Source organism: Rhipicephalus sanguineus, chromosome 2 (assembly GCF_013339695.2).
Source record: "Rhipicephalus sanguineus isolate Rsan-2018 chromosome 2, BIME_Rsan_1.4, whole genome shotgun sequence".
In the NCBI taxonomy this organism is placed as follows: domain Eukaryota; kingdom Metazoa; phylum Arthropoda; class Arachnida; order Ixodida; family Ixodidae; genus Rhipicephalus; species Rhipicephalus sanguineus.
The window spans coordinates 112168067-112240155 of record NC_051177.1 but is presented as its reverse complement, the minus strand read 5'-3'; the positions used below and the strand labels follow the sequence as shown (position 1 = coordinate 112240155).

The 72089-nt window shown below is 46.9% G+C and overlaps 1 protein-coding gene across 1 annotated transcript; it reads left to right on the top strand.

Moving 5' to 3' along the window:
- Positions 1–22708: 22708 nt before the first annotated feature.
- Positions 22709–47142, top strand: LOC119381805 (potential vesicular glutamate transporter vglu-3-like). The gene is made up of 5 exons (XM_037649563.2): positions 22709–22828; positions 26228–26357; positions 42173–42271; positions 44537–44667; positions 46897–47142. The coding sequence occupies exons 1-5, from the start codon at positions 22772–22774 to the stop codon at positions 47140–47142; spliced, it is 663 nt and encodes a 220-aa protein (XP_037505491.2). The 5' UTR covers positions 22709–22771.
- The last annotated feature ends 24947 nt before the right edge of the window (positions 47143–72089 follow it).

The following is a 72089-nucleotide window of genomic DNA, read 5'->3' as shown; positions in this document are numbered from 1 at the left end:
AAGATTCACGGTTTACCGATGAACCTCCGCAGCTTCGCCCACTCATCATCATTCACTCCGTGGATATGCTGTGATTTTTTTTTTGTTAGAACTCTGCCCCCAAAACTGAGGTGCGCCTGCCATCCACTTGTGCAAAAGAGTCGCGCTAGACGGTTTCCGTTCTAAACCGTAGATACTTTTTGGTGTTACCGTAAGCACTATGCACGTTGGAAATTAAAAGTTCGTCGTTCGTACTAAAAATATTATGTTTGGCTGAGTACTGGTATAGGAATTTCTGCCGAAATTTGGCCGGAAGCTCAAGTTTTAGTCCGAAAACCAGCGACATGAACATGGGTCTGTATGACAAAATACCCATGTAAGTCAAATCCGTGAAGTAACGTAACAGTATTCCGCAGTAGAGTACATATCGGCGGAGCGGTTCACTGAGGTCAGCGCTCGGAATGGCTCAGCTCACTGTAACGAACCGATTCACCTAAGCGTGAGAAAGTCTCAAATGCAAGGCATACATCTATGCTAGAGGTTCTATGACAGTTGTAAACCGCCCCGCCACGGTGGTGTAGTGGTTACAAGGAGATTATAAAAAAACTGCTGGAGTGGAAGCCGCCTATACCGGTCTGTAGGATCGGGTGAAGCCGGCGGCGGCCATCTTGTGGAGGGCAAGAAGCGGCCTGCCAAGAGTTTCGCAGCGCTCGTTGACGAATTTTCTAGCGTATTTTAACAGCTTAACAGAGTTTCAAGTTATAATTTAACATTGCAGGATATCAGGCGAGTCGTATTGGGGGTCTTCGGATCAATGCCTTCTCCCCTCTTCCTTTAGAGCTCACGGAAATTGAAGTGTTCGTGAATTTTTTTTTGTTTCGGCAGTATTAACACGCAGCTGTCGCACACTAGGAAAAATTCGTGCAAAATTAGCGTTTTATTTGCTCCATCAAACATGAAAGCAGAGAGAATAATAAACAATAAAAATATGAGAAATCTAGGACGAGACGTAGCAGTACATGTAACAAACGTAGGTACCTAGTAAACACGGTTTATGAGAAAGGAAAGGAAGAAACGCTGCCTTTACTGACAGCCTCTTATTTTGCGCGCACGGCTTGCACCAAATATTCAGGCAACTTTCACAGGCATGGAAGCAACATGTCATTTGGTTCGTAGCAAGGTGCCCAACTAAGACAAACAGCTGAGGATGGAACCATCAAATTTATTTCTGATGTCTCACATATTACAAGTAACATGAATTACAATCATGTCGCTTGCGTTTCCGCAAGCACATTGTTTGTTGGCTGTATGAAGACATACGTACAGTTGAACGTAGCAAATTTACACAACGCATTCGCAAGCAAAAGGAGGCAGTACCATTCATAATATTCTACAAGTTACGCAACAGATGTTCTAAATGGTAAATCGTCATTACACATTTTTCCTAAACTACAGGAAGACTCAACGTTGCTGTTAATGTCATTGCTCTGACGCTACATATTCGGCTCACTGGTTCTTAAATATGATGAGTCTTGAAAGGATAGATCGCACTTTCTCCTTTGTAATAGACCGATTCCTCTCTTTTGTTATATGGTGGATCCTGATTTTAATGTAGAGCTCAAGTATATCTTTGCAGAGCTTGTAGACATGATTGTCTAATGCGTCACAGTCCATGAGATGCTGATCCAATTCAGAAAACCACTTTTTGTCAGGCAACATGTTCAAGACTTCCAATACCAAGTGCTTTGACTTTGAATGGACTGCTTGAATGCTCTCGTACTCTGCTTGCAACCGGCGGAGTCCCTTCTCTGCCATTTCACAAAGCGAGATGACGTCCTTTGAAGGTGATGCAAGCCCACCTCGGTTTTCATGTTTTACCAGCGCAGGTTGTTCTTCAGCATAAGCAGCTGTAACACACTCATCACAAGTATTTTTCGAGGCAACTTTTCGAGCCACAAACCCTGCAATGTAGGGCACCACAGAGTCAACAAATGGTGAGAGGCTTTCTGGGAAATCAACACGATGCGTGTAGTCGTGGTCTTCAGCTTGCAATATGGGACGCCTTCGCATCATAGTGACAGCTGTAGTTGCGCTTTCCTGTGATACAATAACGGATGATCCAAGAACAGACACAACATCTTGCGAACAGTTTCCAGATTCGGAAGACTTTACCTCTGTCTGCACAAGAAGACGTTTGTAAGAAGCTACAAACTGAGCCGCAGTTGGATTATTATTAAATCCGCCTCGCCCTCTTATGCAGCCAAAAAATGTCTCCGCATGATCTTGGCTCATCTTGTGAGTCAGCAAGTACTTCAAAGGGCCCCGGTGAACAAGCTCTTCAAAAACGTTCTCTGTGCTCTGCATGCATATTAGAAAGCCTAGAAATCCCGTTTTTTTAGCACCTTCTAGCACAAGTCGTCCCGTCGGCTCCTTAAGAGCTCTGATATATGCCCGAGCTTCACAAAAAAACTTCTTCGAGCAGGATTCATTCTGGGTTCGCAGAGGAGCCTTGTAAGATTTCGCGAAGGGATTCCTGGAATTCAAGATATCGAACAAATGATCGAACAATCTCACAAATTTGGCTGTGGCGCCGGCACCTCTGAACTGCGGAAGCTTCAGTTCCTGCTCACAAAAATCTAAAGCATCAGCTACCGAAGCACTCAGTGCTTGGACTGCCAGTCGGACCTTCATTTTTTGTTTCGCCCACTCTATGTGCGTTTTTGTTAGCTTATTTCCAAGCCTCAGCCCCTCTTCACGCTGCAACGCATCCAGTGCTTGTATGTAGGCCCACTTTATAGACTGCCCGTCAGCATCGATTAGGTGGCTTACAGTTGCTAACGAGTTCCTGATTAGTTTGATCATATGGCACGCATCTAGCATAACATGCACTTTTTTTTAAGAATCATTTGGGTTCTCAAAGCTCGTGGAAAAGTTATCACCACCAAGGCGAAGCTCAGCACCCAAACTTGCAGCCATGCTGAAATTAGATGATGCGCCGTCAAATGTCAGAGAGATGACCTCAACCCCTACAGAAGCGAGTTTTTCTACACACTGCTTTGTAAGTTCAGCTCTTTCAGAGCCTGTCAAGGAGTCAATCAAAAAATACCCTACAGGGATCTTAAGGCGCATGTTGATTCCAACCAATACATAAACACAAACATTCCTTGCTTCAGGAAGGCTGTCGTCTTCCACACCTGTCCCAAAATCAACGTAACCTACCACTCTGTCGCCGACCAACTCAACATGCTTTCGTAGCGCCATGTCGTCCACAATGAGTGCGCAGTAGAGGACCTCAGAGCGAGTTTGTACAAGGTTCTCCAGAAAAGTGAATGCTTCACTCGTGAATCCCGGACGTCCATCCAGGGAGCGATACCACTCGCGGAGTGTCCGTTGTGATGGTAGGGCACCATTGAACTTCGAGCGCACATATTCGTAGGCTGCCGGTGAATAAAAATGAAGCGTTAGGGCGAAGGTGCGCAACGCTGGAGGAAATTTGCCTTTCTGTTCGCCTGTCGCCCTAGACAGCAGCTGCTGTATGTCACTAGAAAATGTTGAGCTAAATACTTCAGTTCCTTCATCAGATAGAAGTTTGCTTTCTTTGATGGTCTTGATAACCTCAAGGGCTGTCTCGTTTCTTGCATGCAGCCTTCGCTTGCATTGTTGCAAGACTTTGACTTTTTTCTTTAGGTTCATTTTTTCTTCTTCAATAGCATGCACTCTATCCTTGTACCATTCCTTGGTAGGTGAAGGTAAGGCAGCCTCTTCATGTGTTGCCGGTGCATCCTCGTTGCATGGAGGGTCCCGTGGTTTCGGTGGCGGCCGTTTCCTTTTAGCCTGAAATATAAAATGTTCTTTTGTTGGAGGGCAAGGCAACGTAAATCTGCAACGTTGTTTAAAATAAAAGTATACGCTAATCTGTCAACAGCTGGCATGTCAACTTTCCTAGAAACACCCTCGCGCATTAGCGTAATTTAGAATCTGGAGACTTGCACACAAAGGAGGTGGCGAGCACGCATTAACCAGACCTGCTTCAGTACTCTTCCAATAACACACGTCTACTCTGTTTTAATGCAAACAGCTGCACGTCTTGAACATCTATCGTGCTTACCGGTGTCTGTAGTCGTTCTGGGAATGCAGGAAACACTGTCGGCACTGTGCCTGAGCGCAGCCGCGTCGTTTGGCCGGTCCGGTCAAAGCATTCCGGAGCAAAGTGAACTGAACACAAGCGGTCTTCATCTTTTGCTTGCCAACCTTCGCGACGAACAGCTCGTGTCCAAAGTTTCCGTAGCTCAGCGTCCTTCGGAAACCTAGCAGCAAAATAAAAAAAAAATCAACGGTTTTAGGCTCGCAAGTGCAGGTCGCGGCATCGAATCCCGGCCGCGGCGGCCGCATTTTCGATGGAGGCGAAAACACTTGAGGCTTGTGTACTTAGATTTAGGTGCACGGTAAAAAACCACAGGTGGTCGAAATTTTCGGAACCCTCTACTACGGCATCTCCCATAATCATATCATGGTTTTGGGACGTTAAACCGCAACAATTATCATTTTGCGCGCAAGTGCCACTCGGCGCAAGTCGAGGAGCAGTTTCAAATCGCCATTCACAGCCACTACTTACCTGTGAAATGTCACTCCTGGCGTCGTCTTTGAACGGTTTGTGCAACCGTAAGCCACACATGAGATAACCATGATGGCGGTGCTCGAATTACATGCCGTGCTCGTGAATTTAAGCACCACAGTCGACTGTATACGCGTGCGCGCAAAGCGGGCGCTGCGGCGACTGGCGGGCTTATTGCCCTCCACAAGATGGCGGCGCGGCGGCTTCACTTCACGGGCGCTCCCTCCACTCCAGCAATTTTTCTTTAACCTCCTTGAGTGGTTATGGCGCTCGAGTGCTGACCCGAAGGGCGCGGGATCGAATCCCGGCCGCGGCGGCTGCATTTTAGATGGTGGCGAAAATGTTTGAGGCCCATGTACTTAGATTTAGGTGCACGTTAAAGAACCCCAGGTGGTCGGAATTTCCGGAGCCCTCCACTAAGGAGTCTCTCATAATAATGTAGTGGTTTTGGGACGTTAAACCCCAGATATTATTACAGTTGTAAACCTGAAACGTCGCATGTGCTTTATGTCGGATGCTTGTTCGTACAACGACGTAGCATCGTTACACTCTAGCATCGTGTCCCTTTCAAATCAGTCATTTTTTGAAAACATTAACTCTTTCCTTACAGTAGAAAACAACTAATCGGTATGAACGTGAATTCAAGGTGACACAATGAAAACCGCGACGCAAAGGGCATGCTCACCTGTCGTTCATTTGTGGGCTGGCACTATATTCCGAGACCTGTTCTGAAAGTATATTCGAGCCACAAAGCGCTATGCACGAACAGCGCGAGACGTAAAACATCGCGGCACACAAGCATACAGCGAGCGAGCACCACGAAACGGACGAACGAAGACGGCCACGAAGCCGCCGGCGCCAGCAGGACGGCCGAAAGCGCGCGTCCCGCCGAAGAGGGGCTGAACTTCAAGTAGTGATGCAGAACTATCGGTAAATTGACTATCGATAGCATCGATAGTATTTTTGAAACTACTGATAGTGTAAACAAACTATCGATAGCACTACTATCGACAAACTATCGATAGTCCATTCTGCAGTACGATCGGTAATATTGCTGGCGATATTACTGCCACGCGTGTTTATTGCTTTGTTTTGATGCATTCGGGTTTCACCAACGAAGACTGTTCGCAGCGTTTGACGCAGATCGCGCCGCAATGTTTGAGAAGCTTCGCGATTGTTTGAGATCATTTTGCTAATAAGTTTACGCACCAGACGCGAATAGCCAAGTTTATTCGAGAGATTACGCGAGCACCAGCGATAACGCTGGAAGGTTCGATGACTGATATATAAAAGACGAAGCGTTCCACCGATTATCAGATTACTCGACGGCCGGCGACTGTTCTCGCCGCTATCAGTGCGCCGCGTGTATCGTTGGTATTTTGAGTTTTGATCTTCTGGGCACAAGTTCGTCCAAATAAAGAGCTTCGTATTTCCCAGTCTTTCTGCAGTATTCTTCACCTCCACAACACGTGACAAACCATCCATTGTGGCGCGAATAATGATGCTGTTGCTGGCTGGCCATATTGCCAAAATAATTGCGATAGCGTATTATTAGCTTCGCTTAATTTATGAGCAACTTTTGGCGAGAGAAATAAAGTTATATCCGCAGTGAAAATGGCGGAATATGTCCATCAATAAATTCATTTTCAAAAGCAACCAGTTACACCTTACAATTAACAAACTTAGTTCTAGATATATCTTTTTAAAAAAATTTAAATCATAAAATGTAATATAAATTTGAAACTGCGCAGTCCCACCACATGTAACGGCTTCCTTTCCACAACAGCTGAACAGTTTGACTTTATCATGTGTCAGCGAAGCACTCTGGTGAAGAACACAAGCATGCCAACTTTCTTGCCCTTAAAGGGGTCATGAACCACTTTTCCAAGTAATGATCTAATGACCTCAGTACCGGAGTTTACTGCCTCCCGAATCGATTGCCGCAAAAATTTCTCGAATCCGTCAAGAATGAGCGGAGTTACGGGTGTTTGGCGCACGCTCTCAGCGCTTTCTCTCTTTTCTCGTCCCAACGAGAGCACTGGAAGCAACGTAGGGAGGGATGGCACGGGGGAAAGAAGTTACGTCAGCGCGCGTCAACCATGTACTGAGGAGTGCGGCGCCGGCAAGTGGCGGCACCCCGTGGCGAGAGGCGCATCTGATCCGAACGCCGCTCTAGATTTACGTCGGCTATCGGCTAATAAGCATGCTATGTCTCTTGCGACGTAAACTGGCAGATCCGCGACGTCAACGTGCAGACGCCCCGCCCACCGACGAGAGTGAGAACCAGCCTCTGTTTGAAAAGAGGGTGCCTGGGGAAACGGCAACTTCGCGCTCCGCTTGTGGCCTTTACGCGGCGCGCACGACTGTAATATTTGGCAGAGCAGTTCATAGCCGTGTCAGCTTTCCATAGGATGTGTTTTTTCAACAAGCCTAAGGGGTGCTTCATGACCCCTTTAAGCCTGCTCCTCCGGCTCCACTAAGTACCACACGCGCGGGGAACCAAGTTTATGCTGCAAAGAGTTCGCGCTGTTGATCTTGTACTATCGATAGTGCTTACTATCGATAGCGCTATCGATATTATTTTTTTCCATCGATAGTTAGATAGTGACTCCGCTATCGATAGTATCGATAGTACCATCAATAATTCTGCATCACTAGGTTGAAGAGAATTGGGAGGAGAGAGAGAGAGCAGATTTTAACGCGTATCCCATTGCTTAGATAGCGATTCAATTCCGATTTCTTGCACTGCCAATAGATGGCGCGAAAGTCACACTCAGCGGAAGTTCCAACGTACCTCTCTCAAGGAACGTAAACTTGAACGGACGGAACGGTTCAACCAACACCTGGCGGCGTTGGTTCAGCACAGCTCACTGAGCGAGTGAGAAGCGGCTTTCCCCTCTCCCAAAGAACCACGCTCATATTTACTGAGGGGCGGATCACTCGCTCTTTAGAAAGAGCCGCTCAAAAGATGCGGCTCACTCCTGAGCGACCCATCTCTAACTCGAAATCGTTGATCCGTTTTTACAAAACGCACTACAGCAAACCTGCACAGCAGGCCCCACCAGAGCCTCGCGACAAACGACAGGGGTAGTAGCAGCATGCCGTGTCCCAAAATATCAAAATGTTCTGGCGTTATATTAAGGCGAAAGCCTTTAATGTCACATACTCGCGGCGTCCGTCTTTAATGTCTCATACTCGCGGCTCCTTCCAACGCGCGTTGCGCAAGTGTTGCGCAGCGCGGTGGCGGCGTCCGTCGGCGGTGTCCGTCCGTTCCCCCTCGCACTCTCTCAGCAATCACGTGATGGCACAGCGGCGCGCGCGGCAACGCTCCTTCGTCAGACGTCTCGTTGCAGCAGTCGAGTCAGGCGGATGGCTCCCAAGCATCCCGGTGATGATTCCACGGCAAGCGGTTCAGAGAAGCGCCCCAAGAATGTGGATTCCCCCGATACCATAGCACAGTAAGTCGAATGGCCACGGGCTTTCGCCTGACACACTTTGGAATTTACGAAGTGTCCTTCAATTTTCATGCCGTATTTTTCAACTAGTTCATGCCAAACAGCAATAATCGTCGTCCAGCCCACGTGCCTATTCCTCGCTTTAACGGCACGCGCCCGACAATTCGCCCTTTTCATTTTCTTGTGCTGCCTTCTGCGGTTTTGCTAGGGCTTGGGAGGGGGGGGGGGGAGCTTCGCGTAGCGATCCGAGACAACCGGGATAGCCCGAACGAAAGCCTCCGAGATAGAGAGATAAGAGAGGCGTACGGAGACCATACCAAAACGTTTCTCGCCCTTTCCGCTAGGGGTAGGGGGCATGATCTGCGGCACCGTGAAGAAGGGGGATTCCATGTCACGAACAGCCAGCTATCGGCGCGACAAAATAATTCCCGTTAAGTAGAACTGACAATTAGACGAGTTGGCATATCTCGAATGGCAGATGCGTAAAAATGAAAAAGGAACGACGAAAAAAAAAGTTGACCTTTTTTTTTTTTTAGAGAGCTTTATTTTAGTAAACAACAGAGCGCTAATTAGCAACGGGACATAGAACACAGACAGCACAGTCATTCTTGTGTGTCCCGTACCTGATTTGCGCTCTGCAGTTCCCCATTATGAACCAACTAGACCACCAAAGAATTCAGTCAACATCTTTACTTCACTGAGGACAACAGATGCTTTGGTGCGAGCGCCATGTCTTCGGCTGTGCCTCAAAAACACATGGCTGTTCCTGGCTAGTCTTGCTGCGCTTCGAGCGTTAGCGACGCCGGTAAATGACTTTCGGGAAGGACTGTTCTATCAACACGTGAAAGCACTAACACTCGTTGTCGATGCCTCTGGCAACGTTCTTGCTCTCCCTCTCTCTCTGTCTCTCTCTCTCGCTCTTTCGCACTTGCTTCCACCAGAAAGAAAAGTGGTGCAGGAATTCCCCTCGGGAAAGCAGCATCTGTTTCGAACATTACCAACTCACCTAATGAGGCCTCGGGACCTCGCCGAAATGGCTAGCCTCCCCCAAACTTCCCGCATGCTAGCGGTACGAGTTTTTACCCGTTTATTTGAGATGCTACACGCCATTACTGGAAAGAACAGCGCGGTTTGATGAGGACGTCTCGAAATGCTCTATAGTAGAGGCACCGGATTCACGAATAAAGCAATGTTGAAGAGTGCGGGACGTGATATGTACAAAACATTACAATTAATTTCAGAGATAAGAAGGAGGGAAACGGAGTGGTTCCCTATTTCCCAGCCACGTTTTACAATCAACTAAACTGTAGCGGAAATGATGCTCATTTTCAGTTGAAATGTACCAATGATGTCGAAAACGGTAATGAAAGTGGGAAAAAAGGCGATTTCCCGCAGGTGCGAGCCAAACCCGCATTTTTTTTTTCGAATTACGCGTGTGACGCTTTGCTATTTAGCTACCACGGTGGCCGTTCTATTATTAATCAATCAACTAGTTAAATGATTTTTAGTAGTAGATATCAAGTAGCCTACGAGCTTTGTACTTCACCCTCTCGGAAGCAACCGATTTAACAGAGCGTAACAGCCATTCCGTGTAATTTTTGAGGTGTATCCACATGTGCACAGTGGGCGTCAAAAGTTTAGAGACCACTAGGTCTGAGAAAACATTAAATTTGTCAGCAATTTGTGACTGTATTCGGTCGAACTGCACGGCACATGTCGTTTGCGCGTTTCGGAACACGCTGGAAATCTTAAATTCAAAGCTGCCTGCCGAAGTAGCGGGAATATTCCACTCTTTCTTGCGTCTCGTGGTCCCTAAACTTTTTACGCTGACTGCACGTGAGCCCAGGGGGTGTTGGCCAGCGTCACTGACGGCCGTGACGGTGAACGTGAACCGTACAGTCAACTGCATGGCTTCGCGTAATATGTGACACCTAATAATTTGGGGTTTAGCGTCTCAAAACCGCGATATGATTATGAGGGACGCCGTAGTGGAGGACTCCGGAAATTTCGGCCACCCGGGTTTCTTTAACGTGCACCTAAATCTAAAGCACACGGGCCTCATCAAGCATTTTCGCTTCCATCGAAAATGCAGCCGTGGCCGGGATTCGATCTCGCGACCTGCGGGTCTGCAGTCGAGCTCCGCCACCACTGTAGACCGCCGTGGTGGGTAAATATGTGAGGAGAGACTTTTAATGGAGATATAAGATAGAGCTCCCGTACTTACAAAACAAGCTGTAGCACCCTTGAGCTCGCCGGGGTATCTCAGTGCACGGCTATACGACATTGCGCTGTCGAGCTCGAAGATGCGGGCTCGAAGATGCGGGCTCGATTTCGGGCGCAAAAGCCAGCGCCCCGATGACGCGCGCGAACGCAAAAGCACTCGCATTTCGCTGACTAGGTACGCGTTATGGAAACGGAAAACCAAGTGGTCAAATTGAATCCAAAGTCTCCTATTATACAGCGTGCCATATAGTCAGAATTTAGCGCGTATAACTACGGAGTTATTCAGTTCTCTAGAGCGGTTCAAGAACGGAAGATCTTCAATTGGTCCTTATGAGATTATTCCTTACATGCTGGAGATAACGGAGTACTGACAACTCCTTTATACGAGAGGGGTGTTATACTCGTATTCCCATCACTCCCCTACGAAGGAGAGTTCTCGTGCACTATATGTCCTGTGAGGCATGGACGTACACTTTAACAATAGTTCACATGCTTTGGGGCGTCTCTTATCATTATCTTACAACAATGATCACCATATTATATATATTGTTTACCTTCACTTTCTTTAATCCTGCGTGCCGGTTACTTCCACGTTGGCACAGCACTGATGAGAGGAAAAATAGCAAGCACAGAGTTTTCTAGGGGCGTAACCTAACAATTTGACCAGGCTAGTTTGTAATGATCCATCTGTGTAGCGCGAAATATTACTAAGGACAAACTTTACTAAGAGCTTGTGGTTTGTCCTTTTCGCATTTATCCTTTAGTAAGGTTTCGCCTTACCTACAATGATGGACCTGGAACGCGGCGATATCGCATCGAATTATTGGTGTTGACTAAAGTGGCGAGAACAGTGACTGATTGTGTCAAGCACCACAGTTGTTTGACCGAAGAAGTAACCACGCAGAAACAATTTTGTTTGCACGAAATGCTGGTATATCGAGCATTTGTTTCTCTCTTACATGCAAGCTACCCTGCTTGGAGGCCGGTGCATGTTTGAAGCGGTCGAATTCGAATTCGTGACGTCACCTGTGATATACGCAAACGGTAAGTGAAAGGTCAGTTATGCATATCTGAAGCAATCTGACATTTAATTATTCGAGGATGACAAGCCATAGCAACAACAAAACTCAACAGGGCGAGCAATACGCTTAACCTAAAATAACTTCGATAACATTACTACACCAATTATAGCGCTAAGCAATACGTTCTAAACTGCACGGGATGTAAAAATGAACAAGCATTAATTATATACAAAATGTTAACACTTTGCACGCTCTTAGGAAGACCAGCTACAATGTATAAGCCTGGAGAATTAATTGGCCAACTTGAATGTCGTAGCGTATGAAGGAAACTGCACGTACCTTTTCAGAAACAAAATAAAACGAAGGAAAAGTGCTCTTTGCTAAAAATTCAAGTCATTTGAATGTTTTAGGCGTATTCGAACATCAATATTTTCGAATTGTCGCTCGGGCAGCGACTGCTAACATTGATCAAATGGGCGCGGTCGCACGCGCTATCTCGACAGACATTAGTAGACGGCTCCTACCCTTGTATGTGCTGTGCTATCACTTCGCGTTGAGGCGACAGACAGCACGAAAACCGCTTCGCTTCCTGGAGCGACCGTATTCGCTTACGCTAGCGTTTCGTGAAGTTACGCGAGATCGGATCCTAAAGGAGTTAGGTGCCAGCCTTACTTCGTATAACATTCCAATTTGTTGCTATCGCATTCATTGCGTCGCGCTTGCGGCGAAACTGTGACCTTTTCTCTTGTTCCTTTAGTTTTACGATATATAAAGGCATTCACTGTTATCTATAGTGACCATTGGGAAGTAACACTGTACTTGATGCTGACGTGCGCTTCCGTCAGTTGCCTTTACCTTAAATGCACGAGTGACTAAAGGTGACGCACTCGCCTCTCTTCGGCAGTCACGTTGGGTCTCACCTGGTTCGGCCTCTGGTACCTGCTGTTTTTCGACGATCCCTATAACAATGAGTCGGTGACTGAGGACGAGCGGCTTCGCATCACCGAGGGAAATGGCCGGACACTGTCGGACTCACAAGTAAGGAAACAGACGGTTCCGTGAGGCATCTGTTTACACGAGCTGTAAAAAAAAAAGTAAAAAAAAGTCGCTCACTTCTAATACATTACGGTGGCGCCGAGTGGTGTACTGTGCGTAGACCAGAGTGTCGGAACGGAACGAAAACCGAAAACGAAAAACGAAAAAAAACGATATTTTTGACCAGAACGGAAACGTAACCGAAACGTTATTTATTATTTCGTTCCGGAGTGAAACCGAAATTTTTTCAATCGTTTTTCGGTTCACGAGAAAATTTCACAATCCGGAACAACTGAGCTCATGCAATGTGAGCATATCTCAGGGTATAGTATTAGCGCGTACCTCAGACAGGAAATCCAAAGCAAAGATATGTTGAAATTGTGAGAAAAACGAGAACAGTGGCAACCAGAGATGTTTATATTAACGCAAGTGGACTTTTGCGCGCCTGTCAAGCAGGCCAAAGTGGAGAGGGCATTGTCGGCGCTGAAGTTTGTTACAGCGAAAGCTGTTATGAGATCACAACAGCCGATTTTGGCTCCATAGTTGTCCGCGGCCGCCGGTGTACGTGACCGTTATCGCGTGGTATAAGAAAAAAAGACGCCAGGCCTGCGCTGAAACCGCAGCACAGTCACAGCGAAAGCTGGAAGAGCGGCGTTTCTAGAGCCCGTTGTAAGCTCTATTGGGGCTACAATACAAGTACACTAGAAAGGTACCCACTACGCCATAAATCACAATTTTTGTGAAGTTGGGAATCACCTACTAAGCCATTATTTGTCATTCTGCGGAGAAGCGAGGCACCAGCTACACGTCTGTAGGCATTATGTGCACTTTGTTGACGCGACGACTGATGACGATGAAGAATTATGGCTCAGCCCTTTGTAATGGGTTCGAAGCTTTAAACGGCCCACCAGTTTTGTAATTTGCATTGGGTGACGCCCGGTCGCTATTTCCTTCTCCCGTCATACTGTATAACATACGTTGACGTGGAAGAGAGACGGGGGGGGGGGCGAAGAACTTTACTGAGACCCCGAGGAAATGGATCATGCGCTTATGGGCTTCCTTGGCAACCAATACAAGTGCACTTGCGAGGAACCCACTACGCTATAAATTATTGTAATTTTTGAGAAGTAGGGCAGCAGGCACTGTGCCATTTTTCGTCATTCTACGGAGAGCCGCGGTACCTGGTAAACGCATGTAAGGCATTATGCGCACTTTGTTGATGCTGTGCCTGATGACGACGAAGAATTATGGCATAGCCCTGTAATGGGTTGGAAGCAAGGAGGTTTAAACCTCCTTGGTTGGAAGCATTCAACAACCTACTCGTTGCGCAATTCGCATTGTGTGACGCCTGGTTACAGAATTCGCGTTGTGCGACACTTGGTGCTTATTTTACTCTTCTACCACGCTATATTGCATATGCTAATGTGGTTCCTTCCCGACATGAAGCCTGTGTAGGACCTTTTTGCAAAGAGGTTTCAAGCACCGGCATGGCTCAGAGTAATAAAGACAAAAAAAAACCGGCATGGCTCAGAGGTTGAATACTTGGCTCCCACGCAGAGGGCCCAGGTTCGAACCTCGTTCCATCCTGGAATTTTTTTTCTTATTTAGTTTTTTTTTCTTATTTCGAGCGATACTGGTTACGGACACCGGCGGCGGCGGCGGCGGCGGCGGCGGCGGACAACTACGGCGCCAAAAACGGCCGGTGAAATGATCTCATAACAGCTTTCGCTGTAAAAATTAATGAGAAACAAATTTCTAGGATCCGGGCCCTCTGCGTGGCAGTCGGGTCTTCCACCACAGTGTCACGCTGGTGCTTATAACTCCATCGCAAAAATACTCTACAAAGGCGTCATGTCGGGCAAGGAATCGCGTTAACATATGTAATATGGCGTGGCAGAAGAGTAAAATAACAACCAGTCATCACACAATGCTAATAACGCAAAGAGTGTGTGGTTTAATGCTTCCCACCAGCGTTGCGGAGTTACCACTCCTGAATTGGAATGACTCCGGAATCATTCCACATTTTCGGGACCCCGGAATGGAATGGGGACAACGCTCGGAGGAATGGAATGGGAATGGAATTACATCTTTTTCCGAAAATAGAGGACGTTTTCGTCTACGTGCTGTTTTTCAAGCTTCAAACATTAGTAAGTCAGAGCCTCGCAAGTTAACACTAAAGCAGTATTTTAAAATGGCTTAGCTGATTACAAGCACGGTACATTTATAAGCAACGCGCCTACTAGAACGGAGGCATAAGTTAGTGTACAAACAAATGCATTATCCCAGCAGATACCGAAGGGAGAAACAAATTACCCCTGCGCGTTGGTTCCCATTGATACCCCCACCCGAAAGTGGCGAATACTCTATGCACAGCCTGATTTTTATCTCACGAGCAGTTTAGTACCTGACACACGTAAATAACCTTTGCGACAAGGAAGACATTGCCTACCTGCACACAGGCGAACACAAAGTTCTCCTCACCCCATCCATGCTTGCGAGGCGCGCTTGACAAGCGTGAGTGCTGACAGGCAGTGCGGCCCAGTGTTCCGTATTCGATGCAAAGGCGCTTTTGTCAGCATAAAAATACGCTATGTCATCATTTTAGCATTAACAGATTTAACCTTAAACAATATTGAAACACCACCATTCGTTCAAACATGTTGACCATGCAAATACTATCGGTAGCGGGAGAACTGCCCCTATGGGAATTAGTAGAGTGGTTGTACTGCACGAGGTATGTCACCAAGCTACTATTCCTGGACCTTCGCAACGTGTTTTGCGTACTTTTGCAGTTCTTAATGCATTTGATGACATCAGCTTTAGGGGGCGTTCGTTCTTAACTCGATAAAACTATTAAGATGCCTTTCCTACGTTGAGGAATTACAGGAATGGAATCGGACTGCCAGGTCACTCCCTGAGTGCCAATGGGCTAAGTTTTTTTCATTCCGAGGAATTGAAACGAATGGAATTGCGGCAAGTTCTAATTCCCCGGAATGGAATTGGAATCGAATGGAGGCGCCCATTCCGCAACACTCCTTCCCCCCACTGCAAAGTGCTCAGCCATAATTCTTCATTATCAGCCACAGCACAAAGGGCAGATAGTGCTTTACAGGTGTGTAGCGGGTACCGCGATTCTTCGAAGAATGAAGAAAAATGGCATAGTGGGAACTTCGCTATAGACTTCAGAAAAATTGCGACGATTTATGACGTAGTGGGTACGTTGCATGTTTACTTGTATTAGTTGCCCCAAGAGATAACAACGGGCTCTACAAAGTCCGCTATTCTAGCTTTTGCTGTGACTTGCTGCGTGCTTCACGCAGGCCTCGCGATCTTTTTATCAGAACAGCGGTCTCGCACATCAGAGAATGACGTGCTGCTTCTGAGATCGTGCTCACTCCCTTGACACAAAGAATTAAGCCAACTAAATAATTCGTATTTATCTTGTGAGAAAATAAATACTATGACTTTGAAAGGAATACTGGTTTGTGCTAGTTGGTAGGAATGCGTGGTACAGTTACTTCAGCTCCTCTGAAGAACGTGTTTTACCCTTGTCCCACTTTCTTAAGAGGAGGGCAAGCAACTAAATCACAAATCCAGTGTTTTTTTTAATGATTGCCTCACCTTTTTCATACTTTCTTTTTTTATACAAAGAAAAAAAACCGTTACGAACCGTTACGGAACGTTTTTTTTTTCGTTCCGGAACAGAAACGAAACGGAACTTTTTGCGGTGAAACGAAACTAAAACCGAAACGAAAAACATTTCGTCCCGACACCCTGGCGTAGACAATCAAGCGCCACATAATCTAACAACACGGGTTCCCTTCCCTTCTTTTCTCTCCACTTTGTGTAGATGTGCCTCCGCAAAAAACAGTCTCTCTGAAGCTCGCAATCTGGGCGTAAATATCGCTTGCCATACTCGCAATCACCTACTTGTGACTACATGAGGCAAATCGCTCGCAATTATGCTACTGCGCCAATTATTCCGGCAGAGCGCGACAACACTTTCGCTTTATTGGAACGGATCGTGTGTTAGCGTCAGGGTGTCGGAACGAAATGTTTTTCGTTTCGGTTTTAGTTTCGTTTCACCGCAAAAAGTTCCGTTTCGTTTCTGTTCCGGAACGAAAAAAAAAAAAACGTTCCGTAACGGTTCGTAACGGTTTTTTTTTCTTTGTATAAAAAAAGAAAGTATGAAAAAGGTGAGGCAATCATTAAAAAAAACACTGGATTTGTAATTTAGTTGCTTGCCCTCCTCTTAAGAAAGTGGGACAAGGGTAAAACACGTTCTTCAGAGGAGCTGAAGTAACTGTACCACGTATTCCTACCAACTAGCACAAACCAGTATTCATTTCAAAGTCATAGTATTTATTTTCTCACAAGATAAATACGAATTTATTTAGTTGGCTTAATTCTTTGTGTCAAGGGAGTGAGCACGATCTCAGAAGCAGCACGTCATTCTCTGATGTGCGAGACCGCTGTTCTGATAAAAAGATCGCGAGGCCTGCGTGAAGCACGCAGCAAGTCACAGCAAAAGCTAGAATAGCGGACTTTGTAGAGCCCGTTGTTATCTCTTGGGGCAACTAATACAAGTAAACATGCAACGTACCCACTACGTCATAAATCGTCGCAATTTTTCTGAAGTCTATAGCGAAGTTCCCACTATGCCATTTTTCTTCATTCTTCGAAGAATCGCGGTACCCGCTACACACCTGTAAAGCACTATCTGCCCTTTGTGCTGTGGCTGATAATGAAGAATTATGGCTGAGCACTTTGCAGTGGGGGGAAGGAGAGTTGCGGAATGGGCGCCTCCATTCGATTCCAATTCCATTCCGGGGAATTAGAACTTGCCGCAATTTCATTCCTTTCAATTCCTCGGAATGAAAAAAACTTAGCCCATTGGCACTCAGGGAGTGGCCTGGCAGTCCGATTCCATTCCTGTAATTCCTCAACGTAGGAAAGGCATCTTAATAGTTTTATCAAGTTAAGAACGAACGCCCCCTAAAGCTGATGTCATCAAATGCATTAAGAACTGCAAAAGTACGCAAAACACGTTGCGAAGGTCCAGGAATAGTAGCTTGGTGACATACCTCGTGCAGTACAACCACTCTACTAATTCCCATAGGGGCAGTTCTCCCGCTACCGATAGTATTTGCATGGTCAACATGTTTGAACGAATGGTGGTGTTTCAATATTGTTTAAGGTTAAATCTGTTAATGCTAAAATGATGACATAGCGTATTTTTATGCTGACAAAAGCGCCTTTGCATCGAATACGGAACACTGGGCCGCACTGCCTGTCAGCACTCACGCTTGTCAAGCGCGCCTCGCAAGCATGGATGGGGTAAGGAGAACTTTGTGTTCGCCTGTGTGCAGGTAGGCAATGTCTTCCTTGTCGCAAAGGTTATTTACGTGTGTCAGGTACTAAACTGCTCGTGAGATAAAAATCAGGCTGTGCATAGAGTATTCGCCACTTTCGGGTGGGGGTATCAATGGGAACCAACGCTCAGGGGTAATTTGTTTCTCCCTTCGGTATCTGCTGGGATAATGCATTTGTTTGTACACTAACTTATGCCTCCGTTTCTAGTAGGCGCGTTGCTTATAAATGTACCGTGCTTGTAATCAGCTAAGCCATTTTAAAAATACTGCTTTAGTGTTAACTTGCGAGGCTCTGACTTACTAATGTTTGAAGCTTGAAAAACAGCACGTAGACGAAAACGTCCTCTATTTTCGGAAAAAGATGTAATTCCATTCCCATTCCATTCCTCCGAGCGTTGTCCCCATTCCATTCCGGGGTCCCGAAAATGTGGAATGATTCCGGAGTCATTCCAATTCAGGAGTGGTAACTCCGCAACGCTGGTGGGAAGCATTAAACCACACACTCTTTGCGTTATTAGCATTGTGTGATGACTGGTTGTTATTTTACTCTTCTGCCACGCCATATTACATATGTTAACGCGATTCCTTGCCCGACATGACGCCTTTGTAGAGTATTTTTGCGATGGAGTTATAAGCACCAGCGTGACACTGTGGTGGAAGACCCGACTGCCACGCAGAGGGCCCGGATCCTAGAAATTTGTTTCTCATTAATTTTTACAGCGAAAGCTGTTATGAGATCATTTCACCGGCCGTTTTTGGCGCCGTAGTTGTCCGCCGCCGCCGCCGCCGCCGGTGTCCGTAACCAGTATCGCTCGAAATAAGAAAAAAAAAACTAAATAAGAAAAAGAATTCCAGGATGGAACGAGGTTCGAACCTGGGCCCTCTGCGTGGGAGCCAAGTATTCAACCTCTGAGCCATGCCGGTTTTTTTTTGTCTTTATTACTCTGAGCCATGCCGGTGCTTGAAACCTCTTTCCAAAAGGTCCTACACAGGCTTCATGTCGGGAAGGAACCAGATTAGCATATGCAATATAGCGTGGTAGAAAAGTAAAATAAGCACCAAGTGTCGCACAACGCGAATTCTGTAACCAGGCGTCACACAATGCGAATTGCGCAACGAGTAGGTTGTTGAATGCTTCCAACCAAGGAGGTTTAAACCTCCTTGCTTCCAACCCATTACAGGGCTATGCCATAATTCTTCGTCGTCATCAGGCACAGCATCAACAAAGTGCGCATAATGCCTTACATGCGTTTACCAGGTACCGCGGCTCTCCGTAGAATGACGAAAAATGGCACAGCGCCTGCTGCCCTACTTCTCAAAAATTACAATAATTTATAGCGTAGTGGGTTCCTCGCAAGTGCACTTGTATTGGTTGCCAAGGAAGCCCATAAGCGCATGATCCATTTCCTCGGGGTCTCAGTAAAATTAGAATGATTTAGAGCGTAGTGGGTTCTTCGCAAGTGCACTTGTATTGGTTGCCAAGGAAGCCCATAAGCGCATGATCCATTTCCTCGGGGTCTCAGTAAAGTTCTTCGCCCCCCCCCCCCCGTCTCTCTTCCACGTCAACGTATGTTATACAGTATGACGGGAGAAGGAAATAGCGACCGGGCGTCACCCAATGCAAATTACATAACTGGTGGGCCGTTTAAAGCTTCCAACCCATTACAAAGGGCTGAGCCATAATTCTTCATCGTCATCAGTCGTCGCGTCAACAAAGTGCACATAATGCCTACAGACGTGTAGCTGGTGCCTCGCTTCTCCGCAGAATGACAAATAATGGCTTAGTAGGTGCTTCCCAACTTCACAAAAATTGTGATTTATGGCGTAGTGGGTACCTTTCTAGTGTACTTGTATTGTAGCCCCAATAGAGCTTACAACGGGCTCTAGAAACGCCGCTCTTCCAGCTTTCGCTGTGACTGTGCTGCGGTTTCAGCGCAGGCCTGGCGTCTTTTTTTCTTATACCACGCGATAGCGGTCACGTACACCGGCGGCCGCGCACAACTATGGAGCCAAAATCGGCTGTTGTGATCTCATAACAGCTTTCGCTGTAACAAACTTCAGCGCCGACAATGCCGTCTCCACTTTGGCCTGCTTGACAGGCGCGCAAAAGTCCACTTGCGTTAATATAACATCTCTGGTTGCCACTGTTCTCGTTTTTCTCACAATTTCAACATATCTTTGCTTTGGATTTCCTGTCTGAGGTACGCGCTAATACTATACCCTGAGATATGCTCACATTGCATGAGCTCAGTTGTTCCGGATTGTGAAATTTTCTCGTGAACCGAAAAACGATTGAAAAAATTTCGGTTTCACTCCGGAACGAAATAATAAATAACGTTTCGGTTACGTTTCCGTTCTGGTCAAAAATATCGTTTTTTTCGTTTTTAGTTTTCGGTTTTCGTTCCGTTCCGACACTCTGGTTAGCGTATCCTCCACGTGCGACGGTTTCGCGCTCGAGGCCTGTTACGAATGCGATTCTTTTAAAAAGACGTTGCTGTTCGTGGCCTAACGTCTAACGCCGCGCGCTGGCAAGCAAGAGGTTGCACGTTCCAGTCCACGCCGGAAAGTTTTTCTTAATTATTTTCTTTGTGGCTTTTATATATATATATATATATATATATATATATATATATATATATATATATATATATATATATATATATATACAGGGTGTCCCAGCTATCTTTAGCCAAGGGTAAAAAAATAGAATATTAGAGGCAGGCGAGTGACTTGCAAATTGCTGACAGCCACCTTGCGCACTACAGACAATTTTTTGTTTTGTAATTAACTAATTTGTTAATTAGGACGATTTAACTAAATGGCTAAATATTGACTTTAGGCAAGAAATGCGGCTTGCAAAGTTCGAGAGCGTCCTCAGAAACCCCAATCGCATCATTTGCGATAAAGAAAGTCTCACGTATACCATTTTTTCCAAGCTTCAAAGAAAGCCCGCGAAATACAGAAAGAACCACGTGACTAGCGCGCTCGCGCGCCGCAAGAATGCTGCCCTCAGCCGTGGTTTGAGCGAACGAAATCAGCTGCGGCCGCGACTCGGCGTCTCCGTTGCAGCGGTAGGCCGATATGTTAAAGGTGGTTTCTTGGCTCGCGCTCGCTACAACTTGCACCGTCACGCGCGCAGCTGGCTGGCAACGGGCCAAGAAACCACCGCCCACTTATAGGCCTACCGCTGCAACGGAGCCGGCGAGTCCCGGCCGCAGGTGATGTTCGTTCGTTCAAACCTCGGCTGAGGGCAGCATTCTCGCAGCGCGCGAGCGCGCTAGTCACGTGGTTCTTTTTGTATTTCGCGGGCTTTCTTTGCAGCTTGGAAAAAATGGTATACGTGAGACTTTCTTTATCACAAATAATGCAGTTGGGGTTTCTGAGGACGCTCTCGAACTTTGCAAGCAGGATTTCTTGCCTAAAGTCAATATTTAGCAAATTAGTTAAATCGTCCTAATTAACAAATTAGTTAATTACAAAACAAAAAATTGTCTGTAGCGCGCAAGGTGGCTGTCAGCAATTTGCAAGTGATTTCACTCGCCTGCCTCTAATATTGTATTTTTTAACCCTTGGCTAAAGATAGCTGGGACACCCGGTATATATATATATATATATATATATATATATATATATATATATATATATATATATATATATATATATATATATATATATATATATATATATATATACGGTGAATGACGGCGGCCACCGACGGCAAAAATCAGCTGAGACTGTCCATATAATTGCTATCGCAATAAAATGTGGCAGAGTAATAAGAGATAAATCGTCAGACGGGACTGAGGTGGTTGTGGGCGCTCGATGTCACCGTGGCAACCGCTGATTACTATCTAATTAGTCGGACGCTACAGCGGAGGATGGAAAGGAGTCTGGGAGCATTGTCCAACACGTGATTGTCTACGTCAGAGCACGCGCTACGTGTTTTTAGATTTTGAGCGCGCCAGCTCTGCAAGCAGGGCTGCGTGTACAGTGTGGCTGCATAAAATGGCGGACGTGCTTCGCGATGCTGTTGCTCTCGCCCCAGGCATGAGATACAACTATAGATCCGGCAATGCAGCCGAACAAGTGCGCACCGATAAAAAAAAAAGAAAAACTACCGCCAACCAACACTGTCTGCCAATGCGCTGCTGAGTCTCAGAGATCATGCAATTTGACATATTTCTAAGGAATTGACATGTTTCGACGAAACGCTTGCTTGCAAATGCTGGCTGCTTGATGTAGTGCCTTCTTATCTATGGTTATTTTATTTCTTCATGGTTGCTTTATAATGTACGTTAGGTTAGCTGCGCGATACATAAATGAATGGCGAAAAGTTTTCCGCAAGTGTTCCGCTATATATGTCGGCCATAGAGTGGGACAGGCAATGCATAACTGCAGATGTACACGTACACTGAGGAATCGAGAAAGTATGCCGGAATTTCCGAGTATCATCATCATCACCATCGTCCTAATAATTTTCAGCCTGTCTTAGTCAACTGCCGAACGAAGGCATCTCCCAATGATCTGCAGTTTATTCCATGCTGTGCGAGCCGATTCCATTTTTTTCCCAGCGAACCTCTTGATTTCGTCACTCCATCTATCTCGCTGTCTTCCTCGACTGTCTATACCGAAACATAAAACATAAACATGAAACAACATAGATTTTGGCGTGGGCATCGTGCGCTCGAACTTCCTCCTGCGACAGAAGCGCCAGAACGCATAGCGTAGTGAGAGAAAACAGCAATATTAGGCAGATGCGATGAACGTTAGCCGTGACGTCAAGGGTGTCCGTTATCTGGAAGTTTCCGCGGTGAGCGATGAACCACGAAACGTATTTTAGTGTCTTTTTTAATCTCGCGGCACTTTTCTTTGCAGCCCTATCGGCCGTCATCGGCAAAACTGGGCTGACAAGTGTAGGCTATCGACAGCGCCCTCTGGCCAGTGCACGGAGCCCGTTGCGAATCGCTTACTGCACGTTCTCCGCTATGCTTGCAGGTGCACCGCATCCCCTGGCACCAGATTCTTCGCAGCACTCCCGTCCATCTGGCGTGCCTGTGCGTGGCGGCCGGCATGGCGGAGCAACGGCTGGGCAAATACAACTACCTCATGTACCTGGGAGGCGTTACCGTGAGTGTCTTCGGCGCAGTGTAGTGGTATAAGAGACGCACCCTATCCATCCTAACGACTGGCTGAACCCGTGAGTTCGTATAACGGTTCGTTAGCGAGTATGATGCTCTACAAACAAACAAACAAACAAACAAACAAACAAACAAACAAACAAACAAACAAACAAACAAACAAACAAACAAACAAACAAACAAACAAACAAACAAACAAACAAACAAACAACTTTCAGATTGCTCATTTACTAAAGGGAATCAGTTTCAGAGACAAAACGCTGTTGCGAAACTATCTTTATATAACATGTCTTGAATAAGACATCCGAACATAAGACATAATTGTACAAGCCTTCCATGTTTGCATTTCACAGCCACTGGGAAAATTAATCCATCTTTTCTGTATCGTCGTTGAGTCTCCTCTAAAAGAATGTGCGCGTAGGCTGCCGCCGAGAAAGCACCGCTTCGGCGGCAGAGAGCCCAGAACACGCGGCACTCTCGATAAATCAAGCCAGCGTTAGCTTCAGGCGTCACGCCACGCGCGTCTATCGTTATCAGGAACTCGACTACGCGTTAGCGCCTAACGAGTGATTGACGTGCAGAAGTCATAGAGAGTGAGAGAGCTAACGGTGATGGGCGCTGTCGGCTTGTTTTGCTCCCGTCAGGAAACGCCAGCAACTTGAGAGAAAGCCACGGCAAACACTGGCCATAAGCCTCGGGCACAGGCGACCGGATTCTGCGGGAATAATTTTTTAGCTTCTTTTATTTTCTTTCTCTATTTCGCACTCCGTGCCATTAGAGCGGCATAACGGCAAACGTCGAAAGACGTTCCTCTGGGATGTCAGCGCAGTTCACGTCTTTATATATACGAGCGGCCATGTGAAGTAAAGAAACAAACAAAAAAAAAACGCTAACAACTTGCACGCGGGGATCGCGTCAACAAGCCAGAATTTGGTAGCGCTTTTTCGCTCTTTGATGGTGGGGATCTGAGCACACACGCTCGAGTTGTTTACTCGAGCCTTGCTTTGAGTATGCGGCTCTGACGTCGCTGCGTTGTTGTGTACGGAGCAATTACCACGACTCGTCCGTCAGCGTCGAGATGATCGAACCTCTCAGCTTCATGCAGTGTTCTGTTAGCAGTTACGCTCATAAGGTATACAGAGCTTTCCACAGATGTCCAAGTTCGTCTCTCTTAAAAACCTCAGCTGTGACAGAAATGTCGCGTACCACGCAAGAGTGACCGACTGATTCTGTGTGTGCAGTGTGATGTGCTATCTTTCTATCTTTCTCTCTCTCTTTCCTCTCCATCTTTAATCTCCCCCACCCTGTCCCCATGTGTAGGGCAGCAAACCGGTTGTCCCATACGGGTTAACCTCCCTGCTCTATTATTTCTTCTCTCCTCTCCACAGATGTCACTAGAGGAAACCCTAGCGCGGCGATCGTCCAGCGACACTGCGAGGATGACGTCTATAGTGCGTCGATTTTTCTTCTCTCAGTGCTCGCGGCTTTAGGAGTCCTTGAACGAAAGAAGGGGAATTTGAAGGGCTCGTTTTTCTTTGCTAGACTCAACATTTATTATACCTAACAGACAAGAAAGCCAAGGAAAGTATAGGGGATGTTATTTGCACTGATTAGGATGTAAATGTGAAGAAAGTAAAGTGGACGAAACGATAACTGTCGGAGTTCGTGTAGCTTTCTTTTTACCCTTTATCTTTCGCAGTATTCAAGCAACCACGTTTTTCATGTTTTTCAAAGTAGAGCCAAGCAATGTCTCTGCACGCGTGCACGAATCGTTGTGAACTGTTGCACTTATAGCTCAAAATTATGTTTTGAAGGTGATCAGCTTGCAAAGTCACAAAGCAGTTCGATGTCGCAAAGATGAACCTTAAGAAAATGTATGGGCTATTACTACCACTCCATGCCGGCTAAACCGCCGCAGTTGCCGCTTCCGAAAACGCTGGCGCCAGAGTTTCTCAGGTAGTTTTCATTGCTTCAGCAATAATATATGGAAACTACAGGATAAATTTCGCCGTTGCCGTGATGTTCCGCATAAAGATCACATCTTTCCCGGCGTGCGGTATCTTACGTTGCGGGTGTGAGGGAGAATGCGCACGGTTATCCGAAGAAGGATGGTGGCTTAATGCTCGCAGTCATCCCACGCGCTCAGTTTTGGAGGTCGCGTGATCTAGAGGAGGAAATAGCGTGTGTGCACCCCTAGCCCGGCGGTTGCTGCGAATGTCTGTCCGAATGTCTGTCCAAGCGCCTGCACCTTAGAGGTAGTGTGTGGTTGGCGCAAATGCTAAAAACAAGCAGGGAAGATTGATGACTTTATGCGCACTGTTTTTCCAGCGCACCTATAGCGTCAGACGACGCGTAACCAAAAGTTTTCCGAGATGCGGTGAAGCGAGAGCAATTACGAAGGTTTCGCAGGCGGTCTTCATCGCGCTAGTATTGTGGCAGCACCCACCATGGTATAGCTTAGCAGGTTATAATCTGTCGCGCTGCTGAGCCTGCTCAGTTCGAGGACGCGGGTTCAAATGCCGGCCGCGGAGGCCGCATTTCAATGGCGTCAAGATACAAGGACGCCAGTGCACTTAGATTTCGCTGCAAGTTAAGGAACCCCAGGTGGTCAAAATTAATCAAGGTTCCCCCACGACGGCGTGCCCCACCACCACGTGCCAAAACACAATGTCATGGTTCTGGCACGTAAAACGCCAGAAGTTACACACAACAAAGCAGAAAAATGGGCGAGTTGGTAGGTATTCATTTTCACAGGTAGTAAGTGCGCGCTATCCTGTGAAGACAGAAATTATCATTAATGCTTATCATTGTGACAGTCAGTGCTCGAGGCCCTCGAGCGAAATATGTTCATGTCTGAACGCTTGACGTCATGCTAGTTAACCTAATTATAACGCGGGTCTTTACTGGAGTTGACAAGGTGCGGATAGAAGTGCGTATTACCTCACTTCGTGGATGTTGTTGCCTAAAAAGTTGTCACCGCTGTTAGGGTTTCGCGTTTCGGGAAAAACATCAGTTTTGTAAAAGAACTTTATGTCGGGGCTGTATTACAGTCATAGGCCGGCAAAAAAATATGGAGCTCACTCAGACTCACTCACGAAACATATCTTGCCCTTAGGGCTTACTCGGACTCAGACTCACCAAACTTTTCCTCAACCGGACTCACTCGGACACATACTCACTATAATTTTTCTCAGCCGGACTCATTCGGACTCAGACTCACCAAAATTTAATTCACTCGGAGTCACTCAGACTCAGACCCACGTCTCGATATGAGTCTGAGTGAGTCGACTCATGAGTGAGTTTGTCGACCTATGATTACAGTCCTGTCATAACCTTCTGTATTGCTGCCTCGTTGTATTGTGCTGCTGATACTGTGCTTGCCTCGCAGAGCTTTCCTGCCCTGTCTTCGGTGCTGGCGCTGGCAGCGGCCGTGGTGACAAGCGGCGTGGTGAGCGACCTGCTGCGTGACAAGGGCTGGCTCACCACCACTGGTACCAGGAGGCTCACCTGTTCAGGAGGTAGGCGCAACACGAAAACAGGAGCGCGCGTGAAGACGACTGATTATAGTGCACGCATGACTTCTTGGGCATATACGACCTATATTTTCTCTTTGGCGCATGTGATAATTTCTCATCGAAAAAAAAAAAAAACTTGTATCCGGTGACCTTCCTTTGGTTCACCTTTAACCAGCAGTAGTTTAGACTGGAAGTAATTTAAATGCAGACGAAAGTGAGTAAGCTATAACTAGAAGTCGTCAGCGATAGGCACGTCTTAAGACCGGAAGTGCCAACTGGAAGTGCCAACTGGACAAGGAGTACTACCTTGTCCGTAAACACATAACCGTATCCGCAATACCGGATCACCGGTCAGCTGTACAGCAGCAATAAAGCTGGTAGCGACATTTTTTGTGACGCATCGTGTATACGTATAGAGGACGTAAAAGTGCATTGAATTTTCATGGCATAAGGCGTTCGCTAGCGACATACTCGCTAACTTGTAATCGTTTAACAATTATTAAGGCGAAAGCCATAGATGCCTCATCGAACGCGAAAATTGACCGTTAGCGGCATCAACACGAATGATGCAAAAATCATCATCCCCTGATGACGTCACCATAACGTCACGTATCACCAGAATCTGTGACATCATCATAATGTAATTACGACGTCACTGTGAGGTCATAGTGACTGTGAGCAGCAGTCTCTTCGTGTTTTGTTCCTTCGTCCGTGCGTCTAATTTTTGCTGCAACTACTCAACATGCACGATCACCAACTAGCCCACTTGCAAACCATTCTAGACGTTCGTGCGCTTGTTTTTGACGAGACGGCGCAAGCGCCACCATGTGACTCAGTTCCACCAATAGGGAAGCGCAGACCTCATCGCCTGACCTCGCCATACTCTAGCGGAAAGATCACCGAACGTCAATTTGTTTAGTTTTATTCAGGTGGCTAGTGACCGCAGTATCAGCTTGAGAAGCTCGAGTTCAGCCAACGTTTATTGTTTCGCACGAGGGTGTTGTGGTCGCAGTATGTTGTATTTATTTATTTATTTATTTATTATTTATTTATTTATTTATTTATTTATTTATTATTTATTTATTTATTTATTTATTTATTTATTTCAGACATAGTGCCAATCCCAATGGGGATTTTAGCAGGAAGGGCTTTCATACAATAAAGATATACAAAATTGTAAGTTGGTTGTACATTACACAGATAATATTTGGAATAATTACATGAAGGTTGCACGTAATATCATTTAACAAACAGAATGGTATGCATAAAGACTGCATTATTACAGGAGTTACATGGAACATGCCATGAAAAAACAACAACAATAATAACAAAAGAAGTGTATACATAGAATACACGTGTGATGAATCAATAGATCGTTACAGGATGCAATTAAATGTCCTTACAAAAAAACAAAACGGTAAGGTTAGAACTAAACAAACACTTAATATTTGGGAAACACTTAGGTAGTTTTGAAGAAATGGCAGGAAGCTATCTTCATTGTTACAAGTAGTTACGTATGTAAGCAGACTGTTCCATAGCCTAATGGCTTGTGGAAAAAAATCACAGCATATCCACGGAGTGAATGATGATGAGTGGGCGAAGCTGCGGAGGTTCATCGGTAAACCGTGAATCTTCCGTGAATTCTGCCCAGTACATCATCACCGACGTGAGATCGGGCGCGTTTATACTAAAGGTTCGATGAGTTATGACGACTGCAGCTCACTTTAATTTTACATGTACGCTGTGAATTTTCATTGTTTAGAAAACCATTGCTTTAGAAAACACCTTGCGTCTTTCGTTAAGCAGCTGGCGTCTTTTTCGTTTTGCTTTAGAAACATCTGGCGTTCTTTCGTTTTGTTTTTACAAAACATCTGGCGTCTTTCGTTGGTTATTTCATCAATCAACGGCGTTTTTGAACAAAATTTTTATTGTTTAATCACGCACAGGAGAAATCTCACAGGCATTACCTTGGAGGTAAACAATGGCTGCTAATGGGAATGAGAGACAGAAGAAGTCGGCTTTTAGCTAACACTTACACTTCTACAGAGACAGAAGAATCGGCTTTTAGTTAACGCGCACGCTGCGAATTTTTTATTGTTCAACAATGCACAGGAGAAATCTCCCACCGGCACCACCTTGGAGGTCAAAGGGTAAGACTTGTTACTCACTACTACGAGCACGACGAGGGACGAACGGGTGCCGCCTTAAGGAGCTTCGCCCCTAAAAAGGAAAATTTAAAACAGTCAGTTTTGAACCGGTATTCCTGAAGGGATTGGGGGTGCTTATGACGTGAGGGTTTAGTTTCTGGGTAAGATAGGTATTTGGTGCTATTAATGCGAAGCTTATTCTAAAAAAGTTGAAGCAACATTTTCTGGCGAGCCAGTTCAGCACGGTTACGAAGGGTTAGTATTCGTGTTTCTTGCAATAACACGGATGGGGAATCAGATGTATAGTATTTAATAAAAATAAATCTCACTGCTTTCCCTTGCGCGTTTTCTAGTTATTGATTAATTTATTGTAGACGGGAACCAGACGACGTTAGCGTACTCAACTACTGGTCTAACAAATGTGTTATAGGCAAGCATAGCTTTGTTAGATGCGGGCTGAATGGAGGCGCCTTTTCAGAAAAAAAGTATTTTTAATGCAGATGACGTTACATGATTTACGTGTGCCTCCCATCTCAGGTCATCTGATATGATTAGTCCAAGATACCTGCGTTCCTTAACTGGAGTTAGTTGGGTATCCCCGATAGCGTAGGAAAAGTCGGATATTATATTTTTCCTGGTTATTCTAAGTAAAGCTGATTTAACTATAATTAATGTCATCTGCCGCTCCATACACCATTGAGATACTGATTTGAGATCGTTTTCAAAGGTTAGGTGGTCATTAGGACAATTGATTTCTTTATATACTATGCAATCATCGGCAAAAGACCTAATGTTAGTCTTGATAGATGCAGGTAGATCATTTATGAAAATGAGGAATAAAATTGGAGCCAAGACACTGCCCTGAGGCACGCCTGACGTAACATGGGTTATTTCGGATTTTTGGAAATTAATTTCGACGAACTGTGTTTCATAAATAAGCACTGATCTGGTCACTAATTGGTCTATTACCTAATACTGCTTTGATTTTTATGGCTAGTTTTTTTTTGCCTGACACCCGATCAAATACTTTAGAGAAGTCAAATAGTATGAGATCTATCTGTTTTTGATTGTCAATGGTTTCTGATATTTCGTGTACTAATTAGGTTAATTGAGTTACTGTAGAAAGACCTTTGCTGAAACCATGCTGGAATGGTGACAGAATGTGGTTTTCTTCGTCATAGGTAGCAATGCGTCTGAGGATGATGTGTTCAAGCAATTTACATGTTGTGCTAGTTAGTGAAATAGGGCGTAAATTGAAGCGTCAGTTTTGTTACTTCCTTTGTGAATTGGTATCACTTTAGCCATTTCCCATTCGATTGGGAGAGAACACGTGGTTAAGGATTTGTTAAATATTAGGAACAAATACTATGCCATCCACTCAGCATACCACCTTAAGAATTCGTTAGGTATGTCATCAGGTCCGGCTTTCTTTTTGCAGTATAGTTTTAACAATAAATTAAAAATTCCCGCCTCATTTAAGGAGATAGAATCTGTGCTGTCTGAACTGTGTGAGTGAATATGGCGTGGGATCGTATCGTCATTACTGAGAATTGACTTGAAGTAGTTATTAAGGTTGCTTCCGGTACCTTCTTTTTGAGACATGCATCCTCATTTTGTACTAAGATAATTCGGTTAATAGCAGCCACTGATTTTGCGGTCTTTATTTTGCGTTAGTAGAAGTAGAAGTGTAAGTGTACTGAAAAGCCGAGCATTAGGTATTTTGCGGAAACCGGCCGTTTTTGGCGCCAGTTTTGTTGCGTTGATTGATGAAATAAACCAACGAAAGACGCCAGAATAAAAGCAAAACGAAAGAACGCCAGGTAAGAAAAAAACAGACGCCAGCTGCTTAACGAAAGACGCCAGATTGGGAGCCCAATGGTTTTCTATGAGCCATGTGGTGCGAAAAGGTGCAAGTTTCTTCGGGAAGGAACCACATTAGTATCATAGGTAGAAGAGTAAAATAATGCGTTTTGAACCTGTAACCAGGCCCACTCATCATCATTCATGATGCGAGTAGGTTGTTGAATGTTCAAGCATCCTCATTCCATTCAGGCACAGCATCAACAAACAAAATTTTTATGGTGAATGTTGTAGCGTATTAGAAAGAGAGAATAATTATTTTCGCTTTCATAGAGGTGATTGTTGAAGTGAAGGATAGGCGAGTTTCGCAGTTAGGTCTTTTTTTAACAATTTTCTGAGTCATTTTACTTTGCGTTTGGCGTGTATGATTTCACGGTTTATCCAATGGTTGTGCCTTTTTGTAGGGATGTAACTTGGGATTTTCTAGAATTTTACTAGGATTTTATTAGGGATGTAACTTCGGATACAGAAGAATATAATGGCTTTGAATCTCTGCCTTAGCAAATCAATGTCTAATACAGATTTATTAGCAAGCTGTTTAAAAGAGCAATAGTCACAGGAAAGTTGAGCGACTATGCTGGTATCATCGGTATTCTTAAAATCAAGAGAAGTGACAAGGGATTTGGAAGGTGTTATAAGGCCTTGAACTGGGATCGAACCGGTTACTACGTGGTGGTCTGATATACCGTCTAGGTAGTTTAACGTCGCCATTATCTGGAGGAAAATGATCGGTCAAGAACAGTAGGTCAAGTATGTTCGATGAACTACCTTGCACACGAGTATGTTGTGTCACGATATGATAGATATTCAGGCTTAAAATAATGTCAAAAATTTTATCAAACGAGGCGGAGTGATGTTGCAACGTGTGCCGGTTGATATCTTGGATATTAAAGTCGCCTACTAGTATCAGTCTGTTTCCAATGGCGTAGCGACATAGGTACGTGTGCAAAAATGTTAAAACGTCACTGGTTGATGAAGGACTTCGATACAAGTTGATGAAGGACTTTGACACATTGAATAATGTCACGGGGTCGTGACGTCGACGAAGGCAGCAGTCGGCGTGTCCAAGATGAAACTCTTTATTTGGCCGAACTTGTGGACGGGAAACTGAAAGTCAAACTACAGCAATACACATTGTACACTGATAGCGGCGAACCGAGCGTCGGCCGTCGACAAGCTGATCATGGCTGGCACGCGCCGTCTTTTATCTGTCACGCATCGAACTTTCCAGTCTTATCACTGGCGGTCGCGCAAGCTCTGGAATAATCTAGACTATTCGCGTCCTTCGCGCAATCTTAACAAAGTGATCTACTACAATCGCGAAGCTTCTCAAACGCTGCGGCGCGGTCTGAGTTGAGCGTTGCTAACCGTCCTTGCGGGTCATACCCGAATACATAAAATTAAAACAAGAAGCCGGCGTGGCAATCATGTATCGTGTATCTTAAGGGGGTACTGACACCATTTTTCGAAGGCGAGTTTACTCTGCTATACAAATCGCCTGTATGCAGAGACGGCTCTGGGCAGTTGTGAAGCTCAGCAAATGCTGATATTTTATTTTGATATTAAAGTCAATTTTCCCATGGCGCAGCTACTGACATCAACACTAGCTTGACGTCAGGCCACAGTACTAATTCTGGTGACTTCACGCAGCAGTCTGGCTGGTTGTGATGACGTCAGGTACCGAAACTTCCAAAATGGCCACTCGCGCGTCACCAAAATATTCAAAATGGCTTGTGCATCACCAACAGAGCCACCGTCGCGATATCTTGCGCGAGCACGTGTCGAGAAGCTCACCGTGTTGTGACGTCAGGGTGCAGTAGGAACCGAAAGTAGCTTTTAAATACGTACTGTAATTACTTTTTCAGGGTGCACTCACGCTTAGCAGTACATTTTCTAGGCTCTTGAGAGCTTTGCCTTTCATTTGACGCAAGAAAACGACAACTGACAATTTTCGTTCAGTAGGGTTGAGAGCTGGGCTAGTTGGTGAGATATCATTTTAACATATGGTGTAGTAGCGCAAATTCGACGGGGACAAAGAGGACAAAAAGAAACACGACACTCGCGAGTGTCGTGTTTCTTCTTGTCCTCTTTGTCCCCGTCGAATTTGCGCTACTACACCACAAGTTAAAATGACAATTTTCGTGTCAGTACCCCTTGTGTAGCGGAAATACAGATACTGATACACGTCGCGCGAGACGTATCGCGGTACAGATACATGATGTCCAACGAGTATCTAAGATAGTGTCTAAGATACATGTATCTTCGATACTGCCCAGCACCGATGTGATCGGCTATGGTTCGATTTTCTGTGTAGCCTCTGTGTCGAGTGCTAAACAGCTGCACTGCTCATCCAACCTTCACAGAATCGAATGGCGCCTCAATTTTAATTCTAAATATGCGTAGTGTATACATTAGCAGGCAAAACACGCGCACGTCTTTCTTACAGAGGTTGAGAGCGGGCGCACCAAGATTCTGTGGGCGGAGCTTATATTCATTCTTAGGTTGTAGCCTACTACAGTGTACTGCTACGCTGAAGAGCTACAAAGGAAAGTTTATTGGACCAATACAAGCAGCGCTATAGAGGCGCTTATAGACTGAATACTTATAACTAGCGTCAATATGACTTATACAAAAGCTAGACGCAATGTTACACAAGCTGCAGTAACACTTTCTGCTCTACGAATTCACTATACAACAAGACGCACGATAACTAAGTCATCGTACCTCACAAGGAGCTGGAAAAAATGGGGAAATTGCATAAGGGGAGGAGGGGGTGGGGTCTTTCTTAAAACTCAGTACGGCACTGCTAGAAATGCCAAAGCTAAAAGACGTTATTAAGGCTTAGAGCCTTAGATGCCTCATCAAACGTGAAATTTAACCGTCGGCATTAGCGGCGCCAGCACGAGTGATGCGGAAATTCATCACGTGATGACGTCATAGATCGCAGAAATTCGTGACGTTATCATCATGTCATCACAAACATCGTTGCTTGGTCAAAGGTGGGCCGATCACGGAGGCAGTGCAAAACCAGGCGAGGTGCAGGAAGCTCGCCATCGCTCCGATCATGGAGGCCGTGCACAACCACGTTAGGAGCAGAAAGCTATCAAGGGGGGGAGGGGAGTCAGTACATTTGCTGACAAGGAAAAGATGGCTTCGGCCTCCGAGTCGTGTTAAAGCGAATTCATTCACGAACCCCAGCATACTTCATTGCTGCGCATATTGAGTGACGAGTCTTTTTGCCTACATTGCATTGTTTGATAACCCTCGTAGTTGCTCTGCGCTATAGAATTGATTTTGTCTGAATACTGATTCAAAATATAAAGCTTCCTATTCCCACATGCCGCGATTACAAAGAAAATAGCTTGCATCGCATGTCCTTTATACTAATACCTCTCGCGGTTGAGCGGCTTTGGCAACGCGCTGCGGAGAGCCACGTGACGGTACGATACAGACTGCCACATTCTGGTGGGGACATCCTGTCTTCTGTCATGGCCGCTCTATAAAAAAATGTAAAGCGACGCTAATGCCATATAGGCTTCCCAAGCAACGCTTAGCGGCGCTGCTGCTCTTGACAGGCAGCGCCATCTCTGGCAGAAAAAGAGAAACTGGGGTGTTAGCAGCGCGCGTTTTCCGTTCTCTCCACCGCGTTGCCGCTCGCTTTGCACGTGCAGAGCTCTCGCGGTGCACTTGCGCCGCCTCACAATGTACCGCTTGCAGCGCGGCTTCAAAAGGATTTTCAAGCTTGACTGGCACTTCCGAAAAGCGAACTTGATAAAATGAGAAAGGTTCGTCAATCACGTTAACGGTGAAGAGCAGACGATCGATAACAACGACGCCCAACTCACAGCGAAATGCATTTCCCAAGTCGCGATTACACCGTGTAGGACGTGTAAGTCTCATTCAACACCGTGTAAGTCTCATTCTGTCATATTAAAGATGAATAATGGTCCACATGCACTCCGAAATGAAGCCGTACACGCTATCGATGTTCTGCGGCGTGGACTACGAATCATATGATTGTTGTTTTGATATGGCATGCTTACAGTAGCAGCCGTGTACTTTCGTGAACAAACGTTTGCGGCGTGCGAAAAAAAGATTATACGGCCATGACACTGCTTCCTGAGAAGGTTACAGTCAAGTCCTCCGTGCCGCTGGAGAATCACCCGCCGATTAAGACGCGAGGCAGCTAGCTGAGCTTTAACCACTGTGAAGCAAGATGAACTGCTCGCCTCGTTTTTTCGGCTCTCGCGTCATGCTTGCAGTCAAAATGCACAGACGTCCGTTCCGGCGTGATAAAGCAGCCTTCCCGACGCGTGAAATGCAGGCGCCGAACTTCTGATAATGTGCCGAGTTCAGTTGAATTCAACCAACCGCGCAATGCTAACAGTATAACGCGAAAGTGAACGTTCAACAACGACTGGTAGGTCTCACGAACACGGGGAATCAAAACACAAGGTTGCTTCACCTACAACCGTAACTGGACTTTCACAATACGAGAAGACAGCGAGTAATCATTAATGTAGTCGCTGCGTGCATGCGCCGCGTTACTTACGATTCAGGTTCGGAACGAACGAAAGCGATGAACTCAGACAGCCAAAATAGAAGGCGAGACAGCGCTGTCAGCTATCCACGCTTGCCGCCTTTATTTCTCGTACGACACGCCCGGGAAACGATACAGTTTAACACGTGAATCGCGTGCCTTGGTGTTGTCTGCACTGTTGTGGCTGGCCGCTAAACCGCAATACTTCGGACCACGCTTGCGCTTCCGCGGGGTCGCTGCTGCCATCGCTGAAATGCGCAGCTTCGCACAGCAAGCCTCTCGGTTCAACGTACCCAGCTGACGGCCCCCCAGTTACCCGCACCGAGAGAAGAACGCGTGCGTACGTGCGCTACCGCTACCGTGAAAGGGGCTGAGTCGGCCGCGCGAAGGTTCAGAGCTTTCCGACAGAGCCGCAGCGCGGCTGGCGCGGCGCTGTCGTCGCGCCGCAAACTTGAGCTTGGGTTCCCTATACTGAGAGTGGCACTGACTGTGTTGGTAAACTTGTGATTAACTGTGAGCCATCTTCTTCTCAGTCGACGTACTGATCCTTGCCCCCAACCCTGCACCCTACGAAAACTTTGTGCACCTTACCTGGTTTTGCACTCCCTCCGGGATCCGCACACCTTTGACCACGCGATGATTTTGTGCGATGACGTCATCGTGCGACGTCATCTTATTTGACGTCACGATGACGCCCTAACACGTGACTTTTGGCATCGTTCGCGTTGACGCCGACGGCCGCTTTTCTCGTTTCATGAGGCATCGACGGCTTTCGCCTTAAAATATAACAACTTCCAACCAGAACCATCAATTTCGTACCAGTTTCCGGAGGGACATCTAAGAGGCCACGTAGAAAGAAGCGCGTGGTTGGGATCTGCTTCTCCTGGTGCCGCAATGATTCCAGCTGCTAGCAACATTTCATTGAACTCAACCAGTTAATCTTCTTTCATTCCCCTGACAGTCAGTTGGCCCGCATATTAAGTCAAGTTATGCTCCGATACCACATATATACAATTATAACCCTCAGCTTGAATCAGAACCATCGATTTCTATTTTTAAGAAACCATTTTTTGAATATTCTGAAAACTGGAAGTGCTCGACCGGAAGTACTTGGAAGAGAAACAAGACTGTCAAGGGCGAGACAGACGGTACGATTTTCCATGCGATGCGACGTCCGACACGGCGGTGGCGAAACCGGAATGGTGACCTTTCATAGCATCGGACAGCCACCATTCCCTTTCCCCCTTCGCCGCGTCGGCCGGCACATCGCATTGAAAATCATACCGTCTGTCTCGCGCTTCACCCGGTAAGGGGTATTCAGACGGGGGAGGAATGCTCGGGGGAGACGGGGGGGTTGCGGATCACGTGAGCACGACGTCACGGATTAGCGAGTGGGCGTGACCCCCCCGCGCCTCCTCGGAGGAGACGGGGACGTTTTCCCCGAAAGGACAAACAATCCCCCGGCGGTGGGGGATGTGGCGGAATTTCTGGCTCTTGTTTGGCCACATTGTTGCACTTGCTCCTGCAGAGAGCGGCAGTGGGTGTCCAGTCTGCAGTTGGGGTCATCTGTAGCTGGGGTCATCGTCGTCAGCAGCTGGTGAAACGGGCGGTACAAGCCACAGGAGTAGTCTGGTAACACTGGTCTCCCCCTCCGTTCGCCCCGTCCGTGTGAGTGGGGGGCATTTGTGGCGACTTCTCCTCGCGAGTTGACGTCACTAGGCTCCGCCTTTACCCCCCGAGCATTTCTCCTCCGTCTGAATACCCCTGTACTCGTGCCACTGAAAACTTTTCTGTTTTTCGAGCGGCAGTGCTTTTGCGCTGCAGCAGATCCTGTATTCTAATTATGCGGAAAGCTCTACATTTTTTAGGCGAAAACCTTAGATCTCTATGTTTCAAAGTCGTGTCAAGTACAGAAGATATCACGTGAGCCCAGCAGCTGCGTGTCTACTTCGTCTTTGCGGCGTTCGCGTGAGTAAAGAAAAAAACCCCACTAAATTCAGCGTTCATTGTAGCGCTAATATTGCTCTAATCCAGGGCTAATTCTGTGAGTAATATAGTTCTTGTGTATGTCTTGGTGTATACATAGTTCGAAATCCCATGCTAAATCCTGCGCTAATTTCGTTTTTTGTGTACGCCTTGGTGTAGTACGAAATCCCTCGGTAAATACTCAGCTAATATTTTTATTGCGATAGCAATTATATGGACAGTCTCGGCTGGATTTTGCCGTCGCCGTCATTCACCGTATATGTATAAGTATGTATATATATATATATATATATATCAAAGTCCCAAAGAAAAATCATTCAGAAAAATGCTTCCGAAGCGCGGAATCGAACCAGCGACCTGTCGTTCCGCAGCGCGCGGCGCTAACCACTACGCCAGAAAGCGCAGATCCTTCGGGTAGCTAACGGCGAGCGTTATATACACACCCTTTACCGTTGGCAGGAGTCAGAGACGGCAGGCGCTTATAGGCGTTTCTTCATTATCAGCGAGATGGCGCGAGGAGCGCGACTGGCGGATTTAAAAGTCGTCGGCGAGCTCGCTCGCTTCTTCTTATATTTGCGCAGAGAGAACCTTGCCCTTCCGCTGTCTGCTCGCGCGGTTTTCTCGTGGTGAGGGCAAGAGGGATGTTTCACGCTTTCACCGTGATGTCCGCGCTCATGTTACGGAGCGTACGAAAGTCACTCGTGCTCAAGGACGCCGCTAAACGAACAAACAGAAGTTGAGCGCGAACTATCAAGTGTCACAGCTCGACACTTGAAGCACGCTAGTTTCCTTCGCTGCTTCGGCCGCCTTTGCAACAGGAGCGCTGTTCAAACTGAGAGTATCCACTGGCGAGCCTCACTTCGTATAGCATTAGTTGCTTGCTATCGCATTCATTGCTTCGCCCTTGCGGCGAAACTGTGACTTTTTTTGTATAGGCCCTGGTGTAGTTCTAAATCCCGCGCTAAATCCTGCGCTAATGTCGTTTTTGTGTAGGCCCTGGTGTAGTTCTAAATCCCGCGCTAAATCCTGCGCTAATGTCGTTTTTGTGTAGGCCTTGGTGTAGTTCTAAATCCCGCGCTAAATCCTGCGCTAATGTCGTTTTTGTGTAGGCCTTGGTGTAGTCCTATATCCCGCGCTAAATTCTGCGCTAATGTCGTTTTTGTGTAGGCCCTGGTGTAGTTCTAAATCCCGCGCTAAATCCTGCGCTAATGTCGTTTTTGTGTAGGCCTTGGTGTAGTTCTAAATCCCGCGCTAAATCCTGCGCTAATGTCGTTTTTGTGTAGGCCCTGGTGTAGTTCTAAATCCCGCGCTAAATCCTGCGCTAATGTCGTTTTTGTGTAGGCCTTGGTGTAGTTCTAAATCCCGCGCTAAATTCTGCGCTAATGTCGTTTTTGTGTAGGCCCTGGTGTAGTTCTAAATCCCGCGCTAAATCCTGCGCTAATGTCGTTTTTGTGTAGGCCCTGGTGTAGTTCTAAATCCCGCGCTAAATCTTGCGCCAATGTTGTTGTTGTGTAGGTCTTAGCGTAGTTCTAAACCCTGCGCTTAATGGAGCTCCACTACCGTGACACCTGAGGAAGTGCGTAGCATGTTCAACCCAGCAATTTTGCCTTGGCAATCGCGCGCTTGCCAAGAAGGCGGCGCTCTCTCTGGCGCCGCGCGCGCATCAGCCGGATGTTTCAGAAGCGTTTTTCGCGATTTTAGGTAAAATATTGCATATAATTCTTGGTTACTTCTGTAGTTTATACAATCTAGACCTTGCTAGTTTACTTTGCATTGGTTTTGAGCATTTTTAGCCTTGTTTTAAGTGGTTGACAAGCCGGGCACCTAAAATGCTACGCACTTAGAAAGCGCAGGTGTCAGGCGACAGGGCCCTGGCAACGGTTGGGGAAGAGCGTCTGTTTAAGTAACAAAGCGGTTTATCTTCCGAGTCGGATTGGCCTATGACGCCTCGTTCCCTCCAGAACACAGCATCAAAAAGCGCTATTGTCACGTGACCATGCCCTAAACCTCGGGCGGGGAAGACCGAGAATTCGTCAAACTTAAAAACTAAAGTAAAAAATGGAACAGTTCCGGCATGATCATGTCTTACGTCCGTTATACCACCTCCAGTAGGCCAAGTGACTTCAGGGTACGCACCTGCGGTTTCTGCAAGGGTCAGTCCATAGAGTTTCCTCAGCACCCAGTCTCAATGACTGTAGGGTCGTCATAGACTCTTCTCCTCTTTCATTCTTTCACACTTCCTTTGCCCTTTCCCACGTACGGGATGGTCAACCTCCCTTTCTTTCCTTCACCTTTCTCTCTCTCTGTCAGACGGAAAGGTGGCACGAAGTTTTATGGATGTGAATGGTGGGATATGCCGGCTTTGGATTTGCATCCATCTGGGAGTGCCCGGGCATCTCGATAACGTCAGCCAGACAGTAGAGACGAGCACTAACAGCTTCCCTGCGAAACACACCGACTCAGTGCAGACGTTCGAGTCTGAACGACGCGAGACAGTGCATGAGACGCACCTCGTCTCGTCGCCTGGAGCTGTTAGCTCTCTGAGTAGTGTGCACGAACCACGAAAAAAAATTGTGACCTGTTCGCGGGCATTTTTAAATGCGAATGCATTTAAAAATGCGAATGCATTTAAATGCGAATGCATTTAGTCGGGGCATGTCAGGCGTCTGTCGGTGTCCGCGCGCCGGCAGGTGTTATCTCTCCGCTCTCACTCCCTCTCCGATAGCAACAGCTGCGGGCGCGCGCGCTTATCCTCGCCCCTAGCAACCGGAGCAGGTGGTGCGGGCGGAGTAGCGGAGAGTGAGTGGAGAGGAGGAGCGCGCTCTGGCGTGTGAGGGCGCTCGCATCGCGGGAGCTCGGCGGAGCTCCCGCGTGTGTGGAGAGAGTGTAGGAGAGGGTAGGTGCAGTGCTTCGCCGCTCCTTCTCTCGCCGTTCGCTCTCTCTCCTCCCTGCGCCACACTCCCGTCCGCTCGCTCGCACGTATATATAAATGGAGTGAAGCGATTACTACGCCGTCTATTTACGGCGCAAGAAATGCATTCGCATTTCCTCACGATTCAATTTGAGGAGGTGGGGGAATTTTTTACTGACGTCGTTTCCGTGACAGAGATGACATAGTGAAATATTGGTGGACCCTGGCATTAAACACTTTTGTGTTAAAAGTCATATGACTGGTAGAGCGAACAAGGTAGGGCCAGTAGTGTACACATTTGTTGAAACTTTATTGAAACGAGTGGAGAATCAGGGTGCCAACCTTCGCTACTCTGACGCTACCGAAGCGCTCCCTGTCGGCGCTCGTTAGTATCATGGTGCAGTTCTTCACTGCTTCTAGATGGTGACACCGCCCTTGCAAACCGAGAGCGCTATGAGAGGAAGAATGTGCGAGAGAGTAAGGCGCGTTTGTGAGCCTTTAAGCCCGTGTGCCGGTCGCGCCGTGGGTAGAGTGCCCGGCAACTGTCGCCGTGGAGAGAGAGATTTCTGGTTCGACTCCCAGGTAATCCAAATCAATGAAACTTTTTCTTCTAGTTTTTCTTTGTCATCTGTATTTCAATGACGTATTTCCGTGGCGGAAATACGTCAGCGAAGTCTTGGTGGACCCCGGCATAAGACACTTTCGTGTTGAAACAGTTTTATACACTGGACGCGCATTAAAGAACCCTCAGGTGGCCAAAGATAGTCACGAACCTCACCCCTTTCTGTGCCATGCCTCAGTCAAAACGTGGTCTCGGCAGGGAACACTGGAAGTTATTTTATACTCTGGGAGAGTGTTCAGGAATAGGGACGAATACCGCAAAGAAAAACTGCACTTTTGAAATAGGAACTACCACTTCTGAACTAAACAATGTGACTGCGGCAGTTTAGACTGGTGTTCGCTCCAGTGACAGTAAAAACAAACAAAAGGTGCGCCGATGGCCTCCGTCATCGTGATTACAGCTCTGCTTGCTTGATCAATTCGAATGCAATAAACCAATGGCTACATGATAACGCTTCGTCCGTGGCCTAAATTTGAATATGGTGATCTTTCATAGCTAGAAATGTTCCTTAAAATCATTGGCCAGTTGATAAAGAAGCGAAATTCTGAAGTTGTCAAAGAGGAAAGATCTATTGTTCCAATGTCCAAAGTCTCTCATAAGTTCTACACTAACGCCAAAGATAATCGAGTGAGGATGACGAAGACTTGAACTGTCGCACCGACAACATCGATTCGATTCCAGCTCTGCTGGATGCGGTCGAGTAAAAGGGTTTCCACAATAGGCATCGCGTATCGTTAAGCCTTGAAATCGATAACGGCGCAACAACAGAGTCTCGTCGGAGGAAATTGGATCCGAAAGTCCTGTAGCGCGAGAGGCAAGTTAATGCCATTAGTAATGAAAAAACAAAAACAGTTTCTCAGAGACTGGTTGCCCCGGGACATTCGCCCCAGTAACGAACTCTTTGCTTCGGAGCCCTAGATCGATACTCCTAGAACCGCAGAAATTAGACACACGTGAGCAGCCACTGGAGCGCTACGAACGTCGAAAGCTCGCTGTTTTGAATGACTCCTCTAACACTCTGTGTAACAATGCCTGATAAAATATGAAGCATAGCTATAATAGGGAGACGAGAAAAGTAAATGCGAAGTGTTTAATCATGAACACGTTCACTTCTTTGAACCTGCAGTCTAACAGGTTAACACGTGATTAAAAACATATGCAGCTATAAATTAACAATCAGTAATGCTCACGAACAATCGCAATCCCGAGCAAATGTGATACAAGTTGACAACGAATTGTTTTCATCAAATCTTGGATAATGCTTCAACGTCAAGTAGTGATAAACTGACAAGAGGCATTTTATAGACAAGTTTTGGATCATGCTCAATGGAAAGGTCTCTAGAAGGGTATTTACTTGGGTTTGTTGGTTTGCCATTACTCGTACACTGTTGCGCGTTAAAGACGTAGACAAGAACGCAGAGACACACACTGCGTCCTTGTCTCTGTACACTTGTCTACGTCTTTTAACGCGCAACAGTGCGCGAAAGGATTGAATTTCATCTGGCCGAGTAGGTTTTATTAGCTTCTTACTGCCAAGATATTCTTTAATTTTACGTTAAAAGGGAGCAAACACTGGTGATACGTTTTTCGTGAATCACGCTTACGACACTTGGAGATTGCTACGGCAACACTGCCTTATAATCTATAGGTTGAAGTCCTTTGTGCTTTGAGGCTCGGTGTCTACCGAGCGAAATCCGCGATCCGTATTCCTATGTGCGTTCTAATTGACCATTTTATACTTACGGTTTCCAGGATTGATTATCCACGCCTGCGCAACGATGCTACAAGGGTTAAAGGAAAACCATTGGATAGAACACATAGCCATGACAGCCCTGGGTGTCTTCTTCGTAGGTAAGATAGCTTTTCACATCAGAAAAAAAAAAGATTAAGGCAGCTTTGCACTAGGGGGGTGCCAAGCCTGAAGGAAGTGCGAAGCTGGGCAGCCTGCTTTGTTTCTCTTCGGTTTTCTCTTTTTTTCCTCCTATATTTCCTTCTGTTTCTCTTTTCCAGTTCTTTTTTCTGTCTTTTTTTCTCTTTATTTCTATTTATTTCTATTTCTTTTCCTATCTTTTCGCTCTCTTTCTCTCTTTTTATTTTGACTTGCTTCCTGTTTTTTTTTTCTATTTTTATGCGTGGTTTTGCCTGCGTAACGCCAAGCGATGACAGCATACGACAGCTCGGGCCCCTAAAGCGCCTCCGCACTTGATATCATCGTCAAGGCACTCGAAGAACAAGAGGAAGAAGACTTCTTCTTGGCGCGAGCCGCGCTCATTATGCTATACAGATGGCTATGCTATACCTGGTTATGCCAGCGTTACGCCAAGCTACATGAGACGACGACAGCATACAACAGCATACGACAGCCCGGGCCCCTAAAGTGCTTAGCACTTAAAAAAATTTGAACCATCTCCCCGAAGGGAACCCTGATGGGATGCGAAGCAGCAGCGGTGCGCACTGCGTTGACCCGGTTGAAACGGGCGTCGACGCGGGTGATGGAAGAACGGTTTGAAGCGAAACTCGGTGTAGCGTTTACTCAAGTAAACGTTTGTTTGAAACGCAAAGACACGGGAGGCGGGTTGGGTTTCGTGTAAGTTTCATTAAAGCGTTTGGCAAGACTTCGTAGTCGTTGTTTCTTCAGAGTCGAGACACGGGCGCTGGACCGGAGCAGGCGCGCGTTTCGCCTTGACTACCACGGGTGAAGCGAGAGAGAAGTGCCACGTTCAGAGGTGTTGCGAGCGGGCGGAGCAGCCGGCAGCTGCGGGCGCAACGGCGAGCATGCTGCGGGTGAGGGAGAGAGTGACGTCAGCGCGCACCTGCGAGGGAAGCGTGCAAGGGGAGCGTGACGTCAACGCAAAGCTGTGGCGTGACCTACTTGGCAACGCTCCAACACCTACGGCGAGGGGAACGCGTTGCGGTGCATTCGTACGGACGCACGTAACGTACGGCGTTACACACGTGAGTCAAAGAGCTGCTTCGCATCTAAAAATGTCGGGCGAAGCTAGCACTAGTGACGCAAGGCTAAAGGCACAGCGGAGCTGATCGGTTCCTAGCTGGTCCTGGCCATACGAAGTGATGCCAAGTTATACGACGTGATGCGAAGTGATGCTTGTTATACGAAGCAATGCCAAGGGATGCCAAGTTCCAGACGAGTCCAACACAGTCGCCTGTCGCGTTTCGGCCGTACTACGTCGTGGACTACATTAAGCGAGTCGAGCCCAGCAGTCTCGCTTCACATATGATGAGTTCTGATATATGGTGTAACTCAGCAAGGCGTTGCTTCAGGCTAGTTGGTGATCCATAATTACAAGTGAAATAATAGAAGCGGCAGCAATGAACTGCGGTGATTACGAGTGTGTGGGCGCACCACCCCTTCTCTTATCCCAAAGAGAAATGTGTTTTCTTGATGGCAGTTGGTAAAAATGCAATGTAACGAACACGTGTGGTTTTGGTCAGAGGAGTGGGTGCTGTCGGTTCTTCCTTTCTTTTCTTTTCTTTCACTGTATATATTTCCGAGCGCAGATATTAAACGTTAGTTGGAAGTAGCGCTTGTGCTTGTCGTGTTTCTCTGTCCATTGTGTAGAAGTTCCGCGCTATAAAACTTGTAATTACTGATGTGGGTGATATGATAACGGCGGCCGGCATGGGCGTGCAAAGCGCTTTTGGTCGTTTGAGTTCTTGAAATATCAGAACTAGAACAGAAGCGAAACATCACACTATAGCGGGATGGCGCAGTGCTGCCAAACCGGATGTGCGCGTCTCTCAGTGATGACTGGACGGCGCGCAGTTTACCGTTGCTAATGCTTGCCCCTGTTCGCGTTTCATTTGATGCCGATGGTATACGTAAGTACATAAGTTCCTTTCGTCCATTCGTCCATCCGTCCATAACTTCGCACTTTGCATCTGCAATGCAAAGCTGCATTGCAGATCGGAGCTGTAGTATAATCCACTCGCACGATTCTGCTTCGGCCGCGAATCGCAGATATATAGTGTTTACGAGGTACACTGAGGTTTAAGCTATGTAACCTCCCATCCTTTTTTGCTAACTCAATAAATATCTGCCTCTGGGGCGGTTGTAAGCGCTTCTCTTCGCACAATGATCAGCGTCGATCTTCGCAGGGATCGAGACGAGTCACGTGGACATGGCGCCCCAACATGCGCCCGTACTCAAAGCGCTTTCGGCCACCACGCTCGAGGTTGTTCTGGGCGGCATCAGCGTGTTCGTCATCGCCGATGCGTCCTCCCTCACGGTGAGCACGCTTTCGATGGGTTTGTAGTCCACGCTTCACGAAGTCGCACAATCTTTTTTTTTAACAGGGAAGATGTTTAAGCTGTCGGTAACTTGTGTTCCGTCGTCAAGAACTCAACAGGTGGGTATGCGGCACAGGAATTGGGCAAGCTGCACTATCGAGTACAGCATGTGCGAGCGTTAAACGAAGACTCTGCTCGGCGAAGTGGAGCTCCTGAAACGTGTGAGAGAGAGAGAGAGAGAGAGAGAGAGAGAGAGAGAGAGAGAGAGAGAGAGAGAGAGAGAGAGAGAGAGAGAGAGAGAAAAAGAGATAGAAAGAAAGAGAAAATTGAGAGAGACAGAAAGAAAGTGATAGAAAGAAAGAGAGAAAGATAGAGAAAAACAAAGGAAACAGACATAAAAAGATAGAAAGAGAGAGAGAGAGACAAAGAAAGGAACAGGCACAAAAAAGAGATAGAAAAAACGGAGAACAGGGAAAGAGAAATAAAGAGCGAAATAAAAAGAAAAAAAAAGAATAAGAGAGAAAGAAGCAGAGACAGGGAGAGACAGAAAGGGAAGAGAGAGAGAAAGAAAAATAAAAAGACAGAAAAAGAAAAGAACAGACATAAAGAAGGGCTACAAGGAACAGAGAGAAAGAAAGAAAGAAAGAAAGAAAGAAAGAAAGAAAGAAAGAAAGAAAGAAAGAAAGAAAGAAAGAAAGAAAGAAAAATAGCGAGAAAGAAGGAAAGCCACCGGGTGCGCTCTTCCTTCTGGCTTGGCGCCACTAGCGCGTAGCTGAATGAATGAATAAACTTTAATTAAGGTCAGTCCGGCAGTTTCTTTCGGGTGGGGGGGGGGGGGGGGAAGAGGGGATTAATTCGGCACAAATGTTTTTAAATTCTATGATTTCGCGTGTCAAAATCGCGATATGATTACGAGCCACATCGCAGGCATACATAGAGGGAGACTCCGGAATAATTTTAACCGCATGAGATTCGTTAACGTGTGCCTATGTCTAAGCACACGAACGTTTTTGCCGGATCGAACCCGCACCCTCGTACTTGGTAGCGCCACTAAGCCACTACAGCTATGTTTTCTCATTCTGCAATAACGCTGAGGTAAATGCGCTATTAGGTGCCGTGATTTTCCATGTTATCCATGTTTTCCTTGCAAAGCTAACGTCCAAAACCGCTATGAGAAACTCCGCACTGTATATACCTATGAGTTTGTGGCATAATTTTTAAAATCTTGTTTACGTGCTTGCTCGGATCTCGTCAACGAGTTTTAATTCGCTTTGTTGAATCGACAGATCCATGAAACGGCGCAAAGATCCCAGTGGCCTGATTGTTAAACAAGGCACACGGACAAGAGAAGGCGCATAAAGAATACACAAGCGCGACCCACTGCTGTGGTCTAGTGGTTAAGGTGCTCGACTGCTGCCCCGCAGGTTGCGGTATCGAATCCCGGCCGCGGCGGCCGCATTTTCGATGGAGGCGAAAATGCTTGAGGCCCGTGTACTTGGATTTAGGCGCACGTTAAAGAACCCCAGGTGGTCAAAATTTCCAGAGCCTTCCACTACGGCGCCTGTAATAATCATATTAGTTTTGGGACGATAACCCCCAACCATTATTAAAAATATACAAACGAGGCGTCTTTACATGTGCCTTCTCTCAACTGAGCGTCGTTCGCGCAGTGATTCCATCGTTTCAAGACAAAATACCGACAAGCCCGGCCGCCACTCTCGCTGACTCGACTTGGGAGCTTCTTGCCGATGATAGTTTTGATTTATTTTATTTCTCCCACCTTTTCTTCAATTTTAGTGTATTGGTTGTAACAGCATTTTGTGATTGTATATCAGCGAATTCCACTCGCTGTACCCTTGTTAATGTTTTTGTCTTTTACTTAATTCGTGATGACTGTTTCTACGTTCCTTTTTCTTATGTATGCTCCCCCCCCCCCTAGTGTAATACTAAAACAAGGCTCTTTAAAAGTTCAATAAATCGTGCTGCCGATAATGGGGATGGAGGCAGCATCCAGCATCGAGGACACTGCAGTTCGTACGTAACGATCACGAAACGGAAAGCCGATGTACTTAAGTTTCCAAACGTGCAGTTATCGGTGCGTGTGTAGTTGCCGGGGTATAACTTACAAGCGGTTTCGTGTTTCGGCATTGCCTATGGATGTTTATAATAAAGCCAACGACGCTGAGGCCTTCTTCTTCTTCTTCTGAGGTCGGTGGCTTCTCTCGTAGGGCCACCGACTGGCGCACGTCTTCATTCCGGTGGCACAAGTGGTGGCCGCCCTGCTGTACCTGTTGTACGGCCGCGCAGACCTGCAGCCCTGGCACGGGCAGGTGGAACAGAGCCCTGAGCAAGAGGAGCGGAACGTCTGCGACCAGTGCGAAGATGCGTGCAATGTTCAGAAGAAGGGCTGCTGCGGCGACGTCGGTGTGCCTCAGGCTCACTGCTCACAGAGGGACATTGAGGAAACAGTGTGATTATATGACGAGGAACTATACGCGTGGAGGCGAACGAGTGCTCGTTCAGGCGCTGAAGGCTTCATCCGTTGCCAGTGGACACCACCCCGGAGTTGTTCCTTAATCGAACTGATGTCGGTGCTGGTGCATGCAATAAATGGATGGCTCAGCGATAATTCCATTGATCTACAGGAGTGCTTGAGCACTTTCTGGTATATGCGGGCTGTTGAGCATAACGTGAATGAACGCCGACTACCGACTGTATACTGGTGAAAAAGCTTACAGATTCCCACTAAGAAAATACGAAGTACATCGGCAAGCACTTGGTCTCACAGTTCATTTACAGCAACAGCGGTGTTCTCCCACAGGGAAGACCGTGCACCCACTTACTTCACTTGCCTGCTTCCTCGCCCGATAACTGCGTTCGCCCACTATACGGGGGACCGGACGAAGAGGTTAAATGGGAGGTTGGTTAGGGGGCAGGCCTGTGGTTCAGTTTAAAAGTGCAATAATTTACTTTGAGTGACGTATTTATATTGTCATATATAAAATGCAAGCAGTTGTATATTATTACGTAGAAAGCATAGTGTCGACTAGATAAATAAGTTCTGACTGATTCCTCTTTGTGATGTTGTTAAGTTCTTGCATGATATTTTAACACAGGTTGTTTAACTTGAACTGCATGCATCCGTGGACTGAATTTCGCACTCTGTAATAGGCTGTCTGGCCAAAGACTTATACTAATCAGCAGGCCCGTAGCTAGGAATTTTTTTGGGGGGGGAGGGGGAGGGGGGCACTTGCTGAAAACCTTGACTATTTGAGAAGAACGCCTATTTTCATTATTTATTTTCGGTACAACACCATGTAACGTAAAATCACCCCCCCCCCCCCCCCCTTGGCTACGGGCCTGCTAATCAGGCGGAGGCTTCAAGGTCTGGCCACTGCCTGAGTAAAGTGAGGGCTCCGGTGAGGCTAGTCTCCTGCCCTTGCCGCCCTTGACTCCAGCATTGACTTACAATAAAGATTTCTCTCTCTCTCTCTCACACACACAGCAGGAAAATAGAAATGTAAGCTTGGTCCTTGGTATTAATTTTGTCATTATGCAAAGTTCGCACCAGCGAAGAAAATTGGTCGCAGTTTGTTATCACACACACACACACACACACACACACACACACACACACACACACACACACACACGTGTGTGTGTGTGTGTGTGTGTGTGTGTGTGTGTCGGCAATGCTGTCGAGGCGTACTCGTCCATGCGGAATCAGCGAGCAACGGCGCCATATCTTTGTATTGTCACGATCGGCAGCTTGCCTCTACATCTTTCTTGGGTGGCTAAAAATGAATACATTTTCTAGTGCTTTTTGTTTTGCCAGCGATCAATATATGGATCGGGAATCCCGGAAACTTCTACGTTGCTTCATTCGCGCGGCATTCTGTCTTACCGCGCAGAAAGAAACTGCGCCGTTCAGTCATTGATTTCCGCCGCAAGCTAGCTCTCTGCGTGCCGTGTCTTTTGGTTCTCCTAAAGAATAAGTCTACAACGCAGGCACAGTATCATAACGCATCTCTCGTTCTCCGACAATCGCCGGGCACGTACACTGCACTGGCGAAGATCTCCTGGGTCCTTGGTACTCGTGCAATGCGAAATTCGCGTGACCTGGCGAAGCGGTCGCTATGCATCGCCGTGCATTGCGCCCGCTGTAACCAGGGTTCGCTTGATATACAAGAAGACAGGCCGAACTCGACCGCGTCGTTTCTGTGTGTAGTCCATGCACCGTTATTTATTTATTTTTTCATCTCGACCAGCTTCATCTGGTGCCTCATGTGTCAAGCCACGCTGCATATGTCTACAACACGACGGTCAAGAAATAACTTCGTCCTTGACAGTGAAAGTGCATTCAGCGATCTATCGAGTATATAATATATCGAATGCGGTGCGCGCGCCCTAGCTTGCAAATCCAACGACCCCAATTTATTTTTCACGCGTTCTTTTGGATTTCCCTGTCTATATTTCACAAGGCGCCGTCCGCGCCACGAGTGCTGTGTTGCAGATCACTTCTCCAGAAGCCTGCTAGAGTAGTCGTGGCGTGCGGGTCGGGCGCAGGGTCATTAGCAAACGCAGGCGCCAACTGTGCGGCCCGGCGCGATCTATAGAAAGCTGCTTCGAGTACGTCTATCCCCGCTCTCTGTTTGCATAGTTCACTTTTCTTCAGCTGAGTATGCGGAGAAAAAAAAAAGAGAGACGAAAGCGAACGCAAGGAATTACTGACATTAACGATGTGGGCGCCACTGTCCACATGGCATGGCGTGTCCCCCGAGTGCTCTGGTAGGGCCTATCTATACGCATTGCGCCATCCCAATGGCCCCGACACAGGCCATTCTCTGCATGCTCAAACACGCACGCTATATGTTTATGACTGGAACTGTATCCCATAGAAAGGAATAGACGAACAAAAACCAACAAAAATAAAACAGCGGACATCACTGAAGTGTACACAAGACAGTGGATGGGCGCGTGCTGGCGCTTGCGGTGTGCCGCTACCACGATGCCGCCACCGCTGCTGTTTTCTGGGTGCAACGACAGCAATATATCTGCGGTCGCTTGTGCGAGTGGACAATCAGAGACGCGCATACGGTTCATCACGGGAACCGCTTCGGCCTTGACATCGCGATACGGTCGAGCTCTGATTTCGGCATCAACTGACAGCGGACGCCTGTATACTGCCCGAGAAAATGTAGTTGGCCGCGCTCCAAAGCGAGCGAAAGCTTTCTGTTTTTCTTTAGGTGCAGTACAGAGGCTGGTGTTGCAGGACAGCGAAATGTCGAAGGTGAGGCAAGAACCGAGCGCCCAAGTGATGCACCTTCGATTCTTTCCCTTCTTTCGACTAATTGCAGTAACAGAAAAATACTCACGGCTTCTCCAGTAGGTCACTCACTCACTCACTCACTCACTCACTCACTCACTCACTCACTCACTCACTCACTCACTCACTCACTCACTCACTCACTCACTCACTCACTCACTCACTCACTCACTCACTCACTCACTCACTCACTCACACTCACTCACTCACTCACTCACTCACTCACTCACTCACTCACTCACTCACTCACTCACTCACTCACTCACTCACTCACTCACCTCACTCACTCGGTCTTTCGTTCACCCATTTCTCTCTGTCGAACTCACCTCGCTCATTATCATCATTATTGCGCGCGCTCACTCGGTCACTCTCTGTCTTCACTCGCTCAACTAGCTCGTCCTCTCACTCTCGGGGCACAATCGCCCGCCACGACGCGCAGGCTCGAAAGACGCGCTCCGTCGCATGGCGTGCAGCTCTTCATTTGAGGCACCGCATTGGGTCCCACGCACGACAAACCCAAAGAGCACGCGTTTAAAACGCGACATTGAACCTTGGCTGGTTGCAAAGGACGCACTCATCGACCCTTTCTCCCTCCCGCCTCTCTCGTCGCGCAACGTTGTCCACCGCTCGGTACACTCCGTGTGGAGGCGTAAAAAAACAACAACAATAATAATAATAATAATAAAACAGTCCAAGAAATGTACAGCGAAGAGGAGATGCAGTGTAGCAAAGAAGCTTTTTAGGGAGGGACGGCGATATACAAATTAGATGAACATAAAAAATAAACACGCCGCAGAGGGCGCTCGTATGCGCACGTAAAGGCCAGCGCTTAAAGCAGGCGCCGCTGGAGATTGTTATTGGGAACGCGCTGAGTTCGCCTTGTTGTTCTTGCGTCCCACCGCCTCGGCGTGCAAATGGACGCATCACGGTGCATATCCCTAGCGCATACGGGAGTTTAGGCTGCAGTATGAAAGCGGCTTGAGAGAAAAAAAAAAGGAATCCCTTATTTTCCTTGTCAGCGGGTATGACCGCCACGTCGGAAGCGTTATCTGTCTTATATATAGCGTCATTCTCATAACGCGCCGCCAGCGTGCGTTCGCGTAATACGTCTAGAGGGAGATGAGAGCTTTCACCGGGGAAGTAATGCGTTGAAGACCCCAAGAGTCGTCGTCGTCGCCTTTGCGTACGTGACTCGTTGCTGTGCGCGGCGTCGACGACACGTCACCGAGAAAGAAGCAACTGCTGCGAGATGAAAATAGGGCCATCACTCCTGTCTCGTTTCCCCCTCCCCCTCCCCCTTCCCTTCTTGTCTTGTCTTGTATTTTTTTTTTTTTTTGGTTACCCCTTTCTCGTTCTTTCCTCGTCTCTCTTTTTCGGGTCGACGGGATTGCGTGTCGTGGAGGACAGAAAAGTAAGGGACAGAAAAGGAGTACAGAAAAGGAGGTAAGGAATAAAAGCAAGGTTAAGGCAAGCGTTGGTATATAGCGAAAGTCACGAAGCCCCGTATATTATATATACGAGCGCCGCTAGTTGCTCGCCGAGAGAGCAGCGGGCGTATCTTTTTATTCCTCCTTTAACTCGGGCTATCGGTAAGAAACCCGGGCGCTGTTAACGCCGCGGCTCCCTTACCCGACTCTGTCTCTGCTCCGTCGGATTGCCGCGCCGCTCGTGAATGTTGGCTGCTGGTGCGTACGTGCGTTCGTGTGTGTGTTTCTATCGCCCCGCACATATATACGGAGAGCTAGTGAACGGCGATAGCGTCGAGATTGGAGCTGAGGGTGTTGGGGCTCTTCTTCTCCGGCGATCTTATAACTCGGTCCGGACCGTCCCGGGGAGAAGCCGTGTCGGCGATTAGAAGAAGAAACGGTGTGAGAGAGAGAGGTAGGGGGAGAGGGAAGAAGGAAGAGGATGTATGATGCTCGCGCGTGTGGTGCCGCTGTCTTTGTGTCTCGGGAAGTGGCCATAACGACGGGAACGAAAGAATAAAGAAGAGGAGGACCCCAACAACGCCTGAAAGCTACTTCTGTTCGTCTGCCTTAGTACTGTTGCTGATGGACGTGGTGTTGATCTCTGGTGGCGGTGGCTGTTTGTTGTTTCTACACAGCTGGGCGGCTGCTATACTGTTGTAAGTGTGCTGTGCGCGTGGTTGCGCCCAGCCCACTACGTACTCTGGAAGCAATACTTCGTGGACTGTTCTTCGAAGACTCAGCAGTAGACGATTCACCGCGACCTCAGCCGCCTGCGTCGATCCGTCTTTCCTGCCATAATACTTCGCTTGTATACGTATATATTCTTTTCTTGCCGGCGTGTTCATTCGTGGCCTGTGTGTGTAAAGTCTACGGCGCTCACCACAAGACAGCCGAGGTCGTATAAACAGCCAGACGGCGCGTCTTTCCCCAAGCGGCCCGGCGTCGTCGACGTTCTCGGCGAAATAACGTAAGTGAGAAATTTACGACGAATGTGTGGTGGTTCATAAGCGAGGTCTCACGCCCTACATATAAAACTGGAAGTGCGTAATTCAGTTCTTTCCAGCTTTGTCTTCATTGTTCGGTTGTAAGTGTAAAGCGGCGCATTTGGCGGGTCACGACATTTCGTCGTGAAAAGATGGAGGGTTTTTTTTTTCTTTTTTATGAACTGAAGTTTGAAACCAACGGTTTTTATTTGAACGTTTACGGGCTATACAGAGACAGGCGTGAGACGAGGTTGGGGAGTGCGCTAATACAACTGTCACCCGCAGTGCGTCCATTTTGCGCTTGCTTGCGAAACTGATTTATAAAGAGGGGCGACAGTTTTTTTATCTTAATACTGTTCTCGGTGGCATGGAGCGCAAGGAGGCGTTAGTTTGGTTAGCGACGAGCTCGTGAGTTAAAATTTCGGTTACGTGTTTGCGGTGAATGAAACCTTTTACTGTTTGGTTTGAAGGCGACTTTAGTAAAGTAATGTCAATCTCCGTTGCTCTTGACGACGCGACTGTCTCATAAGCTTCGGCAGCCCCCGTGTTTGACATTCTTTGTAAGGGAAGTTGGTATTCAAATACGCACGCTGGAGACGGTCGGGTCAGTTGGCCGTCCAGGCGGCGATATATACCGGACTCGCATTACCGGCAGTATAATAGCGAATCCTTTAATATCAGCCCGTTGTGAGTGATACGGGATAGAAATGAAGACAAATTGAATTCCGCCTCGTTTCATAATAATGCACACATATACGTTTACTTCGAGCTGGATCAATGTACTGAAGGCCCGGAATAACACTCAAGCACTAATGGCGTTTATGTAAAACAGGTCTATATGTGCAGCGCGCAAGGTGCAAGTGAACAGGCTGGCTACTTTAGAGAAAGAAACTGGGTTTAAAACAAAATTGGACGCATTTTCTTTCACTGTTTCAGTGCATTATTCAAATAACGTCAGTGAAACATCCGATAAATGAATGAATGTCACGTCTTCGCAATGGCTGTATATAAAAAGAAAATGGCCTGGCAACCAATGTTTACGCGAACGAAGGAAAAGTCGACGGGCTTGCTTTACGTATGTATAAGTTCTTACATAAGGGCATTGTAGATGATGAGATGTTGCACGATTGAACGATATTTGTTGCGTTATTTGTATTATCTCTTGGCTACATTATCAGTCATAACCTTTTTTTAAGCACTGTCTATTCATTTATTCTCGTGGATTTTTTTTTTCGGTCGCTTTTCTTTTCGTACGCTATAGCGACCTTTACGTTTCGGAAAAAAAGCCACGTGGCGGGCTGATCGCTCAGGGCAGAGGCGAAGCCAGGGGGAGTGATGTTAGAGTTTCAAACCCTTGCCCCCCCCCCCCCCCGCCCATCGAAATTTTTACATTTTGTATGTGTACATATACGCGCACACATACAAACACAAAACCCGCCATGGTGGTCTAGGGGTACGCTGCTTGACTGCTGATCCGCAGGTTGCGGGGTCGAAATCCCGGCTGCGGCGGCCGCATTTTCGATGGTGGGGAAGAATGCAAGAGGCCCGTGTGCTTAGGTTTAGGTGCACGTTAAAGAACCCCAGGTGGTCGAAATTTCCGGAGACCTGCATTACGGCGTCTCTCATAATCATATTGTGGTTTTTGGAACGTAAAAAAACCCAGAAATTATTAACATTATACAAACACAAGCACGAACATGCATAAAAGAGGATCGCATCCCCCCCCCCCCCTAAAAAAAAAAAAGAAAAAGAAGAAAGAAGTGTCTGGCTATGTCCCTGCCGCAAGCCATGGAGTGTTGTTGGAGCTCGACAATATTGTCGCGTGGTCGTGACGTCGATGAAGACAGCAGCCGGCGTGTTCAAGATGAAAGTGTTCATTTGGCCGAACTTGTGGCCGGGAAATGGAAACTCAAACTACAGCAATACACGCTGTACACTGATAGCGGCGAACAGGGCGTCGGCCGTCGATAAAACTGACAAGCGGTGAAGCGCGTCGGGATTTATGCATGTGCCGTCGAATATTCCAGCGTTATCGCTGGTTGTCGCGCATGCTCTAGAATAAGCTGGAGTGTTCGCGTCTTGCGCGCAATCTTAACAAAACGACCTACAAAAGCCGGCAGATCCCACGCATTGTGGGAATCGATGTAATGCGAAGCAGCCAGCAAAGAGCTGCATACATCGTCTTGTATGTCATTGAGGAAAATGCGTGTCATGGTTTTCATGTTAACTCCTATTATTTATGTTCGTCACACAGTCACGTCGCGCAAGACCAATTCCGGGATAGATCAAGCTAGCGAAACAGCCACCAGCGCGCCATGAGCGTGGCACATAAGTCATGCTGTACATGACATGCGTGTCATGATTTTCATGATAACTCGTGTTATTTATGCTCGTCACACGGTCACGTCGTAAGAGACCAATATTGGTGTATATCAAGCTAGCGAAACGGCCGCCAGCGCACCATGAGCGTGGCACGTAAGTCATGCTGTACATGACATGCGTGTCATGATTTTCGTGATAACTCATGTCATTTATGTTCGTCACGCGGTCACGTCGCAAGATACCAATTTTGGTGTGTATCAATCTAGCGAAACGGCTGCCAGCGCCCCGTGAGCGTGGAACGTAAGTCATGCTGTACATGACATGCGTGTCATGATTTTCATGATAACTCGTGTTATTTATGTTCGTCACACGGTCACGTCATGAGAGACCAATATTTGTGTATATCAAGCTAGCGAAACGGCCGCCAGCGCACCATGAGCATGGCACGTAAGTCACGCTGTACATGACATGCGTGTCATGATTTTCATGATAACTCATGTTATTTATGTTCGTCACACGGTCACGTCGTAAGAGACCAATATTGGTGTATATCAAGCAAGCGAAACGGCCGCCAGCGCCCCACGAGCGTGGCACGTAAGTCATGCTGTACATGACATGCGTGTCATGATTTTCATGATAACTCGTGTTATTGATGTTCTTCACACGGTGACGTCGCAAGATACCAATTTCGGTGCATATCAACCTAGCGAAACGGCCGCCAGCGCCCCATGAGCGTGGCACGTAAGTCATGCTGTACATGACATGCGTGTCATGATTTTCATGATAACTCGTGTTATTTATGTTCGTCACACGGTCACGTCGCAAGATACCAATTTGGTGTATATAAAGCTAGCGAAACGGCCGCCAGCACACCATGAGCGTGGCACGTAAGTCATGCTGTACATGACATGCGTGTCATGATTTTCATGTTAACTCGTGTTATTTATGTTCGTCACAAAGTCACGTCACAAGATACCAATTTTGGTGTATATCAAGCTAGCGAAACGGCCGCCAGCGCACCATGAGCGTAGCATGTAAATCATGCTGTACATGACATTCGTGTCATGATTTTCATGTTATGACTTGTCATTTATGTTCGTCATACAGTCATGTTACGCCATACCAATTTTGGTGCACATTCGATTAACCAAGCGACCAGGAGAGCACAAAGTCGTAGGCGGCTAGATAGATAGATAGATAGATACGGTCAAAGTCGCAGAAGTTCGCTAAGAAATGCTTCGCATTTAAAATCGCGAAGCTGCTCGAACAATGAGGGGCGGTTTGCGCTGAGCGTTGCTGACAGTCTTTGTGGGCGAAAACCGAATACAGCAAAAGTGATAATATGAAACGCACGTGGCAATATTGGATCTAATTGCGCCGTAGCGTTAATCAGTCTGCGACTAATTATCGCTTCTTCTGTTGTTAAGACATTCTGATGCCGTTCGCGACACGCAGTGACGCTCCGCTAGAGCGAAAGTGCTGCTCTTTAATTTACGTATGCGAAAGATAGTTATAGCAGGACGCTACGTGCGCCGAGGCCCTGTGACGTCACCAGATAAAACCTTGTCTTCAAGACGATCGTCCTTGTCAATATCGGCTTTTCGGCAAGCACGACCGGAAGGGAAAGCTAATGTTAGCTGTTACTTCCGGAAAAGCGGTCCTGCGCGTTTAACACTACGTGTATGTTTCTTTGGCTTCTTTCTCACTGACGTCACGTGCTAAATACCCCTAGCGAGTTTAAACCTATATGGGGGAATCACACTGGGCGCTCCTTGAGTGTGTCGTAGCCGGGCACATGTAATAGTTGTCTGCAGCAATAACACCTAGATTACGCAGCGCCAATGTCTCATGCCTTATCACAAAGAATGTCAGATGCTGGGCCGGCATGCACTTCGAGCGGATTGGCAGTGGCTAAGGGGGCGGGTCATTTGTGAGCAAGGTGAGAGGGGATACTGAATTCGTGTTCAATGAACGATTACTTGTGTTGTACCGATATAATACTGTATTTTTGGACGCGCTTGACAAACAAGGACACAGTCAGGCACACATAAACCGCAAACGAAAGCGTCTAGCAAGTGCACTCCTGAAGTATACCGATATGAATCTGATGCATCGAACTGCAAGACATACCTTTCCGTTTGAGCGTTCAGTGTGGCGAACACTCTTGCGCTTGTCGACTGCGTTTAGCCGCTATGACCTTTAAGGGGTAATTTCCGCGTCACTTCTCATATTGCTCATGACTGCACTCCCCAAGTACATATATTTGCCGCAGTGGATGCTTCTGTATTTTTCTGTTCCATCTTTCCCACCTTCGCCAGTCAAAAAAAACAAAAAAAAGAATTCCGTTACTCTTTCAACAGAATTTTGTTTTTAAAGAGTCTCGGGTTCCCAAAAAAGAGAACAAGCTTCGAGCGCCTGCGCACTCACAGAACGTCCATGTTCGTGTCTACTGACTACTCTCGTTTGTATATACGCTTATCTACTGGGGGGGGGGGGGGGGGGGGTTCATAACCGATTTGTCAACTAGAGTTCAATGATTTGCAATTAATGGTTTCTACAAAGGCTTTCTTTTTTCTTTTTTTTATCTGGAGAGATTCGAAGGAATAAAAATAAAGGATAAACGAGGCGACGCGGGAGTGTTCTTCGGGGTTACTTTTTTTATTTTCTTGTTTCGCGACATTATTAGCGAGATTCCGTTCAAATCATGCAGCCTAAGAAAAAAAGAAAGAAAAGAAGAGTATGTGTGACTAATTTCGGTGAGTCCTGACACGCCACGTATATAACTCTCTTTAAGGATAAGCGTTAACTCTCTTTTGAGCCCCACGACTCTGCGAAGAGAGTATAGTGATCTCCAAAGAGAGTTCCCGTTTCTCCTTAAGGAGAGTCATATACGTGACAACTCGGTATTCACAAGAAAAGAGTCAAATGACTCTTTTCTTTCTTAGAATGTAACACCGACACGCGAGCGCTGCCAGCGCAGCCTATTAGTGAAGTCTCATTTCACTAATTGACGAGCCTCGCGCGAGTTCCCCGCTCTTCAGTTCAAGGACAAGATTGACGCAATGAGCCAGAGGCAGATTTCAAGACGCGCTGGGATTCCGTTTCTCCGGCCATTCGGATAAGAAGGGCCTATACGCAGGCCTCGCTTCTGTCAGAGTGGTCCTTGCAAGGATGGTACAGCTGTGCGCGTGCTCCGCTGCAGGCGCATCGCGACAACCGCAACGCGCTCGGTTTTATGTATTATATATGGTCGTATATTTTCACTCCACGAGTGTTGCAAGCGGTTGCAGTGCAGTGCGCGCGCGGGTGTCGTAACCGAATCCGCCCGCATTATTGCGATGCACGCCGCTGGAGCATTGGCCCGGACATCGCTCGAACGTTGTGACCCGACGTTCAGTACACGTCAGTTGCGACATATCGCGACGAACGCGCGGTTGGAGGACGTTCCGTTTTTAGACGTATACGGCTGCTGTATACGGCTGTCCCAGCCATCGAACACCGAGATTTTGAGTATCATAAGAGGAACTGTGTTGCACGAGGAGAGTCCAGTACATATTGTTCCCATGTTCATGGAGTAGCTGCCAGTAATCTTTTTGTTAGTGAGATTTATTTAATTATAATAAACGTTGTAGCTCGAGAAGTACTCACCTAATTATGAAATGATCAATGAGGCAGATGTATCCGTGTTTAAGCGACCTCTGACCGCGTTATTTTCAGCTACGTACTAATAGCGCGCTACGCTATTAGTGTATACATATTAGTACCACATAGCTACACACACACACACACACACACACACACACACACACACACACACACACACACACACACATATATATATATATATATATATCAGGGTGTCGGAACGAAATGTTTTTCGTTTCGGTTTTAGTTTCGTTCCACCGCAAAAAGTTCCGTTCCGTTTCTGCTCCGGAACGAAACAAAAAAATGTTCCGTAACGGTTCGTGACGGTTTTTTTTTTGTATGCAAAAAGTTGAAGTTCAGGACATCATAAAACACATTGGATTTATGATGCAGTTACTTGCCCTCCTATTAAGAAAGTGGGACAAGAGTAAAACACGTTCTTCGGAGAAGCGCACGTAACTGTACCACGAATGCCTACCAAATAGCAGGAACCAGTATTAATTTCCAAGTCATAGTATTTATTTTCTCAAAAAGACAAATACGAATTTTTTTTAGTGGGCTCAATGCTTTGTGTGAAGGGAGTGAGCACGATCTCAGAAGCAACACGTCATTGAGTGTACTCTCTGATGTGCGAGACCGCTGTTCTGATAAAAAGATCGCCAGGCCTGTGCGGAACACGCCGCACAGTCACAGCGAAAGCTGGAAGAGCGGGCTTTGTAGAGCCCGTTGTAGAGTCTCTTGGGGCAACTAATACAAGTACACATGGAAGGTACCCACTACGTCATAAACCATCGCAATTTTTCTGAAGTAGCGAAGTTCCCACTATGCCATTTTTCGTCATTCCTCGGAGGATCGTGGCACCCGCTACACATATGTAGGTCTTAGTCATTATGTGCAGATTGTGCTGTGGCTGATGATGATGAAGAATTATGGCTGAACACTTTGCAGTGGGTGGGAAGCACTGTTGCGGAATGGGCACCTCCATTCTATTCCAATTTCATTCCGGGGAATTAGAACTTACCGCAATTCCATTCCTTTCAATTACTCGGAATGAAAAAACTTAGCCCATTCCCACTCTAGGAATGGCCGGGCAGTTCACTTCCATTCCTGTAATTCTTTAACGTAGGAAAGGCACCTTGAGACTTTTATCGAGTTAAGAATGGACGCCGCATAAAGCTGATGTCATCAGATGCATTATATAGGAACTGCAAAAGTACGCAAAACACGTTACCAAGGTCGACGGATAGCAGCTTGGCGACATATCTCGTGCAGTACAACCACCTTACTAATTCCCATAGGGGCAGTTCTCCCGCTACCTATAGTCTTTGCATGGTCAGCATGTTTGAACAAATGGTGGTTTTTTAATATCGTTTAAGCTTAAACGTGTTAGTGCTCAAATGACGACATAGCGTATTCTTATACAAAATTAGTATTCAAGAAGGCTAAGCAGTTTTGCCACGCATCTGGAGCGGTCGTGAATATGGAGAAATCTAAGATTTGGGTAATGGGGAACAAAACCCTCTAGATCTGCTGGTATTAGTTGGAACAGTGCACCGCTAGGACAACTTGTGCCTTGGCATCGAATACGGAACACTAGGCCGCACTGCTCTACAGCACTCACGCTTGTCAAGCGCGCCTCGCAAGCATGGATGGGGTGAGGAGAACTTTCTGTGTGCGCCTGTGCGCAGGTATGCAGTGTCTTCCTTGTCGCAGAAGGTTATTTACATGTGTCAGGTACTAAACTGCTCGTGAGATAAAGATCAGGCTGTGCATAGAGCATTTGCCACTTTCGTGTGGGGGTATCAACGGAAACCAATACGCAGGGGCAATTTGTTTCTCCCTTCGGTATCTGCTGGGATGATCCGTTTTTTTTGTACACTACCTGATGCCTCGGTTTGTAGTAGGCGCGTTGCTTATAAATGTACTGTGCTTGTAATCAGCCAAGCCATTTTAAAAATGCTGCTTTATCGTTAATTTCGAGGCTCTGACTTTCTAATGTTTGAAAACGTGCTCTGTTTTCGGAAAAAGACGTAATTCCATTCCCATTGCGTTGCGTGCAGAAGGTGCTTAATAACATTCCCATTCCACTCCTCCAAGCGTTGTGTTCATTCCATTCCGGGGTCGCGAAAGTGTGGAATGATTCCGGAGTCATTCCAATTCTGGTGGGGCAACTCCGCAACACTGCTGGGAAGCATTAAACCACGCACTCTTTGCGCTATTAGTATTGTGTGATGACTGGTTGTTATTTTACTCTTCTGCCACGCTATATTACATAGGTTAACACGATTCCTTGCCCTAAATGACACCTGTATACAGTATTTTTGCGAAGGAGTTACAAGCACCAGCGTGGCACTGGTGGAAGACCCGATTGCTACGCAGAGGGGCGGGTTAAAATCCCATCCGATCACAAAAAAGTTCTTTCTCATTTAATGTTTCCTTATGTCACGTGATAGGTGAAAAATCGGTTGTTGTGATCTCATAACAACTTTCGCTGTAACAAAGTTCAGCGCCGACAATGCCCTCTCCACTTTGGCCTGCATGACAGGCGACAGGCGCGCAAAAGTCCACTTGTGTTAATATAAACATCTCTGGTTGCCACTATTTTCGTTTTTCACACAATTTCAACATATCTTTGCTTTGGAGTTCCTTCCTGAGATATGCTCACATTGCATGAGCTCAGTTGTTCTGGACTGCCAAGTTTTCTCGTGAACCGAAAAACGATTGAAAAAATTTCGGTTTCACTCCGGAACGAAATAATACATAAAGTTTCGGTTACGTTTTCGTTCCGGTCAAAAATATCGTTTTTTTCGTTTTCCGGTTCCGGTTTTTGTTCCGTTCCGACACCATGATATATATATATATATATATATATATATATATATATATATATATATATATATATATATATATATATATATATATCATGATAGAGAGAGAGAGAGAAAGAGAGACAGACACAGCTGAAGGTTGAATGCCCGTTTATTACAGACATGATAATAATTATAAATGGTGGAATTTGACGTGCCAAAACCACGACATGATTATGAGATACGACGTAATGGGGGAGTCCGGCTTAATTTTGACCACCTGGAGTTCTTTAACATGAACCTAAATCTGGGCACACGGATGTTATTTGCATTTCGCGCCCATCAAAACGCGGCCGTCGCGGCCAGGAATCGAACCCACGGCCTCGAGCTTATTAGCGCTACACCTACGCATTAAGCTACAGCGGCGGTTGATTTCGCAGACATCGACGGGGGAAAAACCTGTGGTGTAGATAAGGATAGCAACCTCATATATGGTATTAGTCGCCAAAAACTCGGCCGCTTTCGAGTGATCGCGTACAAATTTTTGCCCTTCCTGTAAGTGCGTGCTCCCCAGAGATTAATGGTGCGATGGTTTGAGTACTCCGAATGCTGTCTCTATGTGCGTCAGCATTAAGATGTAACGCGAAGAGCCCTCGCGAAAGTGGTATGGGCAGGCTTTTAAGTTGCGTACGTTTTCTAAAGACAAACAGAACTCTTAATGTAAGAGCGTAGTTTTTTGCCCGGTAAATCGTTCCCCCCTACATCCTACAATGAAATGTAATGGGAGTGGCGAGATCAATACTTAATAAGAAGTACAGAAGGAGGACAGAAAGAAGCTGAAAAAAAAAAGATTACGTTAAATGCTTAGAATAAACCACTTACATCACCCCCCAACTGTCCACGCTTTTATCTCTTATACTCCTCGTATCACGAAAACACGAGGGGGCAAAACAGAAAGTAACGCGTATGTGTATTAACGTTTCATCATTCTCACTTCGCGGAATGGGCGTCACGGCAGTATGGAGGCCGAACGTCAATATCCCTGAGTGCCGCGCGCCTTAAAATATAAGCGGCGATGGTTTGCGATCGCAATACCGGGAATGGAAATGGAACCGAAACTGGATATTTACCGGCGAAGAAACGAAAACCGTAGTCATCGCGCTATTCTGGCCATTTCTTTTCCCTTTCTTAGCTCCAAAGATCACACGTCTCTTTCGAATAGAGGATTTCGGCGGTGTTTTAGCGGGGAGCGTGATCCGTGGAGCGTTATTCGAGACGTACCCAACGAGAGTCGCGCTGTACACGGTAAGAAGATTGTCCCGTAAATACCCCCAATTTCCTTCTTTTTGATTCTCCTTCATGGATCATCTGTATTGGGATCTGCGACACAAGTGGATCGTGTAATACATCCATAATTCTAAAAGTATTATTTATTTTTTTTTTCCCTATAAGAATTGTTACGACTTACCTTAGTACGACATCGGCGTCATAAATGTGTCACTCTTATAGGTCCCGCTTGATTACGCGCCGTTTCATAGATATATAGCATACGTGTTTGTTATGCACATCCTCCTCATCTCTATATCATCAGCCCCATCATCGTACGTTTGTCTATTGATATCCTCTTCGTAACCGTATGTTATCATCATCATCGAGTGCGCTGCGCTTGCTCGGTCCCGAGTCCTCGGACCGAGTGAATGCCGTCCCAAATGAGACGTGAAAGAAACGCGACGCTGGCTATCTGCTCGCATTCGCGACCAAAAAAGATTGGAGGCGGCCCTAACTCTTGACTTAGGTGTCTCACAGTGGCACTAGCACCTCGGCGTATACATGTGAACTTGGGTCAACTTCGTGCTTCGTCGCACTGCCTAAGTGGATCTCGGAGGCCACGTAGCACGAAGCGCGTGGTTCAGATCTGCTCCGCCAGGCGCCGCAACGATCCCACCTGCTCTAGGGAGCCTTCGTGTGCGCGCTTCCGTGCCTCTGGAGCATGGAGTCGCGCACATGAAGGCTCTTTAACCTGCTCGCAAGAAAACCATCTGGACTCATTCAATTAATTTTCATTAATTATCCTGACAGTTTATTGGCCCTTAAGTAAACTTTACAACAGGAACGCCTGTCATTGAGACCGATGGTCGCAACCGCAGGAGATGGTCCTCTGCTGGCCGCGTGTCTTCTCGCGATGTCTTCTCGCATTCTCGGTGGAGCAGCGTTGGTGACATGTCTTTTTTCAGACAAGGATGCCACGTTGCGTGTATCAAACAGTCAGTATTCAGAGCAGTGCAACGAAATGATGATGATGGCGCCGACATACGTGAAAGATTGTCTTTTTAGGGCGAAGCTCTTTTTTGTGTGTGCGTGTGTGTGTGTGAAGCACACCGCAAGGTTACGCAAGGTCAATTAGGGCTTCCTGTGTCCTCTGCCCATCGAGCAAAAAAAAAAAAACAACATGCGCATATGAGTAAGAAGCCCCGCTCATTTCAGGCACGAGCCGCGCAGCTGATGCACACCTGAACAAGGAAGCGCGCACTGATTGGCGCACCTGTTCGCCCAATAGGAAGGGGGCACCGCTAGAGAAAGATCAACCGCCTTTTACTTCATTCAAGTAAGAGACCAAGCAGCAACAGAAAGTAATAAAATAAAATAATGTTTCTCACCAAGATAATTTACCCGCATATAAGAGTTGTTCTTAAATAATTCAGTACCTTCATCTATGGGCGTATTCGTCGAGTTTTCAAGGCATCTATACTCAGTAAATGATCTGTAACTTTCTAAAGAATCAAAATATGCGCTAGAAATGTCCAAACTATAACTGACACGCAATAATATCAGTGTATTCACGTGTACTCAGGCGAGGTGATTCCTGAATAATAAAATAATACTTGACAATAGCAGTAAGTTACACTTGATGGTCGGCGTATTGTATTTTAAGCTACCACTGTGAGGAATTATTTAGATTGTCTGATATTTCAACGGAACCGCGTCATCAGAAATATGTTACGCAGTTTCGGGAAGCGATTAATATTAGGTTTCTCAAAATGTAACGAGAACCGGCTCCGTTTACTACAGCGGTAATGATGCGTTATCTAGCCTTCGTTGAATGAAACCGACTCGTCTGGAAGGGATGTTTACAGCTCTAAGCGAACACATACGTGTACGCGTTAACAACAAACTTTCAGTTCGTAGTCTGCTATTGTCTCTGCCTTTTGCGTCGTCGTTATTTTCGTCTGCACTGTAAACCTGAGACTGTGGGAAACGTTTTGTCCCTTCCCTGTTTCAGTCGTGCTTTTTTTTCTTTTTTTGCTGCCGGCGTCATTGACTTGTATATCGACGTTATTGACGAATGTGGAAGGCGGCCACGAACAGTATATAGGAATAGGACTGAGCGTGTACTCATTTATTTCGGTTTTTCTCTTTTCTTACGCGCGTTATTGTTGGAGGAAAGCCGTGACGGTATGTTTACGAACCTCCAGTCTTTTGACCATCGACGCAAACACCCGCAGGCACTACGCGAGCAAAACAAGAACGCCCCGATATTGATACAAACATATTCGACGAATTTTGTCCTGTTTACTTCCATGATCCATTTCGCCCTGCTCCCCACTCAGTCTCCTCCGTTCACTGGCCGTCGTGGCCTTGGGAAATAAGGCTCGCGACTAGAGCAGCGAACGGTGGTCGTTCCCTGTATATAGCCTCTACGTGTGTCTGGCGTTGGTGGCGTATAGCGACGAGAAATGAAGGCAGGAGGAGACATATTGCGGCCGTCGCCATTGGGCCACGCGCAGCAGCGAACGAAGAGCATTGATGACTCGCGGTCCCGGTCGAAGTCGTCAAGGAATTGGATTCGGAACTCTCATCGTCGTCAGCCCAGCGACGATGCGACGCCTACGCGAAAGTCCTCACACCGTATAGATAGATGGTATACGGATCGAAGGAGAAAGTATCGAAGGTATCAAAGAGATGGCGTCTGTTTACTAACGGGGGATGGGCGTGGAAGCAACGATGCGTTGGCCACGTATTGAAAAAAAAAGAAAAAAAAAAGCTGGGAAGCGGTGAGGCGCCGCGAGGACGTGACGCGCACTGCGCACCATCAATATCGTCGTATCGTATGCGCGCATACACGAAGCAGACAGCCCTCCGGGCCGCGTTTTTTGCGCGCTAATGAGCCTGCGCGAGCAATTAGCTCAATTGCGATGGATTCTGCACGGGGAACTGGTCTCAGAGAAGGGGGGAGGGGAAGGGGGGTGTTGGTTGATTACCGCAGGGACAGATTTTTCGAAAATGTTTTGAGCCGAAGGTCATCCCTCGGAGTGGAACTCGAATGTCGAATGAGAAATTGAAGACGCGGCGGTGCGTTCGTCAACTCTTCTCCTCCCGCCTGCACGCTAAAGTGCGCAGCGCGTATCCGATATGGAAGTTCACTTTTATTAAGTGCAGCTCGTTTAAACATTCGCGCTCTCATATGTGCGTGCAGGGTCCCCCATTAGAGGGGGGAAGGGGGGGGGGCGAAGTCTCACTGCTGCGTCCCCTCTCCCCCACTACCCCGGTGGTCGAGTTCAATATGAAACAAGCTTCACAGTTCGCAGTGGATGCAAAAGAAAGCAAATGATGCGATGACGTCCGTCCCACAGCGGCCTGCCTTTGGTCCCCGACTTTCCGGGGGTGAAAATGAGAAGTAAACAGATCTTGGAATGCAACATCAGGGGCTCTCGGCCGTCAATATCGTCAAAAACCTGCATGGCCATAACATTGCGCTTTAAACAATGACGGTACACGTACGACTGAGTAAAGGTTTGGGGCAGACTTGGCGCCCGCTCAGATGACTAGGGTGGGAGGGGCGCTACCCCACGCCCCCCTAGTGCCCACGCCTATGTGCGCTGTGGCTGTTAATAGGACATGTTTACTAGCGAAAAAATGTTGTTGTAGAGCGTTGTTGTTGTCGTCGTTGTTCGTTATATTGCATCACGAATTTTCTAGGCTACTTCGGAATAACTGAAAGTAAAATGCGGAAAAGACACGTAATACGCAAATTAGTGACGAAAAATAAAGAAAGAAAGAAAATAAAATGACAGCAAATGCACGAGCCTATTGAGAATGACTCGCTACGCATGCCATTCAGATACGGGAATCGAAGCTCTTCGTCCGAAAGAGTGACAGACGGTTTAATGACGCATGCGTGTGGTTCCCGCGCCACTATCTCTGCATCGATAATAAATCGGGGGCGGTCAACACTAGAGACAGGATTTTAGGCAAATGCCTATTCCGTTCCTTGCGCTCCTATCGCGCCACTTTCATATATGAGCATGAATTAGAGGCTAAGTGCTTTTATAGTGTTTTTATAGCGCCTATAAATGCCTATTTTTGGCGTTTGTGCCTAAATGCTTAAAAATGCCTATAAATGCCTATTTTCGAAATTGGCGCTCATATGAGCACTATTTAGCCTCAAGTTTCGCTCCTGGGTGCAGTTTGAGACCGTTATTCATGCTACCGCGCAACACTGACTGTTCGGAACTATGGGGTTGGTAGTCCTCTAGTTCAACCAACTCCCACAAACAGCCGCTAGCAGCAGTGAAGTGGGACACGCCGGCGACCAGGGGAGAGTCGTCAGTAGAAATGAGAGTGAAGAGGGGAAAAAAAAAAAAAGAGAAATGGAATGTGCACGCGGCTTTTGTTTTGTTTGTAATTTACTTCAGCCAAAGGAGCACGTAGAGAGCGACGTCCCCACATAGAAAATATGAACGTCTTCTTAGCTCAGCCCGAGCCGTTGGGCGCCAAATGTGACGTGCCGTTGTGGCCGTCGGAATCTATGGGTTCCGAGGGGAAGTAAGGTGTTCACTGCAGTAGCGTAGGCACAAATGCTATTCCGAGGGGTTGGGGGGGTTCAACCATACGTGCGTGCCTTTGTATGTGTGCGTGCATATATACACATGCAAAACTGAAATGCTTCGGGGGGGAGGGGGGGGGGGCTTGAACCCCTGAAGACCCCCACCCCCCTGGCTACGCCAGTGGTTCACTGGCAGGGGCTATATGCGATTCGACTCGGCCATTAGGAGAAATGCCTCTCTCTGGTCTTTTAGCGATCTGGATATCTGATCCTGCTCTGCACTTCTCAGTCATGCCGAAAAGACACCCAGAAGTGCGTTCATTCGACAGTGGACACTTGATTCACCTTGCAGAACACGGGAAAGACCGTGTTCTGGAAACCGTGCGAGACAAAGCATAATTGCACGGCTATGGTTGGCGCCTTATTGCCCTATTAAGCAACAACATTTTTGTTTTCTTGTCGTAGACAGAGGTCGCGCACGTCTTCGTTTGTAATTATTTGCATTTATGCCGTAATTTACTGTGCCTATATTTACGATCTTGGAAGCCTAAAACGTTGTTTTGCCTGCTTATTTATGACGCCTAAAACGAGCTTTTTTAATGCCTAAAAATCCAGCCTCTAGTCATCACTCTGCCTTTAAATGACAGCAGTGTTTTCAAGCTGAACCTTGCAATTAACCGCACACGCCACAGTTGGAGTCATAGAACCTACGGCAATAGTTGAATTAAGTATCAGCGACAACCACAAAAAAACCATATAGGCGTTTTCGTGTAGGCTTCCCAATTACGTTATCATTGAGCAAAGCTCGCTTTTTAATACTTAATAGGTGTATAACTTCGTACAATGCCTATACGGCCCATAGGCTAATAGAATGTCACCTGTATATGCGTCTAAGCAATGCGAGGTCGATGTGAATTCAAAAGAACCGACATTTCGGCGAGTTGAATGGGGTTAAACACGTTGAGTGGTTCAGTGCGAAACGAACGAGGACAGAAGCAAAGAAGGGTGTTTGTGTGCCTTCTTTGCCTCTGGCCTTGTTCGTATCGCGCTGAAGTCACTCAACATGTCAATTCAAGAGATTACTTGCTATGGTTTCTGCCACGAGGGAACGATTGACACACGGGATAATGAAAGAGAGCGAGCGAAGCGTGCAGAACGCAGGCAGTGCACTCTAGCGCGGGAGCTCGCGGTGCTGTAACTTCCGGTCAGCGTACGTCCTTCTGGTCAGGGTACGTCCGTTCAGGGTACGTCAGGGTCAGGGTATGGTCAGGGTTCCGATCCTTTTTGCACTCATGCAAGTGCGGCCTCCTTGGACTTTCACCCGCTCAGTCTTTCCAAGGCGCAGTAGGCGGAACTTTGCTCATTGGCGCAGTTTTCACGGAACAGGCGGATGTGCCTCGTTGTCCGCTTTGCTGAACGAACTGCTCGAGCACAGGCTCATCGACACTGGCGCCCGAATCCCACTGCGCTCGAATTTTGCATCAGAGAGTGTCGTAATTGTCGGCGATTTTTTTTTCGTTACTATACATGAACCTTACCCGTAAGTTGGGCGCGCAGGCATCTACCGCGAAGTAGCACCGCGATGAGAACAGCTGGCATTACCAACTTGTGTCGTCTCTGTCTCTACCATGCGACTATTTATTCCTAATTCCCTTCCCGTCCTGTAGGGTAGTAACGTGGACAAGATATATATAATATATATATATATATATATATATATAGAGAGAGAGAGAGAGAGAGAGAGAGAGAAAGAGCGAGGAGAGAGAACAGAAATTGAAAGTGGGTGTGCGATGCAAGTAATTGCCGCGCGGTAGACGCTTAGGAGTTCTATGCGCTCCATTGTGGGACAGCTGTTTGAACATTCATTATTATCCACATCTTGTGGATGCAAGTGAACGTTCATTGAACCAATAGACGCAAGCACTAGAGGCGCTTATGCACTGAACGCTAATGAATTGATTCAGTATAGCTTATACAGGCGCTAGACGCAATCTTAGGCAGACTGCAATAATAATACAGTCTGGACTACCAAGGCCCAGCAAGAATAAGCGTGTTAACAAAAGCATCATGCCTCTCAAGGAAACGAAAATGTTTGGATAAAAAAAATGGTTGACGAACTAGAGTACTATATCTCCTCTACTATGGGAGAACAGTGAGCCGTCCCGAGCATAAATGTGTGTGACTTCCAAAAAAAAAGTCCAAAAGAGTGTGTTTAGAAAAATTTGTTGTATCACAGACGGTTAACATCAATAACAATTTAACATGACGTTTTCTTGCTAGAAATACGTTCACGAGAAGGACAAAACATAATTCGGTAACATGGACATAAACAAACACATGAAATGACGCGGAGGTAACACGTACAATTGATGTTCAGCACCTTTGCACACACATACAAATATAGTCACAAAAAGCTAGGTACATATATGCACATTACGTGTTAATAACGTGACAGCGTCCTACATATTCGGCATTTCGGAACTGACACGCATTCGAAGAGCACTGGGTCTTATCCAGCCGCGGTGAGAGCTCAAGCCAGGGAAGGCGGCTCGAGAGGTCGCGTGCCGCCGGCTCCTTGCCTGAACATACGTTTATACCAGCAGCGACGTATGACCTTTCCCTCGCTCGAAGGTTTTTAAGCGAACGCTCTGGCTCTCTCCCAAAGGACAGCGCCATCACGCAGGACCGAAGGCTAAAAGGGCAACCCGTTCGAAACGTTCCCCTCGGCCTTGTTACCGGTTTCATTTTTTCTGCCTCCTTGAGTTGCGTACTTTGTTTCTGTAATGGCTCTCTAGCTGCGTTGTTTACGCGGGCAGTGCAAACGACGGCGGTGTACGGAGGGCCCTGCAAGAAGAACAAAAACAAAAACCGCACCCTCAGGTCCTTGCGGCCGTGTTTGATTTTCGTGTTGCTCGTACGGTTTGTCAAGACGACGAGACGAAAGCCCCCTACTGTTCTTGGAACGTGACGAATAATTGGCGGTCCGTGACGCAATTATGACGTCATATGTGGACATTATCACGTGATGATGATGTTTTGCGTCCCTCGTGTTAGCGCCGACGTCGAATAGTGCCGCTCCTATTTTCAAAAGGCGGTAGCGTTTTATGCGTGAACTACGGTTCTTCAAACACGCGGGCTGCCCTTAACTAAGCATGTCGCCAGGAAGATGACAAAGAGGAGGAGGAGAATGGAACCTTTATTATAAGAATCCGGCGGCCTCGGTGGCGCGGGTCCCACGCCTAGGCGTCAGCCAGCAGCCCTCGGGCCCTGGCGGCGTCCTCGGCCCGTTGGATTGCCCAGAGCTGTTCCTCTGGATCAATGCTGAGCATCACGGTCTCCCACTGCTCATCATTAGGAATTAACTGCGAACGAATAACCTTGCGCGGAATGCGTCCCCTTTGTCGCGATGGAATTAAGTTGTTCACGCTACATCTCACTACCCATGTACACTGAATTATTTCAGCTTATCACTCCAAATGAATTCCCCGAATTATGCTTAAGAGATTTGTTGGTGCTAGCAGCGGGCTACGTGTTTTAGATGGAGGAGCGGGATACGTCCGTGCTCCACTGCGCATGCGCCTATTCTATCTCCCACTCTCCTCCGCCGCGCTGTAGCCGCGGCGCAGCCTCTCCTCCCATGCGATGCAGCCGCGCCGCAGCCAAATACAGCCTGTAACCCACTCTCTCCTCTCCATCCCCCATTTCATGTGTATATAAGCGCGTGCGCTCGGTCGGCTTCCGTCATTCTCGCTTCGCTCCCGTTCAGATGAGTTGTAACGTCAACGTCGGTGCCACTCGTTCACTTGGCGCTAACGGAAAGGAGCGCCCAAACACAACGTAATGATAGGACAAACACTAAATACAAACCTCACACACTAACGGAAACGCCGAGTGAACGTAACGGAAACTTGGTGCGCGCCCCCAATGCTCCTTTGCATCCCTTCATGGTTCCCTTGAGTGGGAGATGGTGTAATTTTTTTTCTGGTGCTTTTTTTTGGAAAAGAGGGAGATAGAGACAGAGAGAACCGTGGAAATTAAAGAAAAGGGATAAAAAAGCGAAAGGAAAACACGTGATAGTGTGTCCATACACCAGCGACTGCAGCGGCCATCTCAGATATAAGCACTGTCTTCTGCATATCTATAGTACGTGCTGTGCACATTTCCCCGAGTTTAAAAGTACCCTGGTACTCTCGCCACACCGCGTTCAAAGACGATGGAGTGGTTTCCTCCTCACCTTCGCACCCTTCCTACAGGCCATAGCTCCCCCTCGCCACTTATTTCTTAAAAGCACGTGTACCATGTCAGCACTAAGCGTTGACCCTATCAAGATTTCGCGCTTGTCGGCTACACGCTGTTATCTCCGTTTGCGCAGTCGGAAACACAGAAAATGAAGTGAAATCGGTTGATCGCGCACGATAGCCATGCGAGGCAAGGAAGAACGGATGGGCGGCTGTATGGCAAAGCAGTGCACGAGCCAATTCACACCTGATATTTCGCGTGTATGGACCAATCGAGAGGATGTACTATATAGACGTCACGGTAATCACTGTTCTGCGTCACGAAGTGCGCCAGAACGATGAGAAACGCCAGGAGAGAATATTGCGCTCATTTTTAGGGGCGAAGCTCCTTAAAGCGGCACCCGTTCGTCCCTCGTAGTTGTCGTAGTCGTAGTGCGTAACCAGTCGTAACGCTAGTACCAGATCTTGACCTCCAAGGTGGTGCCGGTGGGAGATTTTTCTGTGCGTTGTTGAACAATAAAAAATTCGCAGCGTGCGCGTTAACTAAAAGCCGAATTCTTCTGTCTCTCATTCCCCATTAGCAGCCATTGGCATGTTCCAGTAGGAAACGTTAGTAGAAGTAGAAGTGTAAGTGTTAGCTAAAAGCCGACTTCTTCTGTCTCTCATTCCCATTAGCAGCCATTCTTTACCTCCAAGGTAGTGCCTGGTGAGATTTCTCCTGTGCGTGATTAAACAATAAAAAGTTTGTTCAAACGCCGTTGATTGATGAAATAAACCAACGAAAGACGCCAGATGTTTTGTAAAAGC

Bases quoted from the DNA above. Each gene is read 5' to 3' on its own strand.
- LOC119381805 (XM_037649563.2), top strand. From the start codon at position 22,772: ATGGCGGAGCAACGGCTGGGCAAATACAACTACCTCATGTACCTGGGA. The intron at 22,829-26,227 runs GTGAGTGTCTTC...CTTGCCTCGCAG, and splicing joins TGTACCTGGGAGGCGTTACC to AGCTTTCCTGCCCTGTCTTC. The intron at 44,668-46,896 runs GTGAGCACGCTT...CTTCTCTCGTAG, and splicing joins CCGATGCGTCCTCCCTCACG to GGCCACCGACTGGCGCACGT.